This window comes from Chenopodium quinoa, unplaced genomic scaffold (genome assembly GCF_001683475.1).
Source record: "Chenopodium quinoa cultivar QQ74 unplaced genomic scaffold, ASM168347v1, whole genome shotgun sequence".
NCBI classification, from domain to species: domain Eukaryota; kingdom Viridiplantae; phylum Streptophyta; class Magnoliopsida; order Caryophyllales; family Amaranthaceae; genus Chenopodium; species Chenopodium quinoa.
In genome coordinates, this window is record NW_018744367.1 from 8,797,309 (window position 1) to 8,869,397 (window position 72,089).

Sequence of the window (72,089 nt, forward strand, 5' to 3'; positions counted from 1 at the left end):
TGAAGAAGCAAATTGGGAGGCCATGCGTCTGGCTTTAGATTCTCTCCCTGAAAGAAGGGGTAATGCCGCCTTACGTCATGAAATCTACCGTCTGAGAATGACGAGAGCCTACAACAAAAGGGTGCGCAAAAGACCCCTTAAAGTAGGAGATTTTGTACTACGTAAGCTTGAGGCAACCGGTAGGGCGAACGAACAAGGGAAGTTAACTCCAAATTGGGAAGAACCCTACCGGATTTTTGAAGAAGTTAGAAATGGCATTTACCGCCTGAAACCCCAGACGGAATGCAGCTACCTCACACCTGGAACGTAGATAACTTGAAAAAGTACTACTTCTAAGGAATTTGTAATTTTTGTAACTAGCATTGAAATGTGAAGTATATCATTTCTGTTCATTTAATTGTATTAGTACCCGTCTAGTGCAAAAACATAGATGGAAGAACATTTATTAAACCACTGCTCCAAAAAGAGCAGTCATCCGGTGACACCCATCCGGGTGAAATCACCAAAGAGAACAGCTCCCTTCCGGGTGGTACATTGCTCTGGCGATCGTAAACTCAGACGGTATTTACTGACACATCATTGAAAGTAAACAGCCGTTCGAAATGATCCATTGCATATGGGATTCGGCCGGCATAGACCCAAAAGTGGTCCATGCGGCAAAATCAAAATCCTAGTATAAACACCAACCGGCTTTAGCAGCAAAGCACTACTGGCGGTTAGGTATTCCGGATGAACATTTGTTTAAAAGGACGGATGTTATTCCTCTTTATTTGAAAACTCCTGTGTTAAAAACACAACAGATTTTTAAATATATATATATGGGCTTAAAGCAACCGGTCTTTATCCAAAAGATATGGAGACGGTCTATAATGATCTTTAAATCATAGTACCCATCCGGCTGTCTTTGAAACGGCTGCTTGTTTACCGTTTTGAGTAAAAAAATCAGCCCTTTCAGGGGCATTTTACTGTATCAGCCGGTATGTTGTAGGTCAAAGATCGTTACCCATCCGGCTGTCTTTGAAACGACTGCTTATTTACCGTTGGAGTAAACAAAGCCATTTCAGGGGCATTTTATTGTATCAGCCGGTACGTTGGGTATAGCATATATATACTTTTTAAAAGAAATTTGCAATAAAAATTGGAAAATTGCAAAAGAAGATAAAAAAAATTATTATCATTGCTGCTCCTGCACTTGCTTCTGATCTAGCTCTTGAGTCTGCGCCTGCTGCTCACCCTCCTGCTATTCTTCTTCGACCAAACCAGCCCACTCATCGAAGGAAGCAGGCGGGTCCAGACCAAGCACCTTGGCATCATATACCTTTGAGGCATACTTGTACCTAAGGTCGAAGAATTCATAGTCATAGTCCAGGTGTATGAGCCCCCAGGCGAGCTTCATGCGCTCCTCATTGTCGGTCTCATTCTCAGCAATCAGGCGGCGTTGTTCTTTGTCAAGCTCTTCTTTGTGAGCCGCCTGACTAGAAGCAAGTTCATTTTTAAGCCGGCTATTTTCAGAGAGAAGGTCGGTGTTTTCCTTGTCAGCTCCTTCCAAAGCCTTGAGATCGGCTTGGAGATTCTTAACCTGCAGATCTAGCTCATCCGCCCTCGCTTTTTCCGCCTCAGCAGTCGCAATAGTCTCTTTCAGCAATTCCTCCTATTCCAACTCTCTCCGTTTAGTTTCCATGTCATATCTAATGGCATTGTATTGGGAAACATCAATGAGCTCAGATGCCCGTCTCTGGGGATCCCTTACCTCCTCTTGCTTCTTGCGCAAGGGGACTTAAAGCCCATCAACTCTCGGCATCACCTGTGATACCAGCCGGTAGAGGAATGTTAGAATTATTTTGTAACAACAACTAAAGCGGAAAACAAAGAAATTACAAGAAGGCGATGCATCCGGTGAAATTACTTCACAGGAGAGAAGTGATGCGGTCAATATTGACCGACACAGCCTCTTTCTCGGTCCAGGTTAGGGTCCGGATCATCCTTTTGGCGTACTGTTGGTAGTTCGGCCGGCTGGAGGTAGCATCTGTAATGAGAGATTTATCTGTCAGGTGTTGGGCATACGCTGCGCCAATATTCTGACGGCTGCCAGAAGAATTCCCGAATTGGCAAGCTTGGGTCTTTACTCACATAGGCCCAAGCGGCCAGGGGGGATCAATGGCAAAAGTCGTACCTTTATCGAACTGTGGGGTAATATCACCCCCTGCCGCGTTTGAGCCAGTACCCGTCTGAGTCTGGCCAGCCGGAGTCTCCGGCTCCTATAAACCCTCATCCACCACTTTAGCGATGGGAACTATTCCACGAAGGCTCTTGCCTGCAGTGGTGGGCCTGCCTCCTGTTGGCGGATTGGGAAAAGATTTAGACGGTGCAGGAACCGGCATCTTTAGTGCCTTTGCCGCTGGAAGAGGAATGTCCCCCGCCGGTCTCTTGACCATCTTGGACAAAGAGCGAGGAACGACTTTGTTCCCAGCCTGAAAATATACAAAAACCAGCTCAACATTGCATACAAATGCTAAAACTGGTAAAGTAGATGAAGTAAATGTTACCCCGCCGTCTTTAGCCGCCAGCTGCGACTTTTTCTTCTCAATTTGCTTCTTCTGGAGCTGAACGGCTGAGGTAGCCGGTGTCTTCTCTTTGGGTAGCTTCTCCATAGCTACTTCTACGGAAACAAAAGAAGAATGGTTAAAATGCAGTACAAAGTGGCAATATCAGGTGGCAAAGGCCGGTGAATAATAAAAACCTAATCCTAGGGAACATGGTGCTAAGGTTACAGGCGGAGAGAAACGCCTCATCCTTGAACCAGTCCGGGTGGGGCACCCAAAATTGGGGAACTATTATTTCGCTCCCATCATCCAGGCGGAGGGTTGTCTTCTTAAAGAGACCCCTCTACATGATCTGATCCCATGCCTCACTTGGCACTCTTGGGAGAGCGCACTTCCTACCAAGTAGAGCTGGGTTTTTATTGTATCTACGCAGCCGGTGATTAAGTTATGGAGATGGCGAAGAGACGGCGTAGAATTTGCTCTTCCAGCTACTCCATTTGGACGGTTTGTCCAACGTCATCATATATTCCGGGTGCGTGGTTAGAGTATACCATGCATTCCACCCACCCGGCGCCCTGCTGAGATAATGCATGTGTGCAAAAGCTTCCCAGCTTGGTTTGACCTCCTGCATCTTGCAGGCGGCAATGTATCTAAGAATGTTGACCCATGAGTTGGGGGTCAACTGCTAAACTCCCATATCATACCCCCGTAAGATGGCTTTAATACAGTGGTGGATGGGGAACCGGAGGCCGGCTTTGAATGCCGCCTCATAGCAGCCGAAATAGTCATCGGCATGCTCAAGGTCATCTTCCCAGACAACCGTCGCCTCTACAAGCGGTACAACTATTTCTCATTCTTTTCCAACCGGCTTCTTCTCCAAAAAAGCAGGGAATGTGGCAGTTAAAGTGACCACATCTCTAGCAGTCATACTGAACTCCGTTGGGTTGCCTGCAGCCGACCATTTATAGGATTCCTCATTAATGGGAGCGGCTGCCTCTAAAGACTCTTCGCCAGACTCTTCGCCGGATTCCCCATCGGCTGAATCAGAATCATATAGGATGCCGTCATCCGGTGTACTGGGGGTACCCGGTACATCATGAGATGTTCTATCAGACGACACTTCAGCCTGGTCTTCATTTAAGGGTACAGTCGGGTCGACGGTCGCGTCGTCAGACTTGTAATCGGGATCTGTTGCCATCCATCTGGCCCGAGCCATTCTATCCTGCACATGAACAGAGACGGTCGAATTCGAGGTAGATGAAGAGTGATCGAAATACCCCAAGACGGCATCCCCAGTCCTAGACTCAACCGTCTCAAATGACAGGCTGACCGCAGTCGTAGGCTGTACCGTGTGTGTTTTGAAAGACCCCATTTAATCTATACAAACTGCACAAACCGGGAAATGGGAAGTTTAAAAAAGAACAGCAATAACGAAAGCTATAACTTTAGTATATTTGATGGAGTTGCTTGAAGATGCCTCAAATGGTATAACCCGGATGTGTTTGAAGCTGAAAGACAAGAATACAAATTAGCCGCCCGTGGTTGTTTAGAAAGTTAACTAGGCAATGTGTGAAGTTCACTCCATGATACCCCAGACGGTATCCAGTGGGTGGGTTCAGAAGTACCCCAGACGGTCTACAACCGGATGAGGGTCTGTGAAGGAAGTCAACTAAGCAACTTGTGTGTTCATTCCAAGATACCCCAGACGGTATCCAGTGGGTGGGTTCAGAAATACCCCATGCGGTAAGACACCGGATGGGGTGTTATGAAACAAAATAGCAAAATTGCTCTCAAATACCCCAAGCGGTGTAAAACCGGATGGGGGGTTATGAAGAAGATAGCAAAATTGCTCTCAAATACCCCAGGCGGTGTAAAACCGGATGGGGGGTTATGAAGAAGATAGCAAAATTGCTCTCAAATACCCTAGGCGGTGTAAAACCGGATGGGGGTTATGAAGAAGATAGCAAAATTGCTCTCAAATACCCCAGGCGATGTAAAACCGGATGGGGGGTTATGAAGAAAGATAGCAAAATTGCTCTCAATACCCCAGGCGGTGTAAAACCGGATGGGGGGTTATGAAGAAGATAGCAAAGTTGCTCTCGAAAACCCCAGGCGGTGCATAACCGGCTGAGGGTAATGTAAAACACTTGTAAAAAAATAAAAAAAAATAAAAAAAATAAAAAGATTGAAAGGTATCCCAACCGGTATTTTATCGGTTCAGTCTGTTTTCAAAACAGCAATGAATAGGGTCCCAGGCGGTGTTTCACCGGGTGGGGGTACTTTGAATGCATGGTTTTTTTTTTTTTTTTTTAAAAAAAGGGGGCGGCGTTGAAGACCCCTCAGACGGAGCTATGCCTGCTGAGGGAGTGAATTCAATACTTGGAAAATGGGTTAAAGACCCCCCAGGCGGCATGCAACCCGGATGGGAAAGTCAGTCAAGATCCTTAAAATCAGAAGTTAAAATTGAAGAGAAAAGGGCAGCCGATACCTTGTTGAAACTGAGCAAAATATACTCAATAGGTAGCCGGATGTGATTGATCTACAAGCGCCGGATGCGAAATTCTTGAGGAAATTAAGCAGCAGGTGTCAGAGCTTTCTCAGAAATTTTTTTTGAAAATTTTGTAAAGTGTGGAGGAGAGAGGTGATGTCTCCTATTTATAAGAGAGAGGCAGAAGGCGAATCGACACCTTCTGCCCTAAAAATTGAATAAACTCAAAAAAGGAGGGAAGTAGGCGAACCGTCACCTCCCATACTTCTGACGCCTGTCACAGGTGACACGTGGCCATGCCACGTCACACCTATGAGGGGCAGATGTTTAGGGTAAAAAATACCCCTAGACACGTGGCCCTATAAAGGCTTGCCACGTGTCAAGCTTGCAACGGTCAACAAAGGCCCAATCCCTTTGTGACACGTGTCCATTGTACCCTAATTGAGGTGCAGTTCTCCCCTACTATAAATAGTAGGGGCAGAACTCATTTATGGGGATCGATAACTATTCCAACAACCAACCAAACACAAAACCCATTGCAAAACACTCTCTAATCGAGAAGTATTTATTGTTCTTTATACTTCTTTAAAGAAGATTCTAACTTGATCTTCGGAGGCGTAACTCACACCCCCCATCAGGAGTCTCCGTTATTTGTGCAGGTACAGGCGAAGGAAGGAGCATACTAGGAAATTGTAACTCTCCCGCAGGACACATCAAAAAAACCCCCAAACAATTCTGACCTTGAGTGTGTCTCTGGGCATCAATTGCAGCTTCATATCTCAAGTAAAACTCAACAAGTGACACATGAGGATTGATAAAGGAGCAGAAAAAGTTGTTTTCGCTTTCAGATCTTGATGTTGTACGCATTATTCCTCTAAGGAACACATCTCTGAAATACGCCAGAATCCACTTGTCCCTTATCTTGTACATATAACCTAACCACTCATGATCTTCCAAGTGGTAATCAACCATCACCTTGTTCCACCTTTCTTCAAACTCAGCGGGTTCAATTTCAAGATGCCAAACGCAAGCACATATTTTTTTTAGGAAACCAGTTTCTTCTTGCATGATTGATTTCTCCACCTTATCTGGTAACTTTTTCATTATGTGCCACATACAGAACCGATGTTCAGTCTTGTTAAACACACTTTTAACAGCTATTTTCATTGCTGGATCCTGATCCGTGATCATACAATTAGGTTCATTCCCCCCCATTGCCTTGAGAAATGATCTGAACAACCAATCAAATGACACAATATCTTCCTTTGCTATGAAACCAGCAGCAAAAGTAATGTAACTCTTATGATGGTCAACCCTTGTAAATGGAGTAAACATCATGTTGTATCTGTTTACACATACAGATTAAATTTTAAATGATCAAATAATTCAATGCTCATTTGACATATGATCAAATAATTTACTGCTCATTTGTCAAATGAGCAAATAACTCGATGCTCATTCATTTGTGAAATAGGCAAACAATTCTTTGCTTATTTGTCAAATGAGCAAATAATTCAGTGCTCATTTGTTAAATGAACATGCAATTCAATGCTCACATACAAACTCTTATTACAGAATATTAGACTTAAGGCGATATTCACTTTTCACATTGAAATTAGCAAACAATTTTATAAAGTTATTAAGTTAAGCCGTGGTTATAACATAAAAATGAATTGTGATTGTTATGTATTACCTGTTGGTTTGGTATGTGGTATCAAAGGATACCATATCACCAAATAGAGCATAACTCTTTTTACAAAGGGGATCTGCCCACAATGCTCTATAAAGGCAATAATCTTCATCCATCTCAAAATCAAAGAAAAAAGCGCTCCACATTAGCTTTTTGTTGGTAAAGTTATCCACAAACATTTGAGCATCACTTCCTTGAATGTATGCCTTTAAATCTCTATGAAATTTTTTAAAATCATGCTAAGATGCATCAATGTTATCATAACCTCCAACAATTTCCTTCATCATTCGAAAAGTTGTAACGGGACCAATATTCACCTATTTAAAGTACAAAACAGATTGTCAAATGAACAAATAATTCAATGCTCAACAATTTAATGCTCCTTTTTAAAATGAGGAAACAATTTAATGGTTGTTTTTCAAATGAACAAACAATATAATGCTCAATTTTCAAATGAGAAAATAATTATTTGCTCATTTGTCAAATGAGCAAACAACTTTTATTAGAACATATAGATTATTCATGAAACATAACAGACTATAAAAGTGTTACCTTAGAATTATTCACAATTATTTTTTTGTGCAATATGTTCATTTTCCTTCCTTCTTTTTGGAAGAGATTGCAACTAGGTGTATAAAGTGCATGCGTATGTCCCTCATGAAACTGTGACACTATGAATTTGTTATCACACAATGCTTTATGACAATATGTGCCTTACACCCAACACGTGTAACAAGTCTCTTCCTTTTGATTGAAGCTTTTTCTTCATTGCTTTCTCCTTCCTTGTTATTTAAATATTTTTCAACAGTAGCCTTTCTTTTCTCTTTGTATCCTTCCTTACTGCATAAGATATATTGTGATTTCAACTCTTTGCTTCTTCTTTGTCTTTTAGTTGTAGACTTTTATAAAATTCAAGGCCCTCTTCAAGATTATTAAACTTCATCTCTATAGCTGGTTTCAACTCATTGGGGCATATTGGAAGCCATTCTTTTGTTCCTCCAGGAGTGAGCAAAGGTGCTACTTTAGGAGAAACTACTATTGTAGGAGTAGTTGGCACATTTGTGATGGTACTAGAATGACTGCCAAGTTGTTCGTTGTTGCTCATCATTTCTGACATTAAATATAATAGAAATAACAAGTCATTAATAATTCCACAAAATAGTAACAAGTGAATATGCACCCCCTTAAACATACTTACACACAGACTCTCAATAATTAGAACTGAAATCAGATTCTTAAATAAGAATGTACACGGCCAGAAGCAAACACACACACTTATACATACACTCTTACATTCACTCACACACACACACACACACACAACAACAACAATTTCTGAAATCAGAATTGCAGGCAGAAAGATGAAGGGGCAGGGGGGATAGATTTGTGCAGGGAAGTGGAAGAAGGGAGTGTGGTTGGTATGAAGGAAACAAACCAAGAAGAAGGGGGTGCGGCTTGTGCACAGGCAAGCACACTAAGGAACTCAATGCTCATTTTTTAAATAAACAAACAATTCTTTGATCTTTTGTCAAATGAGCAAATAATTAAATGCTTATTTGTCAAATGAGCAAATAATTCAATGCTCATTTGTGAAATTAGCAACTAAGTATTTGCTCATTTTACAAATGAGCAACTAAATATTTGCTCATTAGCTACAGCTACCTCTTTCACTTTCACTGCTTCTGCAACTTATGTTAATGAGCTGAATGCCATTTCTCACCCTCTTCCTTACACCGTACAATCACCACCACCACCAAACTCTCTCTCCTTCTTGTGCCCCTGTCCCTGCACCTTACCACCACTACTATCACCACCACAACCTGTCTCACTCTCACTCCCCCGCCGCTGCCCATGTCCCCTGCACCCTACCACCACCACCACCATTACCAACCTATTTTGCTCATTTGCTCTTTTTTTTTTGTTTGCTCATTTTAATTATGTTTGCTCATTATATTTTTTTTTATATTATTACAAATATTTAGGTTTGCTCATTTTCAATTCATTTGCTCATTTTAAATTTGATTGCAAATTTTCAATCTCTATCAAATTAATCAAACCTAAATTATTGATTTAATTCAAAAAATTTCAAAGAAGTAAATTCAATCAAATCAATAATTGATGCAATTAAACATGCAATTAAATGAGAATAGAACAAACCTTAAAAATAAAAAATTATCATGCAATTCAATAACTGGCGATTGATGCAATTAAACATGTAATTCAATGAGAACAGAACAAACCTCAAAAATCGAAAATTATCATGCAATTAACATGCAATTAACGAAAATAATTTGAACTGAACAATTTCAAATCCTCAAACACTAAGATTAACATGCAATTGAAAAACACTAACATGCAATTGAAAAATACTAACAATTTGAAATACTCAAATTTGCGAGTTATATATTTTGTAAATTTTGATGCTAAGATCACTCATTCGTATAATTTTAATGAAAATCCAACATTCAAACCATGAAATTCGAAAATACTAGCAAAAATTAAGAAAAATACATTCGGAAAACACTAACACTTTTGTTGATTATTTACCAGTATAATCTATGAAGCTTGTTGATTCTTGTTGCTGCTGAAATCTGACAAAAATCGAACAGAATAATGTTCGAAATTCTTGAATCTCACTTAAATTGAAGCTCATAGTTCTTTGCTTTGTTTTTCTGAGTAGCAGCTATCGTTTGTTATGTTTGATATGAAAAGTTTGGATTTATTAGAGCTGTTGATATTGTTTGATCCTAAGGCTTAGATTTGTTATCATATATTAGGAGTGTCCTCACATAAGGGGTGGTTCTCACCGGATCCCGACCCTATATATATATATATATATAATTGAAATCACGTGAGAGCCATGGTGAATAATGAGAACTAAGAACTCATCTCGGCCGTCGATTCTGTTTAATCTAATGGATGAGAGTTCGCCCGCTTCATTAAGGGCGTTTCTGTAAATTTTCAGTTCTTTTCTATTTCTTCTTTTTACTTTCTCTCTCTTATCCTACGCTTCTCTCTCAGCACTCTGTGATATTTCTTCTCCAATCCTCTGCGATTTCTTCTTTGACGGTGCGTAGTTTCTCCAGTTGTTAATCTCGGATATTCATCGCAAAGTAAGCTATTTGGTTGATTTCTTCGAATTAGAGTTTTGTTGATTTAGTTTTTGTTTGAATTTGATGTATTTTATGAGTTTTGTTTCGAATTAGGACTTTTTTTATGTGAATATTTTTGGATTTGTTACCACTGACAATAATCGAATTTTTTAACTTACGTTTTTCTGATATTATAATGTGGAAATTGGATTATAATTATTGTTGTTATCTTTAATTTAATTTTATTTTTAATCAAGGCGTTTTTTGCGATTCGATTGGAAATCAGGGTTTTCATAATTGTTTGGTTTATAATTGATAATTTAGGGATTTTGCAATGAAATGTTTGCATATTTGCAATTTTGATTGTTGAAATTATAGTTTTTTTGTTTGATTATTTCGATTTCAATTGCTGAAAGTTTTCTGCAAACGAATGTTAAAAAGCTCTAGAAGATTGGTGGCCTAGGAGAAGTAGCTTGTAGTATAGGCTTTATCGTGCATATGGGCTTGGTGTTGAAGTGAAGACTTTTGTTTTGCTGAAGTGATTCATTATGGCAAATTGATCCTTGTTAACTTTTGCAAATGCTTAGGGCCATCTAATTATTTACCAGGTATATATTGAGTATACGGCTATGTAATTGGAAGTTGAAAAGTATGATTTTTCTTTGTCTGATGTTACTTCTTAGTTTTTCTATCACTTCTTAGTTCTTACTGAGTAATTTTTTGTTGGTCATTTGTTGGACTATCGAATAATGGAAATCATTCTCTCGACTATGCTCCTTTATGTCCAAGGAACTTATTTTATATTGTGTCCGTGCTATCATTATCTTTCAGATCAAGCTAATATTTGAGGCTGCTGCGTTCGCAAAGCTATTATTCATTATCCTCCTGGTCCGGGTTATCTCATTAGCCTGGAATTAGGATCTATGGGTTATGAGTGTGAAATTTGATGCAATTGTAAAGTGATTGTATGATTAGTTTGTCTACCCCTCTTAAGACAAATAAAACATTTGCTGGACTTTGTGTATCAGAAACCCAAAAAGCAACTACTCTTATGCGTGAAATGTCCATCAAGAGCTACTTACTTACAGAGTACATACCATGATCATCAAACTATTTAAGCAAATTAAAATTGGGGGAGTTTTAGATGACTGCATTAGCATCCATGTCTTATACTTTATAGATTGGTTTATTTACTTTAGATATCTATTGATTTACTTTTAAGTAATATTAATCTATTACAAATGTTTGATATACTAGCTAAATTTTTTTTATTTACTTTTGAGTAATTTTTTTTATTACTTTTCATTAGCCTACTAGCTCAACAAGGTAGAGCATTGTGCAATTGCACAAAAGATGTGGGTTCGAATCCCACGTAGGTTTATTTGTGTAATTCAAAGACTAGGCTTTGTATTGAAGGTTCATTAATCATTTCAAACTAATTTATTGTTTGTATACTTTAGAGTTAATTTGATTTACTTTTTAGTTGATTTGATATAGATTTTAGTTAATTTGATTTACTTTTGAACGATGCTTGCACTCTACTTTTCTGCAGGAACTGGAATAAGTTGAAGCAATGGCAGGAGCAAAGGAGGAAGCAGCAACAAAACCATCCGCAATTGCTGCTGAAGTGGCGGTAGCAGTCTTGGATTTGATATACATTTTAGTTAATTTGACTTACTTTTGATTTGAAAGCATTTACATTTATCTCTATATACCTCTTTCATATAACTTGGCTCATCTTGTAAGGATATGAAATTCAATCACAATCCAAACCCCTTGGGCCACTTCCATGATCCCCGCATCTGTATACACCTTGAGAAACCAACAAAATGTATTAAGATATTCATATACTTTAGAGCTAATTTGTTTTACTTTTTAGTTGATTTGATTTACTTTTAATATAATTTGAATAACTTTAGAGTATTTTACGTTGAGCTACCTATACTTCTTTCTTATAAATTGACTGCTCTAGTAAGGATATTAAAGTCAATGACTCCGAGTTAGTGTGCTATAATAAAGTTTCCATACTCACTAATCATTAAAAGCCAATTAATTGGTTGTATACTCTAGAGCTAATTTGATTAACTTTTTAGTTATTTGATCAACTTTTGAGATATTTTGAATTACTTTAGAGTGTTTTATATTTACTTTTAGAAATAACCTAATCCCGACTCATATCTTAACATTGCTGCTAATGAGCTATTAATATAATTCCCCTTTGGTGGGTTTCTTCATAGCAATTTCCTTATTTTAGAAGTAGAGAAGGTGAATTTCATTTCTATTTACTTTAATAAATATTTTATTTACTTTAACTTATTTTGTATCTACTTTTATTACTAGAAACTCAAAGTCACTTATCTAAGGATTAAAGATATAAACATGTTCGTAAACTAATACCCTGCTTTTTTTTTTTTTATAGCAATGTGCACCCTAGACTGAATAGTTGTGAGTAGATATAATTTACTTTTAAGTAAATACTATTTAGTTTTGAGTTAATATTATTTACTTTTGAGTAAATACTATTTACTTTTAAGTAAATAAAATTTACTTTTGATTTACTTTTTAGCTAGCTATTTCGATATACATTTGAGATGTTTTGAATTACTTTAAAATGCTTTGTATTTACTTTTAGAGGTAACCTATGTAGGAATCGAACCTACATCTCTATGCATCCGCATAGTGCTCTACCACTTGAGCTAATAGGTTTACTTTAGACTCTTTTTTATTCACTTTAAATACTTTTTTATTTACTTTAGACTACTACTATAAGAATCTACATTAACTTTCATCAAACAACAAGTAGAAGCCATAATGTCACCCTCACTGTTATGCACAATACCTCCAAAGCCAATCAAATTATCATTGAAAATAGCTGCATTAGTATTGATTTTATAGAAGCCAAAGTCAGGCAGATGCCAAGTCTTGCAAGTATTAGCAACTGAGCTTGACTCAGGTGCAGCAACAAGGACGGACAAAAAAAGATACCCGACAAGAATGCAGCACGATAAGCAACAACACGAAGATCAACAAAGTGATCTGATAAAAAAAAAAACCAAAAGTAAAACTAGTGAAACACCAGATCTAAAACTTAGCTTTTTCATATTCACCAACCAAATCCATAGCTCTATTGATCACATCCTCAACTTTCACATCAAAATCCTTTAGCACCAATTAGCACAAACTCGAGATTTTATATTTAGCATTTGATTGAGCTTTTACTTTTGAATTCAATTAGTTTACTTTTATAAAATTTGTATCTACTTTAAGAGGATAAGACTATCAAATAATAGAATGCAGCTAGAGTTTAAACTATACCATACACGAGGTAGTAAATCACCCTGATTCAACTTTATAGTCTGATTGTTTTCTTTTATAATGCAGATAGTAAGCTAGTGTATATAATACATTCATAGTAAAGAAAAATAACTCAAAAGTAAACCAAACTATCGGAAAAGTTAATAAAATAACCTATAAAGTATATGTATAATCACTTGGGGTTTCGGATCATTATTGGTTATTCAAATAGCCAAGCTGTTCAAAGACCTCAAATATCAGTTTTATAGCTTAGAATATTGTTATGTGCTGCCAAGCTGTTCATCTGATTGTTTTCTTTTATCTAATTTGTTATGTACTGCACCTGTAAACTAGTTTTACAGAACCTAATAGCTTTTGTTAATTTACAGTTCTATTATGCAAATCCCAGCTTCTGATTTCAAGAGACAAAGACCAGGTATGAAACTAACAGATTCATCAAATTGCATATACATCAACTAAGGACAGATACATAATTATGCTTCAAAAACCACAACTAAATCAACTATAAGTCCTCACTGCATTTCATATTTAACCAAAGAATTCTTGGAATAACTGTCCACTTTCGCCTGGTAGCATTACCAATCACACAACATCAATGTAAACATAATTTATAGCTTATAAAATGTATTATCACATATCTCAAAAGAAGATCTCAAGACGAATAATGAAATTGATGCACAAAGGACATAAAATTGAGATAAAATTCTGACTTATTCCTACACCATACCACAACACCAGCCCTAACAAAACCTACACCATACCACAACACCAGCACACATCAACCCACAAGCATTTGTCACCGCAACAACCTGTACAACAACAGCAGAGCTGCTAGCAGCATCTCAAATCAAATTTAGTTTGCAATAATTTTCATAATTCGCACAAACTCATACACAAAATATCAGAAAATTCACACAACTTCATCCAATATTAACAAAAAAGAAAAAAAAAATGCTAAAAATTACTCAAAAATCAGATAAAATTCACTCATGAATCATTTCATAAAAAATACATCTCCATAATACTCATCAAAAACAGCCAAAGTCACACAAAAAATAGTTAGAACAATAAATTCACATAATATTTTGCGATTTTGCAGCAAAATTAGATTTATATCTATACAATCTAATTATTGTATGAAAAAAAAACCCTAAGAATCGAATTATACCCAATTAATAATGCTTACCTCTATCATTAAGAAATTGCACAACGAATTCAGCAAATTATTGAAGAAAAGTGTGTAATTTGTAGCAAATTCATATTATTCGAGCTGATGACTGAGTTTAGGAAGCTTGAAAAATGCTTTAACAGAGAGAAAACGGCGTCAATGTGAAAGAAGAGAGAGAAAGAGGAGAGAGAAACGAGCGTTTGATTTTTGTGAAATTAATTTAGTTCGTCTGAATTAATCACAACCGCCTATTTTGTTTCAATCTAACGGTTGAGATGAGTTCCTAGTTCCTATTATAGAGAAGGTTCTCATTATATATATATACTACATCCGTTTATTTTTATGTGCAACTTTTGTCATTTTAGTCCGCTAACCATTATGTGCAATTTTCTATTTTCTTTCTATTTTTAGTAAACAAAAACCCTGAAAATTACAAATTTACCCTTACTTAAAAATTCAGATTTTCTTAAAATTACCCTTATCTTACTTTAATCAAATGAATCTAAACTTAATCAAATTAACCTAATCTAATGACTCCCTCCATTTATTTTCCCAATTCCCCCAACTCCTCTCATTACTCATATTCCCAACCACCAAAAATTAATTTCTGATGGCTGGGCTTCCCTTTATGTTCTGGAGACTTCCTGAGATGAACCCTAGTTCATCTTCTTCGTTTTCCTCTCTCCTGTTCGTCGCTATTTTTCTCCAACATTTCTTCCTAGATCTGACATTCAGACATCAGATCTTTCCAAAAACGAGTCCCCACCTACAACATGGTGAACCTTGATCCACTTCACGAAGCTTTCATGGCCATCGACGACGTCGGTGAGGGTAATTTGATTGTGTCCCTTATTCAATCCTTTGAAACCGGATCTCCGTTTCCTCGGCAATTCTACGAGTCTGGTGAGGTTGGCCCTTAATGTACGTCCACCACCTACAAGGCTCTGGGTAAGGTGCTTGAAAGTTGTGAGGAGGAGGAGCGTCTGAAGAAGGCTGAGGGTCATTAGGGGGAGTCCCGTGGCAAGAAATCGCTTGATTTTAGTTTTGTACCTGTAGATCCGGTCTGTGACAGTGGTGAGGGGAGTTCCGTGGCCACAAAAAAGGCCAGATCTAAGAGGGCTAGGCCACCCATGAAGATTCGGGCTAGAAGGAAGGCGACGTTGGTGGCTCGAAGGCGGATGCGTGGGTTGCCAGATGTGGAGTATGTTGTTCTGTCCTCTGATGATGAGCCTGAAGAGGAGGAGGCTTCATCACCTCCTCCTAAGAAGGCTTGCTCTCCACTGGAAGATGGTGAAGCGCAGGGCCCTCCTTTGCAGCACTATGAGAGGCGGATGAACCCAAGGGTTCAACCCTCCAACTGACTGCTTACGTAACGATTCCTAACCCTAAATTGAATATTTTTTTTAGTCCATTTCCTTTGATTTCTTTGATAGTATGTTGATTTGATCTGGTGGGTTGATGGCTATGTTGCTTATTTCTGATCTGGTGGGTTATTGGCTATGTTGGCTTGTTGTCTGATATGTTGGATTGTTGGATTTTAGGGTTTGTTGAGTTCATTTCTTTGATACTCGGATTGTTGGTTGTCTGATTGTGTTGGGTTATTGTACGTTTTCCCTGGTTTCTGATTGTGGTGGCTTGTTGTCTGATCTGTTGGATTATTGGATGTTTGGTTCTGTTGAGTTCATTTCTCTGATATTCAGAGTGCTGGCTGTCTGGTTGTGTTAGGTTGTTGTATCTGTTGGCTGTGTTTGCTGTTTTTGATTAAGTTGGCTTTATGTATGTTGCGGTGTGTTTGACTGATTTGTTGGAATATGCTGGCTTGTTGGATTTTACATCCTATCCTAGTGATTGTTGTTGATTATTGGGTAGTTAGTCCCTTACTGGATGGATCTGTTAGTTTTTGATTAATTTGATGGATTATGTTAGCTATGGGGATTTGATTGATGAATGATGAGGCTGCTGTGTTGTTGTTGTTTATTACTGGCTACTCACTCCCTTACTGTTTTACAAATTTCTTAAAGGAGTCCCCTTTGATTTTCTTTTGTATCCTGATTTGTATTGAGTCCCCTATTGTAGTGTGTTGTTTACCTTATCCAAATCCACATGATGAAGGGACTCCAATGAATTTCACTAAACACATGTGTTTTGCTCCAACATTTTGCTTAATGCTCTTGTTGTTGAGGTAACCTTGTGACTTATTGTTGTATTCAACAATGACATACAAACCTTCTGATGGATAAGTCACAAGGTTACCTCAACAACAAGAGCATTAAGCAAAATGTTGGAGCAAAACACATGTGTTTAGTGAAATTCATTGGAGTCCCTTCATCATGTGGATTTGGATGACATACAATGACATACAAATTGAATGTGGGTACAAAAGGACCACACCTTCATCAAAAGACTTTACAACAGACTGCCTTACATACTTGAATCATTGTAATTGACAAAATACACCTAACCAACTGGTAACTGAGTAAAAAAAAAAAAAACAGATTAACATAGCTAAGTTGTTATGTGTGGCAGTCCATGTGTTGTCTCATTGATGTGATGAGTCCCCTAGTCTGCATCCACCTCCATATCTTCTATTGCTTCTTCATTGCCTTGATTTGCTGGCCTAAACATAGTGTTTAGGTACTCCACAGCCTCCATCACTACTACTTTATCTGGTAGAATGCCAATATTTTCAAGTTTTTTTTAATTCATGTGGGGTATTTTGTACTTGTTCCCACCTTCTGCCTTGAGGATCTTTATCATGCATTTTTGCAAAGTTACTCAGATGTACTTGTTAACTTGGGGATTGAATGTGTCTTAAGAGTCTCTCACTTTTTCAACTAGCTCATCTAAGTTTCTAGGAAAAGACTGATATTGCAAAGATTAAATAGACCTAAATAACCCTAAATCAAGCACATTCAAATCAGGTGACTATGCTGGCTGAAAAACAAATTGAATGTTGAACCCATTTGCTGTTGTTGCTGCCATAAATTCTGCATCATTAGGAACTTGGTGAGGCCTTGCATTGTCCTATTGGATGACAGCATTTTTGGCCAGACTTTCAGGCCACTTTGAGATGATTGTTGGTATGACCTTTTCAGCAACATATCTCTAATCATTTCTCTGTTTACATTCTCGAGTGCCTTTGTTTCCAAAGTTCCTTAGGGTCTTTTTTTGCTTGATTTATGTGCTAGTTGTTGGACCGTAAATGGGAATATGCCATACTTCCCACCATGTAGGAGTTCCCCATTTATGGCATACCATGGCTTCCCAATAATTGCCATAAATATTGCCTTCAGCTTGAATCATTTTGACTGTACTGCCATGTATGGATCCTCCTCACTTGGCAGTAGATAAAACCTCCTCTTATCAGGGTTCAAATAAAACCACTTCTCATCTATGTGTATGACATGTTTCATGTCAATAAATGTGGGGTCCTCATTACCTGTAATTGGATTTATATGTCACAAAATCCATCTGAGTCTGGCTACCTTATGATCTGATGTCAGTGCTGGCTTATTGCAGCTTGTGTGTGTTCTTAGCCTTCCCTTTTTCTTCAAATTGTGAACAGTAACATGACTTATCTTCAGTGCTCCTGCATAACTCCTTTTTGTCTGCCTTAAATGCAAAGGGACTGCCTGTAGAATTTCATCAGATATTTGCAATGGCTTTCTCCCTGTTCTGCCAAACTTCTTAGTCCTGACATCAATCAAGTCCCCTTTTGCCAACTGTTTTTTATTTATTTATTTATTTTTATTTTTATTTCTGTGAAGATTCTTGTGATGGTGGATTTGTGAACATTGAATTGAGATGATAAATGTTTCATGTGACCCCTTGGTAATCTTCCCTCATGCATTTTGACCAACATTGCATCAACAATTTGTCTTTTCTTGTGCATGGTCAGTTGCTTTCCGTCTGCCACTTGAGTCCCTTGATGAAGTTGTTGTTGCATTTGTGAGGAAGTAACCACAGCTTATGTGTTTTATTGGCCTTGTTCTCCTTCTTGGTTGTCTTGCATGTTTTCATCTTCAGATTCATAGTCCCCTATGCCTGCATCTTGCATTTCTTCTTCGTGGTCATACCACAATTCTGCCATGTGTTCTTCATTTAGTATATGATAAACATCGAAAAACACAGCATCAACAAATTCTGCCATGTGTTTTTCTTCTTCAGCACAGCTTGATGATGTAGGGGGGCTGCTGATTTTTTGTGGAGTAGATGAAGGATGCAGCTTGATGTGCAGGACTAATTTCAGCTCAGCCGATTATTTTTGGGTTTTAATGGGCTAGTTAATGGTGTCCTTCCAACAAGTCTATTCTTCCAACAGAGGGTTCAGAATTATTACGGAGCTAATTCTTCAGTAAGGTCAAGTGATCGGAATGCCTAGGTGGAGGCCGCTTCCGATCAATAATATCAATGTACAATTGATGTTACAACTTAATCTTAACTGAACCCTTCGGGTCAAACCCAATCAAATCACCGATCCGAGACGACGAATTAATCCGAAAGGATTTAATGAGTCAGCAGAGTTTTACGAATACAGACGTCGGATATCGAGCCTAGGGCGTCGAGACCGAGCGTCGCAAAATCACAAGCAACAAGTATGAGCGTAGCCGTAGCTAGGCTAGGCTAGCTCATCGCAAGCCTAGGCGCACCATGTGTGTGCTAGGCACTATCGCATCCCTAGCATCATGCCTAGGCGCTATCGCAGCCCTAGCATGATGCTAGGCACCATCGCAGCCCTATTGCACCAAGCACAGCACCCATGTGTGTGTGCATAAGCGTGGGCACTATCGCAGCCCCCTAGCACCACGCACAACACCATCGCAGTGCTAGGCACATGCGTGTGTGCGTGTGCGTGTGCATCATAGCGCAGCAAGCTGGCAGGAACCACAGGCCTTGCGTGTGTGCTAGGCACCATCGCAGGCCACACACCAAGCACAGCTAGCTGGCAGGCAACACTCGCCTTGCGTATGTGCTAGGCACCATCGCAGGCCACGCACCAAGCACAGCTAGCTGGCAGGCAGCACTGGCCTTGCGTGTGTGCTAGGCACCATCGCAGGCTACGCACCAAGCACAACGCTAGTGCGTGCTGGCCTGGATGCGCGTAGCTGTGCGAGCATGGGCGAGTGGTGCTCGCTGGCTGGGCTATGCGTATGCTGGCCTGGCTGTGCTAGCTATGAGAGAGCCTTGCATGTATGTGTGCGATAGCAAGGTAGCAGCACCACGCATGCATGTGCGTGTGCCTGCGATAGCAAGGCAGCAGCGCCCAGCGCCCAGCGCCCAGCACAAGGCGTGGCTCGCTAGCAGCACGCTAGTGCTGGGCTGGGTGATGCGTGCTGTGCTAACCAGGTTTGCTAGGTGGCTGTGCGTGTTGGCAGTACCAGGTGGCAGCCAGCCCAGCTGCCTTGTGAGTGGCGGTTTAGGAGAGGTGGGGACCAAAGCCTCCAAGCTTCCCTTGGGGAGCAAGGCAATAGTCCCCTATGGGATATGGTCCTCACCTAACCCATTCTCTCCTCTTGCCACTTGTTGCCTTGTGATTGCTTTTGCCTAATTATTTATTTTGGAATTAAATAAATTATTGCAATTGCACATGATCCCACATTGATCATGAAAAGGGGTTTCAAGTCCCCATTCTCTATAAATACCCACTTGGTTGGGATTTTGAGAATACAACCTTGAGTGGAATTAAAAAGGCAACTCCAAGAAAGAGTAAACCTTTGATTCGTAAAACTCATAGTTATTTTGTCCGGGTCTTGACTAACCATCAAGACTTAGGACGCTCGGGTCGGGTCGAGGGTACGATCCGTCGAAGATCTCGTGTTTTCGGGATTTTGAAGTAAGAGCTCTTTGGGAGCGAAGCACGCGTCAAAGGTATAATTCTTGTTCTTAATCTTGTTTGATTAAGTTTAATATGCTTGTTAATTGTTTTAATTAAGGGGCGGGTCTTGGTGGGTTTCCTTCCGCGTAGTGTCGGGTCACTACGAAACCCTACAGCGGTATCGGAGCCACGCTCCTTCTAATTTTTGCAATTATTTTTTAATTAAGGTGTTTTAAAAGAATTTAATTTTCTGGTTCATGTTCTTCTAATTAGATTAGATGCTCGTTTTAATTAATTTTAAAACTCGATTTTATTTTCGATTTGGCTGTCGAACCCAGATTTTGGCTCAAAAATAGTGATTTTTGGGTGGAATCGATATTCTGGAACAGATTCATTCCTTTTAGGACTATCCAGAAGCCAAATTCGAACCAGAAACCCAATCTTTCTGGGGTTTTTCGTTTTCAACGAAAATTTTAATTCTTTTTAAGCCTTGATTAATGCAAGCATTACAAGGTTAGATTAAATGCACATTTGCATCACTAATCTACTGGTTTTAAAATATCCTTAAGCATAATAATGGAGTTTTTATTAGTGCTTAAGTTGATATACCAATTTTTCACATAAACTTGTTTTTCACAAATTTTGCAAATAAATTGCAATAAAGTGTGAAAACTTGTTGTGATTTTGTATTTTTTAGTTCCCAAATAATGTTAAAGTTCTAATCTTTAAAGGTTTAAATGATTGGAACCCTAACCCTAAATTCCATGTTGAACAAAGTTTGGATTTTTTTTCATGATTAGTTGATTAAAATCCATCAAGTTCAATTACTTGTGAGTAAAATTTGATTAATCTTCATATTGGAAGATGTAATCTTGGTATTTTAGACAAGTATGCAAGTTGGAAATTTTTTATTATTGGATGGTTAATTTATTTTTCCAACTCCCATTTGTCAAATCCATTATTGATTTGCATATTGGCAAGATTAATTTTGGACATAGCTCATTTTATTTTAAGCATAAAGTTAGACCTAATTTTGTTCTAAATTGAAATTTTGGATAATTTAGGCTTGTGCACCAATAAAATAAATTTTATTTAAGTAGGACTTAATTTTGTTTTATTTTACTTTCCCTCAAATTAATTCTAAAAGGTAATTTAGAATTGATTATTGTCACACACAAATCAGAATTAAAATTCCGAGTAAATGCACGCAAATCGATGCAAAACCGCAAGCGTCACCAAGGCTAGCCGGGCTGCCTAGCAGCCCACATGTAGACTGCCTGTGGTGCACATATGGTTGTGCATCGTTGGTGCGTGGCAGTGTGGCGAGGGATGCTATGGCTAGGCTTGGGCAGTGGCCTTGGCTGCTGGGTGCTTGGAGGCGCTGCTGGGCAGCGTGGTAGCAAGCACCAGCCAGCCGCACTTGCTGCCAGGTGCTAGCATGCGTGCAGGCATGCGTGTTACTAGCCAGCGTAGTGTGCTGTGCTGGGCGCAGCATGCTAGCACCAAGCGCCAGCCTAGCCCATTCAATGCTGCTGGTGCGTGTGAAGCATGAGCTGCTGGCGGGCTTGTGCTGCTGCTGGGCAGCGAGGCAGCAAGCCCCAACCAGCCAGCACACTGCTGCCTAGCAGCCATGGTGCGCCATGCATCATAGGATGGGGCCTTGTTGCTTAAGCTTGAGCTATGATTTTTCGAATTTTTGGCCATTTTAATAATTTTAAATAATTATTTTAACGAGGCTAAAAACCTCGATTTTCAATTTTGCAAAATTTTTACAAATTATGGGTTATGCCGACTTAATTAATCGAATTAATTAAGTACGGATGCGGAATTTAGTGGGAGCTTAATTTAGTGCGTTAGCATTTTGCGTTTAGAAATAATGGATTAAACAACTTTGACTAGTTTTAATTAGGTGCGTTAATTGGATTAACCACCTAAGTTAGTTACTAGTTTTGCGTGTTTAATTATGTATTTCGTAAAATTGCATGGGCCATTCACAAATAGTGAATGGGTGAAGGGAAGATTGTTTTCAAAACAGGTTCTTTGAAAATGGAAACTAGTGGGGCCCGACTAGGATAGAAAATACGGACCGCGTTCCGTCATGTATTTTTGTAAATCTAAATACGGTCTGCGAACCGTTAAGTATTTTTGTACTATTAGATTAATCTTAGTCGTTCTAGCTAGCTTCTTTTATTTCATTTTTGGCCAAGATGTCTCAAGACGGCGTTTCGACGAAGACGAGCCAAGATGAAGACCCATGGAAATTGAAGATTTCAAGGGGTCATGCTAGTTGCCAAATGCATCTATTTTTATGCCTTATATATTGTTGATATATATGATTGCTAGATGCATGTCTAGGATTTCTATTATGTTGCGACGATTAGTTAAGTTCACTTAAATCAACCAACATAGAAACCTTAGGTCCCTTAATAATATTGAGCTAAAATTTGCCGTTCCAAGAACAACACTTACCGAACTAATGCGCGTACGTGATGGATTATGCCAAAGCGAGGCATCACTACTTCCCTAGGAATGTAAGGTATACTAGGTATACAAGTTGTCTTGGTTAAGCTCAACGATATCAGTAAGAAGTCCTTAGATGTCGTGGCAAAAGAGATAAAATGTCAAGGATGCATTAGATGCGACATTTTATCAAACCGAGAGTAGCTTGGAGCTATTAGCAATTGGATTGCTTACCTTAAGATATTTAATGATTAAGACAAGCCAAAGCATGCTTAACCATTTCTTGATCTTTGGGATCTCGGAATCATTTTATTCTCGCCCATAAGGGACAATTTTAAATGCGTGGATAAAATGCTCAATAAGATTGAATATATGCATGAACGTTTTAAATTTCAACTTATTGATGTATGAATGGTTTTTCACTTCAAATTCTTTCAATTGTAGAACAATGTTTGCAAGTAACTCAAACAACAACCAAATGTGCCCGAAACTCCCCGAAAAGTTAGCTATCAAGCTTAACTTAACAAACCTTGAAGAATGGGAAGAAGAACTCAGGAGAACTCTCCGGACTTGTTTCAAAGAGTATGTTCTGGATACTTCCCTCCCAACCCTCTGTTCCAAGAAACTCTTGAGTGACGAAACTTATTGTGCATGGTTAAAAGATTTCAAATTAGTGTCACAACTCATGGCTAACTCCATCCCGGAAGAATGGAAAGAAAAACTTCCATTCTCTTTCCTGGACTTGTTCCTTGGAGGACTAAGGGATGTTGTCGGTGTGAGATTCTCTAAGAGTTTTAATGACAACAATGATGGACTTCTGTTTGAAGTGACTAGGTCACTTACAGACATGAATGTAAAGCTATTGGATCAAGGTTGTCTTGCGAAAGAGAGGTACCATCTTTGGTCTACAGTCTGCAACACCAAGTTGAGACCGGGTATGCCCCTCCGACCCCATGTGGCAAGAATGACTAAGCTCTTTAAGCACATGGAACTCCTCGGAATTCCACTAGAAGATGGAATGGCTGGTCATATTATGCTCACTTTACTCCACTCAGGATATGATGCACTAAAGGCATATATTTCTAAATCGAAGGAGACACATTCCTTGAAGAATGTGGTGGAGCTACTTCATCGAGCCAACTCATTTGGGGCAACCAAAAGACCGTTAAGAAGGAGGGATTTCAAGGTTAAGGCTAAGATGCGTTGCTTCTATTGTGGCGGACAAGGCCATTTCAAGAGAGAATGCAACCTCTTTCGGGAAGAGGAGGAGAGGAATGGAGCATCCGCCTAAGGTATCTTCCTTAACACTTGTGGATTAAGCTTAACATAGGTATTAGATACCAAGTATGACTCACTTAATGTTGCCTTTTCAGGAACCAAGTGAGAAGCTTATCAAGTGTTGGTGCATGGACAAGAAGACGACGAAGATGGTTTTTCGGTCGTGCTTGCATGCACTATTTTGTCTATGACATGTAATTAAACTAATTCTAGTTTTCATCATGCCTTTGAACATATTATGATCCACGGTGTTGGACACCCAGGAATTTTGAGTGTAAGACTTTGACAATAGTTGTTTCAAGTTTGTCTTACAAATTTATGTTCAATTAAATTGCATGTTCTTACATATGATTAGACAAAAGTTGATACCACTAGCTAAGACCATCGAGTCGAATCAAACCTACTTGTGGCATTGTCGTCTTTGCCATATTAACATCAAACGCATCAAGAAACTTCTTCAAGAAGGTGTTCTTGACTCATTCGACTTAGAGTCGTTTGAAAATTGCGAAGGATGCTTATTAGGCAAGATGATAAAACAGCCATTCTCCAAGTTAGGAGAAAGGGCAAGTGACTTATTAGGTCTAATACACACGGATGTATGTGGACCAATGAGCACACCCGCAAGACAAGGTTACCGATATTTTATCACTTTCACCGACGATTATAGTAGATATGGCTATGTCTACTTAATATCGAATAAATCTGAATCCTTTGAGATATTCAAAGAATTTCAGAAAGAAGTTGAAAATCAACTTGGCAAGAAAATTAAAGCACTTCGATCGGATCGAGGTGGCGAATATTTGAGCCATGAATTCGACGATCACTTGAAAGAAAATGGCATTCTTTTAGAGTTGACACCTCCCGGAACTCCTCAATGGAACGGAGTGTCCGAACGGAGGAATTGGACCTTGTTAGACATGGTTCGATCAGTGATGGGTCTTAGTGAACTCCCTATCTCTTTCTAGGGACATGCGCTACAAACTGCAGCACTAACACTGAATAGAGCTCCGTCAAAAGCTGTTGAAAAGACTCCATATGAATTATGGACTAAGAAACCTCCTAGGTTGTCTTTTCTCAAGATTTGGGGATGCGAAGCATATGTCAAGCGATTAATTTCGGACAAACTTCACCCCAAATCGGATAAGTGTTTCTTTGTGGGATATCCTAAAGAAACCAAAGGGTATTACTTCTACAATAAATCCGAGAACAAAGTATTTGTTGCTCGCGATGGTGTCTTTTTGGAGAAGGATCACCTTTCCAAAATGACAAGTGGGAGGAAAATCGAACTCGACGAAGTTCGAGAGGACGAGCAACAGTGTCAACCTGACAAAACTGACAATCTAGATACTTTGGAAGCATCTAAGAAGATTGGTCAGAATTAAACAGACAATGAAAATGCTTAACCGATTACCCTTCGTAGGTCGCAACGGCAAAGATCTCAATCAGACAGATACCTCGGTATCGTCTTAACTGATGATCAGGACATCCTAGTTATGGATGGTGATGAGCCGGCGACATACAAGCAAGCTATGACGAACCCCGACTCTGCAAAATGGCAAGAGGCCATGAAATTCGAGATGGACTCCATGTCTGAAAATCAAGTCTGGGACTTGGTGAATTTGCCCGAGGGTTATACACCCATTGGTTGCAAATGGATCTTCAAAGTGAAGACATACAAGGATGGAAATGTATCAATATAAAAAGCTAGACTGGTGGCAAAAGGTTATAGACAAGTCCATGGGATTGACTATGATGAAACTTTTTCACCAGTTGCAATGCCAAAATCCGTCCGGATCATCCTAGCGATTGCTGCATATTACGATTACAAAATATGGCAAATGGATGTCAAAACCGCCTTCCTTAATGGAATTTTGGAAGAAACTGTGTATATGACACAGCCAGAAGGTTTTGTCGATCCAAGCAACGCTGGAAAGGTTTGCAAGTTGAAGAAGTCCATTTATGGACTAAAGCAAGCCAGCAGAAGTTGGAATCTGCGATTTGATGAAGTCATTAGCAATTTTGGTTTTATCAAGAATCCAGATTATTCTTGTGTATACAAGAAGGTCAGTGAGAGTGATATTGCATTCCTAGTCCTGTATGTCGATGACATACTTCTCATTGGAAATTGCACAAAATTGTTGGAGTCCGTAAAGGGCTGGTTGGGAAAGTGCTTTTCAATAAAGGACTTAGGAGAGGCACATTACATATTAGGCATCAAGATCTACAGGGGTAGATCTAAGAGGATGATTGGATTAAGCTAGAGTACTTACATTGATAAGGTACTGGCTCGATTCCACATGGAGAATGCCAAAAGAGGGCATTTACCCATGTCCCATGGCGTAACTCTCAGCAAGAAACAGTGTCCACAGACATCTGTTGAGCGAGAAATAATGAATCAGATCCCATATGCTTCGCTAATTGGATCGATCATGTATTCCATGATATGTACAAGGCCAGATGTATCGTATGCCCTGAGTGCAACGAGTCGATACCAATCGAACCCAGGAGAGGCGCATTGGACTGCGGCCAAGAACATCCTTAAGTACCTGAAAAGGAACAAGGATAAATTCCTGGTGTATGGAGGCCACAAAGAACTGGTTGTTGAAGGTTACACCGACGCTAGCTTCCAGACTGACAGAGACGACTTCAAGTCACAGTCGGGGTACATATTCTGTCTGAATGAAGGAGCGTTTAGCTAGAAGAGTGCCAAGCAGAGCACCACTATAGACTCTACAACTGAAGTCGAGTACTTGGCCGCTTCAGAAGCTGCCAAGGAAGCTGTTTGGATTCGCAAGTTCATTAGTGAACTTAGTGTTGTACCCTCAATCAAGGGGCCGATAGACCTCTATTGTGATAACAATTGAGCTATCGCTCAGGCCAGGGAGCCGAGAGAGCATCAGAAAGTCAAACACGTGCAAAGGCGATTTCACATGATAAGGGAATGGAAATCCGAAGGTGAAATCAGAATTTGTAAGATTGGCACAGATGATAATGTAGCCGATCCTTTGACTAAACCGCTGCCTTAAGTGAAACACAACAAGCACATTGAGGCAATGGGAATCAAGCATGTTGGAGACTGGCTTTGAAATTCCCTGTACATGTGTTTTAATTAAATAGGATATTTAATGTAAGACACTGTATTGAAACCATTCATTAATGGAGTAGTTAATTTTGTGCAACCATTACTATTTAATTGTGGTTTAGAATTAAATAACGAGTCCATTCGATTTACGGAAATATTCAAAACAGGGTATCAAGACCATGTCTTGGATAAAGAAACACCTGTTAAGTGAACGTTGAATATTTAAATCGAAAATTATCCCTAATCAAGGTCATCTAACAGATGGACGATTGATGACCGCCATAGATTAGTGTGTAGTATGATTTACAGCACCGTTTCTTGTGCCGCGAGGACGTGACGGTCATAAATCATTTACACAGGCACAATTTGGAACTGTACTGGATAAGACCTATGAGAGTACTTTAAGAAAATTTAAATTTTTGTCATAAGTACATTTCTCATTATGACTATCGGAACTTGTTTCCTCCGACCATGAGTACTGTGAAGTTTTCTTGTTTGAGTACTAGACTCTTTGATGTTTCCAAACGTCTGCCGTAACTTGGGATTATAACGGGAACACTCAAGAGACTATGTCCTCTTAGTAAGAAGAACTTACAATACAAGACTGGGATTGTCCCCCTACTAACAATAGGGAAAATGTTTTGTTGTTTACAAGGCCGCTCGAAGAACGAGACTGTGAAAATGCATGGCCGTGCTCAGATGGATTTTAGAAATCATCTGCTTATTGACAGTCGAACTCAGAGATCGAGAAACACTTCTGAACGTAATAAGGATGACAAAGAATCTTACCTTATAGTTCACGAAGAAACATTAAGTGACATAGGAAATGGGCTATACACTGTATGCACACTTGTCCGGAAGGACAAGTGGGAGATTGAAAGGAATGGTGTCCTTCCAACAAGTGTATTCTTCCGATAGAGGGTTCAAAATTATTACGGAGCTAATTCTTCAGTAAGGTCAAGTGATCGGAATGCCTAGGTGGAGGCCGCTTCCGATCAGTAATATCAATGTACAATTGATGTTACAACTTAATCTTAACTGAACCCTTCGGGTCGAACCCAATTGAATCACCGATCCGAGACGACGAATTAATCCGAAAGGATTTAATGAGTCAGCAGAGTTTTACGAATATAGACGTCGGATATCGAACCTAGGGCGTCGAGACCGAGGGTCGCAAAATCACAAGCAACAAGTATGAGCGTAGTTGTAGCTAGGCTAGGCTAGCTCATCGCAAGCCTAGGCGCACCATGTGTGTGCTAGGCGCACTATGGTGTGCTAGGCACTATCGCAGCCCTAGCATCATGCCTAGGCGCTATCGCAGCCCTAGCATGATGCTAGGCCCCATCGCAACCCTATCGCACCAAGCACAACACCCATGTGTGTGTGCGTAAGTGTGGGCACTATCGCAACCCCCTAGCACCACGCACAACACCATCGCAATGCTAGGCACATGCGTGTGTGCATGTGCGTGTGCACCATCGCAGGCCACGCACCAAGCACAACAAGTTGACAGACAGTACTGGCCTTGCGTATGTACTAGACACCATCGCAGGCCACACACCAAGCACAGCTAGCTGGCAGGCAGCATTGGCCTTGCGTGTATGCTAGGCACCATCGCAGGCCACGCACCAAGCACAGCGCTAGTGCGTGCTGGCCTGGATGCGTGTAGCTGTGCGAGCATGGGCGAGTGGTGCTCGCTGGCTGGGCTATGCGTATGCTGGCCTGGCTGTGCTGGCTATGCGAGAGCCTTGCATGTATGTGTGCGATAGAAAGGCAGCTGCACCACGCATGCATGTGCGTGTGCCTTTGATAGCAAGGCAGCAGCGCCCAGCGCCCAGCACAAGGCGTGGCTCGCTAGCAGCACGCAAGTGCTGGGCTGGGTGATGCGTGCTATGCTAGCCAGGCGTGCTAGGTGGCTGTGTGTGCTGGCAGTACCAGGTGGCAGCCAACCCAGCTGCCTTGTGAGTGGCGGTTTAGGAGAGGTGGGGACCAAAGCCTCCAAGCTTCCCTTGAGGAAGCAAGGCAATGGTCCCCCCATGGGATATAGTCCTCACCTAACCCATTCTCTCCTCTTGCCACTTGTTGCCTTGTGATTGCTTTTGCCTAATTATTTATTTTGGAATTAAATAAATTATTGCAATTGCACATGATCCCACATTGATCATGAAAAGGGGTTTTAAGTCCCCATTCTCTATAAATACCCACTTGGTTGGGATTTTGAGAATACAACCTTGAGTGGAATTAAAAAGGCAACTCCAAGAAAGAGTAAACCTTTGATTCGTAAAACTCATAGTTATTTTGTCCGGGTCTTGACTAACCTTCAAGACTTAGGACGCTCGGGTCGGGTCGAGGGTACGATCCGTCGTAGATCTCATGTTTTCGGGATTTTGAAGTAAGAGCTCTTTGGGAGCGAAGCACGCGTCAAAGGTATAATTCTTGTTCTTAATCTTGTTTGATTAAGTTTAATATGCTTGTTAATTGTTTTAATTAAGGGGCGGGTCTTGGTGGGTTTCCTTCCGCGTAGTGTCGGGTCACTACAAAACCCTACACATACCACAATTCTGCCATGTGTTCTTCATTTAGTATATGATCAACATCGAAAAACACAACATCAACAAATTCTGCCATGTGTTTTTCTTCTTCAGCACAGCTTGATGATGTAGGGGGGCTGCTGATTTTTTGTGGAGTAGATGAAGGATGCAGCTTGATGTGCAGGACTAATTTCTGCTCAGCCGATTATTTTTGGGTTTTAATGGGCTAGTTAATGTGTAATTACTGCTAACTTAATGATGAATGAAGGCTTGGGTTGCCTTAATTTGATTCAGATTTGTGCTGGAAACTTTGTTTTTGCTTGAAACTTTGACCCAGCTTGAAAACTTAATGTTTGTAAACATTTAATGTGTTAGAATGGAGGCTGGTATTTATAGCCCTCTTAAATAATGAATGAAGGCTTTAAATGCCTTAAAAAAATTCAGGATGTGTTGTGATTTTTTGTTTAAAAATGGAGGGAACCAAAATTTTCACCAAAAATTCAAGAAATTCGAATATTTGGTGAAAATTTTGGGGGGAAATCCACCCTATGTGTTTCTGCAAGAATTTCCCACCAAAATTGCAAGTGGGTGGCCCTACTTTCTCTCTCCTATCCCTTTAATTAAGTACACTTACTTTTCTTAATCTTTGCCCTTCAATCTTTTGCCTCGTGAACCGTTTTATGTGCCAAAGTTGCACATAAAAATAAACGGAGGTAGTATATATATAGACAAAAATATTTAAAATTTAAAAAAAAATACTTTCTCTCATAAACAAAATAAATTGTTCATCATTTATCATTTATTCGACTAATAAAATGATTACGTACTAAATACAATACAAAATTTATCATATTCATAATAAAAGTTTATCATCACTTTAAATTCAACTTTTTTTTTTCAAGCCTATATATATAAACCTATATAATGTCGATCCCACACAATTAAATGTACAATTTTAATTTTTGTGTTGAACAACTTTTTCCTTGTACCTTATCACTCTCATCATGAGTGACTTGCTGCTCCACCTGTTTGTCAACACTACCACTATCTGATACAACTATGGATTGAACATTAGAGTTAAAGATAAAATTTTGATCAAAGACTACATTTCTACTAAGATAACTCTATTTTCCGATGGAGCCCAATTCTATAACCTTTAACCCCATCACCATACCCTACAAATACTCCCTTTTTGGCCCTTGGCTCTAATTTACCCTCATTAACATGACAATAAACATTACAACCAAAAGCTCTCATATTTGAGTAATTTGTAGGCTTACCAGACCATACCTCATAGGGTGTTTTTAGGTTAATTCCAGAGTGCGGTCCACGGTTGATCAGATAACATGTCGTACTAACGGCTGCCTAAAACTTCTTAGTCAATCCAACATTATATTAGGGAGCATGCACCGAACTCTCTCCAAAAGTGTCTGATTCATTCGTTCTACTACACCATTTTGATGTGGTGTATCTCTAACGGTATGGTGCCTAGCAATCCCTTTAATCTTGCTAAACTCATCGAACTCAGACCAACAAAATTCCAGACCATTATCAGTTCGTAGAATTTTGATCTTCTTCCTAGTTTGATTCTCCACTAACGCCTTCCACTACTTGAAATCCTTGAAAGCTTCACTATTAAACTTCATTATGATCACCCAAGTCATCCTTGAAAAATCATCAATGAATGATACAAAGTACTTGTGACCTCCCAATGACTCAACACGTGAAAGACCCCAACAATCGTAGTGGATATAATTAAGAGTACCTTTAGTCTATGAACGCCTTTATGGAACTTGCTATGATTTAATTTCCCAAAGACGCAATGCTCACAGAAATCAAGGTTTGTGACCTTGTGGCCACCTAGAAAATCAGCAATGGAGAGAATTTGCATCCCTCTTTCACTCATATGCCCAAACCTCATGTGCCATAGCTTGGTTATATCATCCTTCTGAACCTCAAACGAAGCAACAACAACTGAACTTGATATAGTGGAGCCCTGTAGGAAATACAAAGTACCACACTTGACACCCTTTAGAACCATATCCAAACCCTTGCAGACATTCAGAACTCCACCTTTACCCTTGAAATTGAACCCCTTATTGTCTAATACACTTAGTGAAATTAGATTCTTAGTCATTTGTGGAACATGTCTAACATCATTCAATATGTGAAACGTACCATCATGTGTCCGGATCTTGATAGAGCTAATCCCAATTGCCTTGCACACTGCACTATTAGCCATTGAAATATTTCCTCCATCTACCCGCTCATAGGTAGTAAACCACTCCTTACGTGGACATATATGATACAATGCTCCAGAATCAAGAACCCACACATCATTGTGATATGTATGTTCACCCGCAACTAAAGAAATGTCATACTCAAAATTCGAATCCTCTTATGCTAAAGCAGCAATTACATATTTATCCCGCTATTTCTTCTTAGGACATTCTCTCTTCCAATGCCCCTTCTCCTTACAGTAATTACAAACATCAGTTTACTTAGGACCCCCTTTTGAATTTCCGGGCTTCTTAGCCTTCTTCTTCCCGAAATTTCTATGTGCCTTAGCACCACTGGCCATTAATCCAGAGGCTTGATTGTCTGTACCTGTACTACTAGATGCCTTATGGCATAATTCCCTAGTATGAAGAGATGAGCTAACCTCTTCTAGGGACATAGTATCTTTACCAACAATGAAAGATTGCTCAAAATTTTCATACGACAGAGGCAAAGAAACTAAAAAAAGTAAAGCACCATCCTCATCATTAACCTTAACATCAATATTACGCAATTCTAGCAAAATCGTATTTAATTGATCTAGGTGATCTCTAAGAGGTGTACCTTCATTCATTCGCAGACTGAACAGACGTTGCTTCAATAGCAAATTGTTGGTTAGAGACTTTTTCATGTACAAACTCACCAACTTCAACCACAGACTTGATGCGGTTTCCTCCTTCGCGACCTAGGTAGTGATATCGTCTACAAGACACAACATGATTGTTGAATGTGCCTTCTCCTCTAGAACGACCACCTTAGCGATATCCGGACCTAGTCTTCTTTGTCGATGGTGTCTCGACCCGATGACTTCTTTGCCAATGGTGCCCATAACCCTTGTTGCTTCAACAACGCCCGCATCTTGATCTGCCATAAACTAAAACTATTCGTCCCCATGAATTTATCAATTTTCACATTTATCCTAGACATCTCTCCCACTCAAATCGAACTTAGCTCTGATACCACTTGTTATAACAGATGTGAGAAAGAACAAATAAAGAATGCAAAACAAAATAAATAACACATAGATTTACGTGGTTCACCAACAATGAGTTGGCTACGTCCACGGGCAGGCGAGAGGAAAAGCTTTATTGATCTTGAGGAATTCCAGATTACAGATTGATAATAATATCATAGTGGCTAGGAAATAACCTAAGGGTATTTATAATAACCCCTACACTAGAAAACAAAGGCTTTAATTAAGGAAATAAAGCCCATAAACAAACCGCTCAAAATCAGCCAAAAATCCCAAGGCATGGGTGTGTCACACAGGGCATGCCCATGCCCTGGATCAGAAACAAATCAGTAGCTTGAAAACAAATTGACACGGGCATGTCAGATTTTGACATGGGCGTGTCAGTGCGAGTGCTTATATTCTCCGTTGAGGCACGACCATGTCTCTCTAAGACATGGGCGTGTCTCGCTGCATCTTCCCAGCTTCTTTGTCGAGGCATGCCCATGTCTCCCTAAGACATGGGTGTGTCTTGCTGCAACGTTCCAACTATGCAACATATGTTTCCTAGCTCCCAATTCAAGGCACTATTTCTTACACGAACAATTTTTTCTTTTGCATTGGACCTTTCCTTTTTAGGTTTAGACTAAGGCCTTGTTTAGTTCACCTGATTTAAGCTGATCAGATCTAATCTGATCTGATCTGAACTGATATTTTATGATCTGATCTGATCTGAACATATATTTTCTGATCTGATCTAAACTTATTTTTTCTGATATGATCTGATCTGAACTTATATTTTCTGATTTGATCTGATCTGAACTTATTTTTTCTGATCTGATCTAATCTGAACTTATTTTTTCTGATTTGAACTTATTTTAATTATTTCAATATTCTACTTTTAATGTTAATCAATATTAATGTTTAATTATTATTGTTATGATTATTTTTACTACTATAATTATTATTATTATTATTATTATTATTATTATTACTACTACTACTACTATTACTATAATTATTATTATTATTATTATTATTATTATTATTACTACTACTACTACTATTACTATAATTATTATTATTATTATTATTATTATTTATTATTATTATTATTATTATTATTATAATTATTATTACAAAAATTTTAAAGAAACCTATAAGTATTAAAATTACTACATAGTATAAGGTAATAGAATTGGAATATTTGATAATTTTATTATTTACGGTATCCCACTTCATAAATGAATTTTTTTATAAGAAAGTATTAAAATGGGGATCCTAAAAAAACTAAATTACAGATTAAATTTATCATAGCTTTTTCTACATAGAAAAAAGGAGATTTGACTTGTTTTTAAATACCTTAATTTTTTTGGACATATGCTTGGAGATGAAAGCAGGTAGACTATCAAAGGATAATTGGGATAGAATAGTGAGTACTTTGAACGTAAAAAGTGGGAAGAATTTCAATATTAAACAAGCAAGAAATCATTGGGATGATTGAAGGAAAAAGTTCAAAATTTGAAATGAATTGGAACTCAATTGGACTGGTCTTACATTTGATCCTATTACTTGTTGTCCTCTAGTTGAACAAGATGATAGGTGGAAGATATTTGTAAAGGTATGGCATTTTGTTTATCCATTTTCTTGCATTATGACCTCTACAATGCTAGTTTAATTTTAAATTTATTTAATCGAAATCTTGTGCATTTATGCAGAAACATAAAGGTGTACCGGCGAGATTCCTAAGGAAGCCATTGCCTCATCTAGAGAATCTACGAGCACTTTTTTCAGGGTCTTTTGCTACTAGCAAATGGAGTTTTTCTCCAGGATTAGGTGGGGAACAAATTGGTAAAGAAAATGAGGAAAGGTTTGGGGACAGTGATGAAAATATAGTAGCTATGAAAATGAGTAGGGGAATAAATAATTCGAATGATGAACAGAGCATTTCACCTCCTAAAAGTACCTCATTGGGGAAACGTAAGAGTGATGGGTGTACTAGTAAACTTAAAAAAAAACAAGAGTAGTAACATTGACTCTTGTATAGAGTTGTTGAAAATGTCTATTGAAACTAATTGTAAGCAAGGGAGTGGTAATAAGTATAAAGATGTCTCAGAAGCTCTATAAATATTGAGGCTATTATTCAACAAGGAGAAGGATTTATTTACCAATGTATGAATTTTCTTCATCGTGGCGATAATGCAGATTTCTTCTTAGGTCTGCGAAGTGATGATCAGAAGATCATGTATTTGAAGACGGAATTTTAAGATCCATCATTGGGTGGTCCTTAATTAGGTTTTTTGGGGTGATGAGTTTTCGGAATTAACTGTCTTATGTTTTCCTATGACTTGTTCTGCAGTTTCATATGTTCTTTGTTAGTAATTTGATGTTGTTCTAGTTTTAATTAAGGTTCTACATATGAAGCTACTATTTTTTCTGACCTTTAGGTTTAAGTAGCTTCATATGATGCTATTGCATTTCTGGTGATTTAATTAAGAAGCTTTAGCCTTTATTTTAAAAGTCATTGTTGATTTTTTTTTAGAAATTGAATAATGTTGGTATTTTGTTGATTTTATGTTGTAGAATGGATAACACACTTCCACTGTGCTTGACAATTATCGCATTGGAAGAGCTAAAGAGACTTCTTACACCAATTAAGAGATTGCCTTTAAAATTAGGTGGAGAATCTGGTAGCGAATACATAAACAGACTACTACATGTCCATCCTGATTTATGCAAAGAACAACTGAGATTAGATAGAAACACATTTGTGGATCTTGTTACTTGCATGAAAAATAAAAATTTATTATTGGATGGTCGTTACATATCTGTGGCTGAGCAATTAGAATATTTTTATACATCATGGCTAAAGGCAGTTCTTATCGTGGTGCTGCTGGTCGATTTCAACACTCCATTGCAACAATTGGGTTGTACTTTAAACAAGTACTGCAAGGAATAGTTCATTTGTCTATCGAGATCATAAGACCATACCAAAGTTTGAGTGAGGTGCCAACAAAAAAAAGTGACAACACAAAATATTGGCCATATTTCAAGGTCTTAAGAAACATTATTATTATCTTGCATTGTCATTATATTATTTTATGCATGTGCAATATATAATCACTTATAAAATGTATTTTTAAATGTTAATGAACTATTAGGATTGTGTTGGAGCATTGGATGGGACTCATATAAATGTAGTTGTAAGCGATGATGTGTTGGGTTTCGTAGTGACCCACACTACGCGGAAAGAAACCCGCCAAGACCCGCCCCCATAATAAATGCAATTAACATGCAAAACATAATTAAACACAAGAAAGGATAAAAGATTATACCTTTGACGCGTGCTTCGCTCAACAATGAGCTCTTACTTGAACCCTGAAAATACGAGGTCTCCAACGGGATCGTACCCTCGAACCCGACCCGAGCGTCCTAAGCCTCGAAGGTTAGTCGAGGCCTGGACAAATATAAACTTGGAGTTTTATGAATTTCAAGGTTTACTCAACAATGGAGTTGCCTTTACTTTTCCACTCACGTGTTCTTCTCAAAATCCCAACCAAGTGGGTATTTATAGAGAATGGGAATTTGAATCCCATTTCATGATCAATGTGGGATCATGTGCAAAAACATTAATTTATTTAATTCCAAATCAAATAATTAATAAAATGCAATCACAATGCAACAAGTGTCAAGGGGAGAGAGAAGGTTAGGTGAGGTCCATGAACCTTGGGGGGGGGGACCATTGCCTTGCTCCCCAAGGCATGCTCCAAGCTAGAGGTGATCAAAGTTGGCCCGACCCGCCGGCCCGACCCGATTTTGGGCGGGTTTTGGGCAGATTTTTTTGGCCCGAAATCGGGTGGGGCCCGGCCCGAAAAATTAATTTTTAAGGCGGGTTTGGGAATGCGTTTTTATGCATATTTAGTTGATTTTTTTGGCCCGACCCGAAAATGGCCCGAAAAGCCCATTTGGCCCGACCATTTTGGGCGGGTTTGGGCACAAAAAATTGGCCCAAAGTATGGCCCGGCCCGGCCCGACCCGAGAAATGGGCAAAATTTTTAAGCCTCGGCCCGGCCTGCCCAATGATCACCTCTACTCCAAGCCCTTGGTCCCCACTCACCTCAAACCGCCTCAAGCTATGGTTGTGCTGGCAGCTAGCACAACTAGCCTAGCTTGCCCAGCTGGCACGCATCACCCAGCCCAGCACTTACGTGCATCTAGCAAGCCACGCCTAGTGCTGGGCGCTCGGCGCTGCTGCCTAGCTATCGCACACACACGCACAACCTTATTGGCTGGGTGCGTAGTGTTGCTGGGATGCTAGGCCTTTGCCTCTCTTTCCATTGCACATGCACACGCAAGGCCCCTCGCACTTCCCAGTCGCACGCACACGCACAAGCCTAGGCACCCTTCGCTGCTGCTGCTTGCTAGCCAGCACGCACTGGCACTCGCACACGCACACGCATAGGGCTATTCCTGACATGGTGCTGCTGTGTGAGGTTGCTGCTGCGATGGTAAGAGGCACACACGCACACGCACTTACGCAAGTGCCCGACACTGCGATGGCTGTGCTTGGTGCGTGTAGCCTGCGATGGCTTGCGATGGCCCTAGGCACATGCACACGCGTACACGCATAGGCCTAGCCATGCGATAGTGTTGTGCATGGTGTGTGTGGCCTGCGATGGTGCTGCCATGCCATGCAAAGGCTGCGATGGGTTGCATTGTGCACCTAGCACGCATGGCGCGCCTAGCACACATGGTGCGCCTAGGCTTGCGATGAGCTAGCCTAGCCTAACTATGGCTATGCTTGTACTTGTCGCTTGTGATTTTGCGACGCTCGGTCTCGACGCCCTAGGCTCGATATTCGACGTCTGTATTCGTAAAACTCCGTCGACTCATTAATTTGTCGTCTCGGATCGGTTGTTCGATTGGGTTCGACCTGAAGGGTTCAGTTAAGATTATGCTGTAATATTAATTATACCTTAATATTACAGACCGGAAGCGGCCTCCACCTAGGCATCCGATCACTTGACCTTACTAAAGAATTAGCTCTGTAATAATTCTGAACCCTCTATCAGAATAATACACTTGTTGGAAGGACACCATTCCTTTCAATCTTCCACTTGTCCTTCCGGACAAGTGTGCATGTAGTGTATAGCCCATTTCCTATGTAACTTAATGTCTCTTCGTGAACTATAAGGTAAGATTCATCGTCATCCTTATTACGTTAAGAAGTGTTTCTCGATCTCCGAGTTCGACTGTCAATAAGCATATGATTTCTAAAATCCATCTGAGCACAGTCATGCATTTTCACTGTCTCGCTCAGCGAGCGGCCTTGTAAACAACAAAGACATATTCCCTATTGTTAATAGGGGGACATTCCCAGTCTTGCATTGTAAGTTTCTCTTACTAAGAGGACCTAATCTCCCGAGTGTTCCCGTTATGATCCCCAGTTACGGCAGACGTTAGGCAACATCAAAGAGACTAGTTCTCAAACAAGAAAACTTCACAATACCCATGGTTGAGGAAACGAGTTCCGATAGCTATAATGAGAAATGTACTTATGACAATTTTTGAATCTCTTAAAGTACTCTCATAGGTCGATCCAGTGCAGTTCCAAACTGGCACTTGTGCAAATGATTTATGACCATCATGTCCTTGCAGCACAAGAAACGGTGCTGTCAATCATACTACACACTAATCTATGGCGGTCATCAATCGTCCATCCGTTAGATGACCTCGATTAGAGACAATTTTTGATTTAAATATTCAATGTTCACTTAACAGGTGTTTCTTTATCCAAGACATGGTCTTGATACCCTGTTTTGAATATTTCCATAAATCGAACGGACTCATTATTTAATTCTAAACCACAATTAAATAGCAATGGAGTGAATGATAATTTTGCATAAAATTAACTACTCCATTAATGAATGGATTCAATACAGTGTCTTACATTAAAACAACCAGTTTAATTAAAACACATGTACAGGGAATTTCAAAGCTAGTCTCCCACGTGCTTGATTCCCATTGCCTTAACGTGCTTGTTGTGTTTCACTTGAGGCAAAGGTTTAGTCAAAGGATTGGCTACACTATCATCCGTGCCGATCTTGTAAATTCTGATTTCACCCTCGGATTTCCATTCCCTTATCATGTGAAATCGCCTTTGGACATGTTTGACCTTTTGGTGCTCTCTTGGCTCTCTAGCCTGAGCGATAGCTCCATTGTTGTCACAGTATAGATCTATTGGACCCTTGATGGAGGGTACAACATCAAGTTCACTGACGAACTTCCGACTCCAAACAGCCTCCTTAGCAGCTTCTGAAGTAGCCAAGTATTCGGCTTCAGTTGTAGAGTCTGCAGTTGTGCTCTACTTGGCACTCTTCCAGCTAAATGCTCCTCTATTTAGGCAAAATATGTACCCTGGCTGTGACTTGAAGTTGTCTTTGTCAGTCTGAAAGCTAACGTCGGTGTAACCTTCAACAACCAGGTCTTTATGACCACCATAAACCAGGAATTTATCCTTGTTCCTTTTCAGCTACTTCAGGATATTCTTGGCCGCAGTCCAATGCGCCTCTCCTGGGTTTGATTGGTATCGGCTCGTAGCACTCAAGGCATATGAGACATTTGGCCTGGTACATATCATGACATACATGATCGACCCAATTAGCGAAGCATATGGAATCTGATTAATTCTCTCTCGCTCAACAGGTGTCTTTGGACACTGTTTCTTGCTGAGAGTTACGCCATGGGACATGGGTAGATGCCCTCTCTTGGCATTCTCCATGTTGAATTGTGCCAGTACTTTATCAATGTAAGTACTCTGGCTCTATCCAATCAACCTCTTAGATCTATCCCTGTAGATCTTGATGCCCAATATGTAATGTGCCTCTCCTAAGTCCTTCATTGAAAAGCACTTTCCCAACCAGCCCTTTACGGACTCCAGTAAATTTGTGTTGTTTCCAATGAGCTGTATGTCATCGACATATAGGACTAGGAATGCGATGTCACTCCCACTGACCTTCTTGTATACACAAGATTCATCTAGATTCTTGATAAAACCAAATTTTCTGATGGCTTCATCAAATCACAGATTCCAACTCCTGGTGGCTTGCTTTAGTCCATAAATGGACTTCTTAAGCTTGCAAACCTTTCCAGCGTTGCTCAGATGGACAAAACTTTCTGGTTGTGTCATGTACACAGTTTCTTCCAAAATCCCATTCAGGAAGGCGGTTTTGAGATCCATATGCCATATTTCATAATCGTAATATGCAGCAATCGCTAGAATAATCCGGACAGACTTTAGCATTGCAACTGGTGAAAAGGGTTTCATCATAGTCAATCTCGTGGACTTGCCTATAACCTTTTGCCACCACTCTAGCCTTGTATATCGATACATTTCCATCCTTGTCTGTCTTCAATTTGAAGATCCATTTGCAACCAATGGGTGTCTTCAATTTGAAGATCCATTTCCATCCTTGTCTGCCTATAACCTTGATTTTCAGACATGGAGTCCATCTCGGATTTCATGGCTTCTTGCCATTTAGCAGAGTCGGGGCTCGTCATAGCTTGTTTGTATGTTGCTGGCTCAGATCCATCCATAACTAGGATGTCTTGATCATCGGTTAAGACAATACCAAGGTATCTGTCTGGTTGAGATCTTTGCCGTTGCGACCTACGAAGGGTAATAGGTTAAGCATTTACACTGTCTGTTTGATTCTGACCAATCTTCCCAGCTGCTTCCAAAGCACTTAGATTGTCAGTTTTATCAGGTTGACATTGTTGCTCATCCTCTTGAACTTCGTCGAGTTTGATTTTCCTCCCACTTGTCATTTTGGAAAGGTGTTCCTTCTCCAAAAAGACACCATCACGAGCAACAAACACTTTGTTCTTGGATTTAATGTAGTAGTAATACCCTTTGGTTTCTTTTGGATAGCCCACAAAGAAACACTTATCCGATTTGGGGTGAAGTTTGTCCAAAATTAATCGCTTTACATATGCTTCACATCCCCAAATCTTGAGAAAAGACAACCTAGGTGGTTTCTTAGTCCATAATTCATATGGAGTCTTTTCAACAGCTTTTGACGGAGCGCGGTTCAGTGTTAGTGCCGCGGTTTATAGCGCATGTCCCCAGAAAGAGATAGGAAGTTCACTAAGACCCATCATTGATCAAACCATGTCTAACAAGGTTCAATTCCTCCGTAAGGATACTTCGTTCCATTGAGGAGTTCCGGGAGGTGTCAACTCTGAAAGAATACCATTTTCTTTCAGGTGATCGTCGAATTCATGGCTCAAATATTCGCCACCTCGATCCAATCGAAGTGCTTTAATTTTCTTGCCAAGTTGATTCTCAACTTCTTTCTGAAATTCTTTGAATTTCTCAAGGGATTCAGATTAATTCGACATTAAGTAGATATAGCCATATTTACTAAAATCGTCGGTGAAGGTGATGAAATATTGGTAACCTTGTCTTGCGGGTGTACTCATTGGTCCACATACATTCGTGTGTATTAGACTTAATAAGTCACTTGCCCTTTCTCCCAACTTGGAGAACGAATGTTTTATCATCTTGCCTAATAGACATCCTTTGCAATTTTCAAACGACTCCAAGTCGAATGAGTGAAGAACACCTTCTTGTAGAAGTTTCTTGATGTGTTTGACGTTAATATGGACAAGACGACAATGCCACAAGTAGGTTTGATTCGACTCGATGGTCTTAGCCTTTTTGGCGGTATCATCAATGTTATAGACTTGTTTGTCAAGAGAAAGCACATAAAGACCATTTTCTGAATATGCTTTACCATATAAAACATTATCGAAATAAAATGAACAACTATTGTTCTTAATTCAAAATTCAAAACCTTTGGCGTCCAACGCCGATATTGAAATAATGTTTTTGGTAACTCTAGGAACATGATAACAATTGTCAAGTTCTAAAATAAGCCCAGAGGGCAATGACAAACTGAGAGTTCCAACGGAGACGACATACATTCTTTCTCCATTGCCGACCCGAAGCTCGACCTCTCCCTTCTCTAGCCTCCTATTTATCCTTAGTCCTTGAGTTGGAACAAAGGTGTGAGCCACATCTGGTATCTAATACCCATGATGTTTTGCTAGCGAAGTTTAAGTCTATAACAAAAATACCTGATGAAGAAGCAACGGTGCCGTTCTTCTTATCTTCCTTGAATTTGAGGCAGTCCCGTTTCCTATTCCCCTTCTTCTTGCAGTAGAAACATTCGGAATCAGACTTGGAAGAGGCTACCTTCTTGTCCTTGCTGTACTTGGCAGTGTTTGACTTAGGCGGAAAATTTCTCTTTTTCCCTTTAAAGCTCTTCTTCTTGCCCGGACGTTTGAATGGCTTGCCCTTCCTCACCATGAGCATGTCATGGTTGCCCTCATCTTTGAGGGTTTTCTCGGCTTGATTCAACATACCATGAAGCTCGGTGAGGGTTTTCTCCATGCTATGCATATTATAGTTCATCTTGAACTGATCATAGCCTTTGTGAAGAGAGTGGAGAATGATGTCAATTGCCATCTCGGTTGAATACCCAGCATCAAGCCTTTCCATGTTCTTAAATAATCCAATCATTTTGAGGACGTGCAGGCTGACTGGCTCTCCTTTCTTGAGCTTGCTCTCAAGGATCTGCTTGTGGGTTTCGAACCTTTTAGTCGGGCCTGCTCTTGAAACATATTTTGAAGCTCAGAAATGATTTCAAAAGCCGTCTCCTTTTCAAAGAAAGTCTTTTGAAGGTCCGGAGACATAGTGGCCAACATGATACATTTGACATATCGATTGGCACATTGCCATCGGTTAAGGGCAGCCTAAGTGACCTCTTCATTGGGAGTGTCGGGCATTTCCTCATCAAGGACGTATTCCTTTTTCTCTTGCATTAGTACAATGCACAAATTTCTTTTCCAATCAAGAAAATTTAGCCCGCTCAACTTTTCCTTGTCGAGAATTGAGCGTAAAGAGAATTGGTTGTTGTTTGAGTTACTTGCAGACATTGTTCTACAATTGAAAGAATTTGAAATGAAAAACCATTCATAAATCAATAAGTTGAAATTTAAAAGCGTTCATGCAAATTTTCAATCTAATTGAGCATTTTATCCACGCATTAATAAATTGTCCCTTTTAGGCGAGAATAAAATGATTCTGAGATCCCAAAGATCAAGAAATGGTTAAGCATGCTTTAGCTTGTCTTAATCATTAAATATCTTAAGGTAAGCAATCCAATTGCTAATAGCTCTAAGCTAATCTCGGTTTGATAAAATGTCGCATCTAATGCATCCTTGACATTTTATCTCTTTTGCCACGACATCTAAGGACTCCTTACTTATATCGTTGAGCTTAACCAAGACAACTTGTATACCTAGTATACCTTACGTTCCTAGGAAAGTAGTGATGCCTCGCTTTAGCGTAGCCCATCACATACGCGCATTAGTTCGGTAAGTGTTGTTCTTGGAACGACAAATTTTAGCTCAATATTATTAAGGGACCTAGGGTTTCTATGTTGGTTTGATTTAAGTGAACTTAACTAATAGTCGCAACATGTAGAAATCCTAGACATGCATCTAACATACATATATAATAATATATAAAGCATAAATTGATGCATTTGGCAACTAGCATGACCCCTTGAAATCTTCAATTTCCATGGGTCTTCATCTTGGCTCGTCTTCATCGAAACGCCGTCTTGAGACATCTTGGCCAAAATAAAATAACTAGCTAGTACGACTAAGATTAATCTAATAGTACAAAAATACTTAACGGTTCGCAAACCGTATTTAGATTTACAAAAATACATAACGGAACGCAATTTGTATTTTCTATCCTAGTCGGGCCCCACTAGTTGCCATTTTCAATAACCTGTTTTGAAAACAATCTTCCATTCACCCATTCACTATTTGTGAATGACCCATGCAAATTACGAAATACATAATTAAACACGCAAAACTAGTAACTAACTTAGGTGGTTAATCCGATTAACGCGCCTAATTAAAACTAGTCAAAGTTGTTTAATCCATTATTTCTAAAAACAAAATGCTCACGTAATTAACTAAGCTCCCACTAAATTCCGCATCCACACTTAATTAATCCGATTAATTAAGTCGGCATAACCCATAACTTGTCAAAATCAAATTTTTTTTGCAAAAGCTGGAAAATCGAGGTCTAACCTCGGCAAAATTTTCGCAAAGTACATAGTCCATGCATCGAAAAACAGCCCACACAAAACCAAGTGCCTAGCATCATGGCTGCGGCTGTGCTGTGCTTGGGCGCAGGCAGCCTGCCTAGCAAGGCATTGTTGCGCCTACTAGCACCAGCATGCATCATGCTTGCATGCTAGCATGTGCGCATGTGTGCTAGCAGGTGTGGCTGGCCTGCTGTGGCTTGCTGCCTCGCTGCCTAGCAGCACTTGCGAGCAGTGCTCGGAAACCACACACCACACGCAACAGCATGCTTGGTGCACTATGCTTGCTCCCCACACAGCAGCAACACAGCGAGGTGGGAGCACCACCATGCGCACCAAGGCAGCCACATGTGGGCTGCGAGAGCAGCCCGACTAGCCTTGGTGGTGCTTGGGTGTCTTATGCCTCGATTTGTGCGCTTTCGACTCGGGATTTTAATCCCAATATTCGTGTGAGATAAAATTAATTCTAAATTTATTTTAGAATCAATTTAAAGCAAAGAGAAAATATAACAAGTCTAACTTAAATAAATTCAATTTTAATAGTGCACAAGCCTAAATTATTCAAGAACCATTCTTTGAATCAATTTTAGGTCTAACTTGATGCAACAAAATGAAAGGGCTACATCCATAATTAATTTAACTAAAATGCAAATTAATAATGGATTTGACAAATAGGGAGTTGGAAAAACAAAATAATCATCTAATGATAAAATTTTTCCAACCTTCATACTTGTGTGAAATACCAAGATTACATCTTCCAATATGAAGATTAATCAAAATTTTACTCACAAGTATTTGAACTTCATGGATTTTATTCAACCAAAATGAAAAATCCAAACTTTGTTCAATATGGAATATAGGGTTAGAGTTCCAATCATTTAAACCTTTAAAGATTAGAACATTAACATATTAGGAAATTAAAATTACACATTCACATCAAACATTCACACATTCTTGCAATTAATTTGCAAAATTTGTGAAAAACAAGTTTATGTGAAAAAGGCATATCAACTCAAGCACTAAATAAAACTCCATAATTATGCTTTAGGATATTTAAAATAGCAGTAGATTAGGGATGAAATAATGCATTTAATCTAACCTTGTAATGCTTGCATTAATCAAGGCTTAAAAAGATTTAAATTTTCGTTGAAAAACGAAAAAAACCCCAAAAACTTGGGTTTCAGGTTCGAATTTGGCTTCTGGAAAGTTCTCAAAGAGGGTTGAATCTGCTTCAGAATGTTGATTCCACCCAAAAATCACTATTTTTGAGCCAAAATCTGGGTTCGACAGCCAAAGCGATAAAAATACAAGTTTTAACATTAATTAAAACGAGCTTCTAATCTAATTAGAAAAGCAAAACCAGAAATTAAATCTTTCTTTAAAACACCTTAATTAATTAATAATTGCAAAAATTAAAAGGAGCGTGGCTCCGATACCGCTGTTGGGTTTCGTAGTGACCCACACTACGCGGAAAGAAACCCGCCAAGACCCGCCCCCATAATAAATGCAATTAACAAGCAAAACATAATTAAACACAAGAAAGGATAAAAGATTATACCTTTGAAGCGTGCTTCGCTCAACAATGATCTCTTACTTGAACCCCGAAAATACGAGGTCTCCAACGGGATTGTACCCTCGAACCCGAACCGAGTTTCCTAAGCCTCGAAGGTTAGTCGAGGCCCGCACAAATATAAACTTGGAAATTTACGAATTTCAAGGTTTACTCAACAATGGAGTTGCCTTTACTTTTCCACTCAAGTGTTCTTCTCAAAATCCCAACCAAGTGGGTATTTATAGAGAATGGGAACTTGAATCCCATTTCATGATCAATGTGGGATCATGTGCAAAAACATTAATTTATTTAATTCCAAATCAAATAATTAATTAAATGCAATCACAATGCAACAAGTGTCAAGGGGAGAGAGAAGGTTAGGTGAGGACCATGAACCTTGGGGGGGGGGGGGGACAATTGCCTTGCTCCCCAAGGCATGCTCCAAGCCCTTGGTCCCCACTCACCTCAAACCGCCTCAAGCTATGGCTGTGCTGACAGCTTGCTTCGCTGGCCAGCTAGCACAGCCAGCCTAGCTTGCCCAGCTGGTGCGCACAACACGTATCACCGAGCCCTCTAGCACTTGCGTGCTGCTAGCGAGCCACGCCTATTTCTGGGCGCTCGGCGCTGCTGCCTGGCTATCGCTCACACACACACAACCTTGCTGGCTGGGTGCGTAGTGTTGCTGGGATGCTGGGCCTTTGCCTCTCTTTCCATTGCACATGCACACGCAAGGACCCTCGCACTTCCCAGTCGCACGCACACGCACAAGCCTAGGCACCCTTCGATGCTGCTGCTTGCTAGCCAGCACGCACTGGCACTCGCACACGCACACGCATAGGGCGATGCCTGGCATGGTGCTGCTGTGCGAGGTTGCTGCTGTGATGGTGCGAGGCACACACGCACACGCACATACGCAAGTGCCCGGCACTGCGATGGATGTGCTTGGTGCGTGTAGCCTGTGATGGCTTGCGATGGCCCTAGGCACATGCACACGCGTACACGCATAGGCCTAGCCATGCGATAGTGTTGTGCATGGTGTGTGTGGCCTGCGATGGTGCTGCCATGCCATGCGAAGGCTGCGATGGGCTGCATTGTGCACCTAGCACGCATGGCGCGCCTAGCACACATGGTGCGCCTAGCACACACATGGTGCGCCTAGGCTTGCGATGAGCTAGCCTAGCCTAACTACGGCTATGCTTGTACTTGTCGCTTGTGATTTTGCGACGCTCGGTCTCGACGCCCTAGGCTCGATATTCGACGTCTGTATTCGTAAAACTCCGTCGACTCATTAAATCCTTCGGATTAATTCGTCGTCTCGGATCGGTTGTTCGATTGGGTTCGACCCGAAGGGTTCAGTTAAGATTAAGCTGTAATATTAATTATACCTTAATATTACAGACCAGAAGCGGCCTCCACCTAGGCATTCCGATCACTTGACCTTACTGAAGAATTAGCTGTGTAATAATTCTGAACCCTCTATCAGAATAATACACTTGTTGGAAGGACACCATTCCTTTCATGATGAAGGTGTGACATATCGAGGGCAAAAAACATGGAATGTTTTGGCTGCTTGTTCCTTTGGTAAACTTTTCACGTTTATCAACGTTGGATTTGAAGGTAGTGCTCATGATATTACTGTATGGAATTATTGCTTAACCGTACCAGAATTTCGATTTCCCCATCCACCTCTAGGTACAATTTAGAATAGTGTATGTTTTTACTCCATACATGACACAATACTAATATGCCGTATAACTTTATTTTATAACAGGGAAATATTATCTAGTAGATTCTGGATATCCGAATACCGTTGGATATTTGAGTCCAATAAAAGATAAAGATATTAGAACCCATATGCCCGAATTTCGAAATGGTCCACCACCTCAAGGCATACTTGAACTTTTTAATTATCTTCACTTCGAACAACAATCGAGAGATGTTTTGGACAATTAAAATCTCGATGGAGAATATTGACAATGATGCTAAATATAGACACTAAACATCAATTGGCAATTATGGTTGCTACATTCACACTTCACAATTTTATTCGATTACATGAGTTGGATATACCCATTGAGAGTGGTATAGAAATCGAACCAAGAGAAGATTATGATTTGTTTAACGAGAATCGTAAAGCTGTAATGAACGAAGTACAACTGAATATAGCGAAGGAAATTCTGAACTTCTTGTAATGAAAATTATATTACGTTTATTATTTAGAGCTTATAATGAAATTTTAATTATTATCGTTTATTGTTTGTGCTAATTAATAATAATAATAATAATAATAATAATAATAACCATAATAATAATAATAATAATAATAATAATAATAATAATAATAATAATAATAATAATAATAATAATAATTTGTATTTGATCTGAACTTTTCTGATCTGATCTGAACTTATTTTTTCTAATCTGATCTGAACTTATTTTTTTTGAAATAAGTAAAAATAAGGTGAACTAAACAAGGCCTAACTTTGTGTCCCCTCCGTATGTTTTGTTCCTCCAATTTTCATTTCTATCTCTTTGCACCATTCCCCTCCCAAGGTTTGGAATAATATAGGTTGAATAAGTAAGGCTCAATTGACGAGGCTCAAAAGGGCTGCCAAAAAGATGGATTTTCTCTAAGGCTAAAAACATGGGTTATCTATGTGGAATTTCAAGTTGCCTCCTGTTTGGGGGTTTTCTATGTGTCCTTCGGGAGAGTTACAATTTCCTAGCAGACTTCCTTCTTACGCCTGTACCTGCACCTAGCAGACTTCCTTCTTGCGCCTGTACCTGCACAAGTAACGGAGACTCCGGATGGGGGGTGGGAGTTCCGCCTCCGAAGATTAAGTTAGTATCTTTTCGAAGTGGAATAAGAACAGTAAAAGCTTCTCGGTTCGAGAGCGTTTCAGTAGGTTTGGGCTTTGTTTGGTTTTTTTGTGGTTGCAATTAATGTATGTGTGTCATAAATGAGGTCTACCCTTACTATTTATAGTAAGGGAGAACTGTACCTCAATTAGGGTATAAGGGACACGTGTCTGCAAAGGAATTGGGCCTTTGCAGACCGCTGAAAGATTGACACGTGTCAAGCCTTTATTGGGCCACGTGTCTTAGGGTATTTTCACCCTAAACATCTGCCCCTCACAGGTGAGATGTGGCAAACTCACGTGTCATCTGTGACAGACGTAGGGTGCATGGGGAAGCAGACGGGGGTAAGTGACGGTTCCCCCCTCTTGAATTTCAAATTTTCGTGCAGAAGGTGACTGTTCGCCTTCTGCCTCTTTCTATAAGTAGGGTGGCTACCTCTTTCCTCCGCACTTTTTATTTTCAAAAATTTCCTGAGAAGAAGCTCTGATACCGGCTGCTTCTTTCAAGACTTTCGAGCATCCGGTTTTCGCAAGAACTTGACATCTGCCTTCCGGCTGAGTGCGGATTTAGTAAGGTACCGTCTGTTTTCTCCCTCTTTGCCCCTAGATTAAGGACCTCACTCGGCATTTTGCCGCCTGGGTATATTTTGTCCAAAATATCTGAATTACCCCTACCTCATCCGGGATTTCCCGTGTGTGGTTTTTTGAAATATTTCCCTAGTTGTAAAATGCCCTCATCCGTCATTTTGCCGCATGGGGCTGGCTTGGGACAAGTCCAAAAATCCCCCTCATCCGGCGTTTTGCCGTCTGGAATGTTTAATACACTCCCATCCGGCATTGTTCCGCATGGGACCCCTTTGAGCCAACTTTGTTTTTATTCAGACTAGTCATAAGTAACCCCATCCGGCCTTTAGCCGTATGGGGGTGGTTTGATCAACCTTTGCTTTCAAACATCTTTCAAATTGCCCCCATCCGGCATTTAACCGTATGGGGGTAGTTTGAGCAGCCTTGGCTTTTTCTCAAACATCATTCAAATTGCCCCCATCCGGCATTTAACCGAATGGGGGTAGTTTGGGCAGCCTTGGCTTTTTCTCAAACATCATTCAAATTGCCCCCATCCGGCATTTAACCGTATGGGGGTAGTTTGAGCAGCCTTGGCTTTTTCTCAAACATCATTCAAATTGCCCCCATCCGGCATTTAACCGTATGGGGGTCGTTTGAGCAGCCCTGGCTTTTTCTCAAACATACAAATAGCCCCCATCCGGCTTTTAACCATATGGGGGTCATTTGAGCAGCCTTGGCTCAAAACTGTTTCAAATTGCCCCCATCCGGCTTTTAACCGTATGGGGGTTGTTTGAGCAGCCTCGGCTTTTTCTCAAACATACAAATAGCCCCCATCCGGCTTTTACCCGTATGGGGGTCGTTTGAGATTCCTTCGCTCAAACTTTGTTTCAAATTGCCCCCATCCGGCTTTTAACCGTATGGGGGTCGTTTGAGCAGCCTTGGCTTTTTCTCAAACGTTGTTTAAATTGTCCCCATCCGGCATCTAACCGTATGGGGGTTGTTTGAGCAGCCTTTAGCTTTTTCTCAAACATACAAATAGCCCCCATCCGGCTTTTAACCGTATGGGGGTCGTTTGAGCGGCCTTGGCTCAAAACTGTTTCAAATTGCCCCCATCCGGCTTTTAACCGTATGGGGGTCGTTTGAGCAGCCTCGGCTTTTTCTCAAACGTTGTTTAAATTGCCCCCATCCGGCGTCTAACCGTATGGGGGTTGTTTGAGCAGCCTTTAGCTTTTTCTCAAACATACAAATAGCCCCCATCCGGCTTTTAACCGTATGGGGGTCGTTTGAGCAGCCTTGGCTCAAAACTGTTTCAAATTGCCCCCATCCGGCTTTTAACCGTATGGGGGTCGTTTGAGCAGCCTCGGCTTTTTCTCAAACGTTGTTTAAATTGCCCCCATCCGGCGTCTAACCGTATGGGGGTTGTTTGAGCAGCCTTTAGCTTTTTCTCAAACATACAAATAGCCCCCATCCGGCTTTTAACCGTATGGGGGTCGTTTGAGCGGCCTTGGCTCAAAACTGTTTCAAATTGCCCCCATCCGGCTTTTAACCGTATGGGGGTCGTTTGAGCAGCCTCGGCTTTTTCTCAAACGTTGTTTAAATTGCCCCCATCCGGCGTCTAACCGTATGGGGGTTGTTTGGGCAGCCTTTAGCTTTTTCTCAAACATACAAATAGCCCCCATCCGGCTTTTAACCGTATGGGGGTCGTTTGAGCAATTTCCAGCCCATCTCTGCTATCCCTCATCCGGGACTCCACCGCTTGGGGGGCTTTTAAATGAGCTTCCAATTAAACATGTCTGATCTATTTTTCTTTATTTCAGCTTCAAACACATTCGGAGATTTCCGCCTGTGTAGGTTTCAAGCCACCATCTCAGCAAATTCCAACCTCCAAAGGTACCGTCTGCACCCTTTTTCAATTCTTTTTGTTAATTTTCCGGTTGCATAAATAGGATATGGACCCTTCAATTATACACTCGGCACAGTTTACGACTGCTGTCAGGCGGTCACCAGGCACGGCTGAGTCTAGGACTGGGACTGCCGTCTGGGGGTATTTGGGCGAACCATCACCTACCTCGAATCCGACCGTCTCTGTTCATGTGCAGGACAGAATGGCTCGGATAAGATGGATGGCAGTTGACCCGGATTACAAATCCGACGACGCAGCCGAAGATCCGGCTGATCCCAGAAACGAGGACCAGACGGCAGGACCGTCTGGTGAAATTCCTTTGGAAGAAACCCTGGGGACTTGTCAAGATTCCCCGAGTGGTCCGAGCACACCGGGTGATAGCATATTAGAAGACTCTGATTCTAATGCCGAAGGATCCGGCGATGAATCTGCTGGAGAAGGGTCTGGGTCCGAATCTGAAGCCCCTGCACAGGAGGCTGAGCCTATTGTTGAGGAGGCCTACAAATGGCCGGCTAAGGGGGATCCGACTGACATGACCATGTCTGCAAGAGACGTGGTCACCCTTACTGCAACCCTTCCTGCCTTTCTTTTTAAAAGGAAACCAGTTGGGAAGGACTGGGAAATAAGAGTCCCGCCTGTTAATGCAACCGTCGTATGGGCGGACGACTTGGACCATGCCGATGATTTTTTCGGGAAATATTGTCTTTTTCACGAGCAAATATTGTCTTTTTCACGAGCAAATATTGTCTTTTTCACGAGCAAATAGTCTTTTTCACGCCCGGGACAATATTTGCTCGTGAAAAAGACAATATTTCCAAGTCGTCCGCCCATACGACGGTTGCATTAACAGGCGGGACTCTTATTTCCCAGTCCTTCCCAACTGGTTTCCTTTTAAGTCATAGTTATTTCCCAGTCCTTCCCAACTGGTTTCCTCGTGAAAAAGACAATATTTGCTCTTATCCCGGGCGCTTAGAGGACTCTTCATAGGAGACGGTTTCCTTTAGAGGACTCTTATCTTTGGAACGGGTGTTCTTGGTCCTCAAAGAGCCATCCGCAGCAGTGTAGGCTTCCAAGTCATAGTTATCGGTTGTATCCTGGTTGCATTAACAGGCGGGACTCTTATTTCCCAGTCCATCCGCAGTAGTGTAGGTTTCCCAGCCATCCCCACAGACGGCGCCAGATGTTTGGGGGTTTTCTATGTGTCCTTCGGGAGAGTTACAATTTCCGACAGGGGCCTGCCAGCTCAGGAAGCCAAACGCCCGATACCGGTAGAAGGGTCCCTAGCACAAGTAACGGAGAATCCGGATGGGGGGTGGGAGTTCCGCCTCCGAAGATTAAGTTAGTATCTTTTCGAAGTGGAATAAGAACAGTAAAAGCTTCTCGGTTCGAGAGCGTTTCAGTAGGTTTGGACTTTGTTTGGTTTTTTTGTGGTTGCAATTAATGTATGTGTGTCATAAATGAGGTCTACCCTTACTATTTATAGTAAGGGAGAACTGTACCTCAATTAGGGTATAAGGGACACGTGTCTGCAAAGGAATTGGGCCTTTGCAGACCGCTGAAAGATTGACACGTGTCAAGCCTTTATTGGGCCACGTGTCTTAGGGTATTTTCACCCTAAACATCTGCCCCTCACAGGTGAGATGTGGCAAACTCACGTGTCATCTGTGACAGACGTAGGGTGCATGGGGTAAGTGACGGTTCGTCTGCTTCCCCCCTCTTGAATTTCAAATTTTCGTGCAGAAGGTGACTGTTCGCCTTCTGCCTCTTTCTATAAGTAGGGTGGCTACCTCTTTCCTCCGCACTTTTTATTTTCAAAAATTTCCTGAGAAGAAGCTCTGATACCGGCTGCTTCTTTCAAGACTTTCGAGCATCCGGTTTTCGCAAGAACTTGACATCTGCCTTCCGGCTGAGTGCGAATTTAGTAAGGTACCGTCTGCTTTCTCCCTCTTTGCCCCTAGATTAAGGACCTCACTCGGCATTTTGCCGCCTGGGTATATTTTGTCCAAAATTTCTGAATTACCCCTACCTCATCCGGGATTTCCCGTGTGAGGTTTTTGAAATATTTCCCTTGTAAAATGCCCTCATCCGTCATTTTGCCGCATGGGGCTGGCTTGGGACAAGTCCAAAAATCCCCCTCATCCGGCGTTTTGCCGTCTGGAATGTTTAATACACTCCCATCCGGCATTGTGCCGCATGGGACCCCTTTGAGCCAACTTTGTTTTTATTTAGACTAGTCATAAGTAACCCCATCCGGCCTTTAGCCGTATGGGGGTGGTTTGATCAACCTTTGCTTTCAAACATCTTTCAAATTGCCCCCATCCGGCATTTAACCGTATGGGGGTAGTTAGCCTTGGCTTTTTCTCAAACATCATTCAAATTGCCCCCATCCGGCATTTAACCGTATGGGGGTAGTTTGAGCAGCCTTGGCTTTTTCTCAAACATCATTCAAATTGCCCCCATCCGGCATTTAACCGTATGGGGGTAGTTTGAGCAGCCTTGGCTTTTTCTCAAACATTATTCAAATTGCCCCCATCCGGCATTTAACCGTATGGGGGTAGTTTGAGCAGCCTTGGCTTTTTCTCAAACATCATTCAAATTGCCCCCATCCGGCATTTAACCGTATGGGGGTAGTTTGAGCAGCCTTGGCTTTTTCTCAAACATCATTCAAATTGCCCCCATCCGGCATTTAACCGTATGGGGGTCGTTTGAGCAGCCCTGGCTTTTTCTCAAACATACAAATAGCCCCCATCCGGCTTTTAACCGTATGGGGGTCGTTTGAGCAGCCTTGGCTCAAAACTGTTTCAAATTGCCCCCATCCGGCTTTTAACCGTATGGGGGTTGTTTGAGCAGCCTTTAGCTTTTTCTCAAACATACAAATAGCCCCCATCCGGCTTTTAACCGTATGGGGGTCGTTTGAGTTGCCTTGGCTCAAAACTGTTTCAAATTGCCCCCATCCGGCTTTTAACCGTATGGGGGTTGTTTGAGCAGCCTTTAGCTTTTTCTCAAACATACAAATAGCCCCCATCCGGCTTTTAACCGTATGGGGGTCGTTTGAGCAGCCTTGGCTCAAAACTGTTTCAAATTGCCCCCATCCGGCTTTTAACCGTATGGGGGTCGTTTGAGCAGCCTCGGCTTTTTCTCAAACGTTGTTTAAAGTGCCCCCATCCGGCATCTAACCGTATGGGGGTTGTTTGAGCAGCCTTTAGCTTTTTTGTCAAACATACAAATAGCCCCCATCCGGCTTTTAACCGTATGGGGGTCGTTTGAGCAATTTCTAGCCCATCTCTGCTATCCCTCATCCGGGACTCCACCGCTTGGGGGGCTTTTAAATGAGCTTCCAATTAAACATGTCTGATCTATTTTTCTTTATTTCAGCTTCAAACACATTCGGAGATTTCCGCCTGTGTAGGTTTCAAGCCACCATCTCAGCAAATTCCAACCTCCAAAGGTACCGTCTGCACCCTTTTTCAATTCTTTTTGTTAATTTTCCGGTTGCATAGATAGGATATGGACCCTTCAATTATACACTCGGCACATTTTACGACTGCTGTCAGGCGGTCACCAGGCACGGATGAGTCTAGGACTGGGACTGCCGTCTGGGGGTATTTGGGCGAACCTTCACCTACCTCGAATCCGACCGTCTCTGTTGATGTGCAGGACAGAATGGCTCGGATAAGATGGACGGCAGTTGACCCGGATTACAAATCCGACGACGCTGCCGAAGATCCGGCTGATCCCAGAAACGAGGACCAGACGGCAGGACCGTCTGGTGAAATTCCTTTGGAAGAAACCCTGGGGACTCGTCAAGATTCCCCGAGTGGTCCGAGCACGCCGGGTGATAGCATATTAGAAGACTCTGATTCTAATGCCGAAGGATCCGGCGATGAATCTGCTGGAGAAGGGTCTGGGTCCGAATCTGAAGCCCCTGCACAGGAGGCTGAGCCTATTGTTGAGGAGGCCTACAAATGGCCGGCTAAGGGGGATCCGACTGACATGACCATGTCTGCATAAGACGTGGTCACCCTTACTGCAACCCTTCCTGCCTTTCTTTTTAAAAGGAAACCAGTTGGGAAGGACTGGGAAATAAGAGTCCCGCCTGTTAATGCAACCGTCGTATGGACGGACGACTTGGACCATGCCGATGATTTTTTCGGCTGTTATGAGGCGGCATTCAAAGCAGGCCTCCGGTTCCCCCTTCACCCCTGCATCAAGGACATATTGCTGGGGTATGACTTGGGCGTATGGCAATTGACTCCTAACTCTTGGGTCAATATTTTGGGGTACATTGCCGCGTGTGAGCTGCAGGAGGTAAACCCCAGTTGGGAGGCCTTTTCACACATGCATTACCTCAGCCGGGCTCCGGGTGGGTGGAATGCCTGGTACACCCTTACCACCAACCAAGAATACATGATGACTTTGGAGAAGCCATCAAAGTGGACCAACTGGAAGAGCAAATTTTATGTCGTCTCTTCTCCTTCCACTTCCCTAAATCACCGGCTGCGGCGGTATAATAAGCACCCGGCATTACTGGGCAAAAAATGCGCGCTCCCGAAAGTGCCGTCTGAGGCCTGGGACCAAATAATGGAGACGGGTCTCTTCCTCAAAACGACCCATCTGATGGAGGACGGTAGTGAAATCATCGTCCCAAAGTTCTGGGTACCCCTCCCAGAATGGTTAAGGGACGAGTCCTTCTTGTCCCTTTGCAATCTAAGTTCAATGTTTAAAAAGAGTAGGTTCATTAACCCATCCGGTATTCTGACACCTGATTATGCGTACACGCTCTAACTCGAATTTCCCTTTTTTGCAGGTAAAGCTAAAAGAATGGTGCCTCCTGAAAAGACACCTGCCTTCTCAGCTATTGAGCTGAGAAAGAAGCAAATCGAAGAGAAGAAGGCGGCACTGGCCGCCAAGAATGGAGTAAAACCTCTTCCATTTCTTACCGGATGACATATGATCTGCCTTTGTTTCTAACTGATTGCTTTGTTTTGACTATTTTCAGGGTGGAACCCAAGGCATGCCAAAATCACTAGCAAGCATGCACAAAAGACCGGCTGGTGTGATACCCCAGCCGGCTTCAAAAGCTCCAAGGCTGCCGGGTCCACCTTTGGCAGCTAGTCCTGCAAAGAGGACGTCTGACCCTGCCAGGCCAACCACTGCAGGGAAGAGCCTGCAGCTAACGCCGAGTGCTTCGGCGGGCCAGACCCGGATGGTATCTGGCTCAGATGCGGCTGGGGGGGATGGCACCCCACAGCCTGAACAAGGTAAAACCTCTGCCTTTGACCCCCCCTGGCCGCTTGGGCATATGAGAGTCAAAACTCAAGCAAGCCAGTCTGGGGGCTCCTCTGGCAGCCGCATGAATATAGGCGGCGCCTATGCCCAGTATCTGACAGATAACCCTTCCTTTGCAGATGACTCTACCAGCCGGCCCGACTACAACCAATACGCCAAGAGAATGGTCAAGACTCTGACCCGTTCTGAAAAGGAGGCGGTGCCGGCTGTACACCAGGTTAACCTGGATCGCATCAACTCTCTTCTTGCTGAGGTAAATAACCCGAATGCCCTATGCTTGTCTCAAGCTCTGCTTTTGCCAGATGAGTAGTAATTATCATCATTAGTTCTAACTCCTTTTCCGGTTGGTACCATAGGTGATGCTGAGAGTGGACGGGCTCCGAGTCCCCTTGCGTAAAAAGCAAGAGGAGGTAAGAGACGCTCAGAAGCGTGCCTTGACCTAATTGACGTTAGTCAATTTCACAGTATTAAATATGATTTGGCAACTAAAGAGAGAGAGTTGCAACAGGAGGAATTACTGAAAGAGGCTGTGCTGGCTGGGGATGAGGCCAAGAAGAAAGTTGATGAACTTGAGCTCAAGGTCAAGGACCTCCAGGCTGATCTCAGAGCTCTGGAAGGGGCTGACAAGGAAAATGCCAACCTCCGCCAGAAGAACAGCGAGCTGACTGTCCAACTCACTAATATTCAGGCGGCCCACAAAAAGGAGCTGAACGAGGAACTCAGCCGCCTGATTACAGAGAATGAAGCCGACTGCGAGGAGCGCATGAAGCTGGCTTGGGACCTCATCCATCCGGACTCTGACTTTGACTATTTCAACCTCCGTTACTTGTATGCTTCTGAAGTTTATGAAGCTCGAGTACTCGGCACTCCTGCCCCTCCTCCTTTCGACGAGTGGGCTGAGAAGGGGTTAGGGTCAGAGCCGGATGGGGTGCCAATGGGAAACCAGCCGGAGCAGCTGCAGGAGCAGACGGCTGAGACTCAGGTTGGGCAAGCTCAAGGGTTGGAGCAGCCTCAGCAACAAGAGCAACAGCAAGATTGATATTTTCTTTCTTTTTTTTACCGGCCTGCGTGCTGTGTATTTTCGATGTATCTTTCCCGGACAGGGGTCCGGCTAACATTTCAATTAATCTATTAACCGACACAGTCGGGTTTTCTATCTATTATTTGCAATTTTTTTTATATGCATTTTTTTTTTTATATGCATTTTTACAAGTATTTCAGCCGTTCTATATATGCCGGATGAAGAAGAGATACCACAATATGCCCCTGAAATGGCTACCTGTTTACCCCAACAGTAGACAGGCAGTCGTTTCATGGAAGCCGGATGGGGGGTCAGTGACTGACCTAACCTTGCCCCGTCTGGTACAATTATATATAGGATGGGATGTAAAACCGTTTAGGTGGTTACGGTGGCCCATTAGGAATTTCATTTTTCCGGATGGACCTCTTTTGGGTCCTTGCCGGATGAATGCTAGATGCAAAGGATCATCTCTAACGGCTTGTTTGACAAATGCGTTGAGTTATTGGATCGCTAGAACAATGTTCACCAGAAGGGAGCTGTTCTCTCCAGTGATTCACCCGGATGGACCTCTTTTGGGTCTTGCCGGATGAATCCAGATGCAAAGGATCATTTCTAACGCTGCAAATCGTTTTAGACAAACGCCGTTTGAGTTATGGATCGCTAGAACAATGTTCCACCCAGAAGGGAGCTGTTCTCTTCAGTGATTCACCCGGATGGGTGTCACCGGATGACTGCTCTTTTTGGAGCAGTGGTTTTAACAAGTGTTCTTCCGTCTGTGTTCTTGCACTAGACAGGTGCAAATACAATTGTATGAATGGAAATTATATGCTTTCACATTTCAATCCTTAGAAGTAGTACTTTTTCAAGTTATCTACATTCCAGGTACGAGGCAGCCGCATTCCGTCTGGGGTTTCCAGGCGGTATGTGCCGTTTCTAACTTCTTCAAAAATCCGGTAGGGTCCCTCCCAATTTGAAGTTAGTTTCCCTTGTTCGTATGCCCTACCGGTTGCTTCAAGCTTCCGTAATACAAAATCTCCAACTTTGAGGGGGCGTTTAAGCACCTTTTTGTTGTAAGCCCTTGTCATTCGAAGGCGGTAGATTTCATGACGCAAGGCGGCGTTGCCCCTTCTTTCTGGAAGAGTATCCAGAGACAGGCGCATGGCTTCCCAATTTGCCTCTTCATCATACAACATGATTCGAAGTGTTGGCTCATATAATTCAATGGGAAGCACCGCCTCTGTGCCATATGCCATAAGGAATGGAGTTTCACCGGTTGACCCCTTCTCAGTAGTTCTGATGGACCAAAGAACGTGAGTTAACTCTTCTGCCCAAAGCCCGCCTGCCTTCTCGATCTTTTTCTTTATGCCGCCTGAGATGAGCTTGTTGAAAGCTTCAACTTGACCGTTTGCTTGCGGACGGCCAACGGATGCAAAGTAGTAGGAAATCCCTTGATCTTGCAACCAAGTCTTCAGGACAGGCGTTTCGAACTGGGGGCCATTGTCAAAGACCATTGACATTGGTACACCGAACCGGGTGATGACATTTCTCCAAATGAAGGAGATGACATCCTTAGTTTTGATGCCCTTTACCGCCTCGGCCTCAACCCACTTGGTGAAGTAATCAACAGCCACCAAAATGTATCTTCTGCCGCCTGGGGCAGGAGTGTATGGCCCCAAAATATCCATGCCCCATTTTGCAAAGGGAATTGGGCTGTGAATAGCTGTCATATCAGTTGCCGGCTGCCTTATCAGCCGGCCGAACTTCTGGCACTTGTCGCATCTTTTCACCAGATCTAATGCATCCGCCTCAAGTGTAGGCCAAAAGTATCCTTGGCGCCGGGTTCTTTTGGCGAGGGTCCTCCCGCCAATGTGAGATCCACAGAAGCCGGCGTGGAGATCTTCCAGTATTTCCTTGCCCCGTTCTGGGGTAACACACTTGAATAGCGGCTGCAAGTAACCCTTTCGAAACAGTTCACCGTTGTGCATTGCGAAGCTTAATGCTCGTCTTTTAAGAGCAGCTGCTTCGGATGAGGTTTTCCGGTAGAGTGTCGTCTTCCAAGTAATTCCGGATGGGGTCCATCCATGTGGAGCTTCGATCTAGAAGTCCAATGGGGTCATGTTCAATGCTTTTCTTTTCCATGACTTCCCAGAAGACTGATCTAGGCGTATCACATGTGGCGGAGGATGCAAGTTTGGATAGTGCATCCGCCTGATTATTCTCGGATCTGGGTACTTGACTTAGGTTGAATTCATCAAATGCCCCAGCCTCCTCTTTGACCGCCTGCAGATACATAACCATCACCGGATGGGTGGCCTCGTAGTCACCGTTATACTGGCTAACGATGAGTTGGGAATCTGAGCAGGCATCAACTTTCCTTGCCCCGACCGCCTTACACATGCGGATACCGGCTAGCAGGGCCTCGTATTCAGCCTCATTATTCGAAGCTTGAAACTTGAATCGTAGAGCGTACTCGTATTTGTCCCCCTCCGGAGAGTGAATAATTACACCCGCTCCGCAACCATTCAGCGTAGAGCTCCCGTCTACATAAACCCTACAAACTTCATCAGTTTTATCCGGCTGTGTTGGCCTTGTCATTTCAACAATGAAGTCGGCAAACGCCTGACCCTTCACTGCTCGCCTGGGTTCGAAAGTGATTTCTAAGCCTTGGATTTCCACAGCCCATTTAATCATTCTTCCGGATGACTCTAAAGTGGTCATAGGCCTTTTGAGCGGCTGATCAGTGTAAACGGTCACCGGATGTGCTAAAAAATACGGTTTCAACCGCTTGACTGCTTTGAACAAAGCCAGACCGAATTTTTCGATCATGGAATAACGAAGTTCAGCATTCCGGAGGACATGGCTTATAAAGTATACCGGGAGCTGATTACCGTCTCTCTCAACAAGGAGGACGGCACTCAAGGAGTGATCCGAGACGGCCAAGTACATGTAGAGAGCCTCCTGGGGTAGGGGACTCGCCAATCTTGGCAAAGAATGCAGGTGTTGCTTCAGCCGTTGAAATGCCGCCTCAGCCTCTTCACCCCATTCAAACCTTGACCTCTTTTTGATTGCTTGAAAGAAATACAGGCACTTGTCTCCTGACCGGCTGAGGAATCTCCCCAGTGCCGCCAGGCAACCGGTAAGCTTTTGAGCCTCCCTGACGGTACGTGGCGACTGCATGTCAATCACCGCCTGTACTTTGTCCGGATTGGCTTCTATGCCCCTCTGATCAATCAAAAATCCAAGAAACTTCCCGGACTCAACTCCAAAGACGCATTTTTTAGGATTTAACATGACTTTATGCCGTCTGAGGGTGGTGAGAGTTTCTCGGAGGTCGGCTAGATGATTCGCCTGCAGCTTTGATTTGACAATCATGTCATCAATGTACACCTCCACGTTCCTTCCAATCTGATCATAAAAGACCGAGTTCATCATTCGCTGGAAAGTAGCAGGCGCATTCTTCAACCCAAACGGCATCACCTTGTAGCAATATAGCCCTTGATCTGTGACGAAAGTCGTCTTCTCTTGGTCTTTCTTCCACAAGGGTATCTGATGGAAGCCGGAGTAGGCGTCCATGAAACTCATCAGGGCATGGCCGACTGTAGAGTCTACCAAATGATCTATCTTTGGAAGCGGGTAGCTATCCTTTGGACAAGCCCTGTTGAGGTCCGTGTAATCTACACACATCCGCCAGGTTCCATTCGGCTTTTTCACAAGGACGACATTGGCTACCTAATCCGGGTAGTAACATTGCCGGATGAATCCAGCATCCAAGAGTTTCTTGACCTCGGTTGCTGCCGCCTGGGACCTTTCCTCGCCATGGTTCCGTTTCTTTTGCCTGACCGGCTTCTTCTTAGGATCCACAGCGAGTCTATGTACAGCAAGATCCGGACTTACACCCGGCATCTCTTCTACTTCAAAGGCAAACACATCTTTGAACTCCTTCAGCAAAAGGAGCAAACCTGATCCCAAACTTTCAAACGCAGCCGTTCCAACCTTGACGGTTCTGTCTAGCCGACTGTCTTCAAGGACAACATCAATTATTTCTCCTGCCGGCTGAGGGCGAAGGACGTTTGTCCTCTCGGACAGTGATTGCTATTGTTTCTCCTTCACAGGCGCCAGTTGGTCCGCCTTCCTCTTTTTACCGGCTGGCTTTGTAGCCGGTAAGCTTTGATCACAGTCGTCAAGTTCAACAATTTCTTTCTCTTGACCGCCTGTGTCAAGCGTTGGTTTGATGTCCGAGAGGTAACACTCTCTCGCCATCTTTTGGTCCCCACTCAAGGAACCGACTGTGCCATCATCCCTTTCAAACTTTATCAACATTAGAGATGGGATGATGACTGCCTTTGAGAGGTTAAGGGTTGGACGGCCAATAATCAGATTGTAGGCAGTCAGCTCTTCTACAACAAGAAACTTGACAACCATATGCCGGCCCTTACCCTTCTCTCCGAACCGGATGGATAGATCAATCATGCCCACCGAATGTACTACTCCTCCCCCAAAACCTACAAGAGGGTATGAGGCCGGAAGCATGCTACTGGGCTTATACTTGAGTTTCTCCAAGCACCGGTAGCTGATGAGGTCGGATGAGCTCCCGGTATCAATCAAGATCCGGCCAACTCTTTGATTGGCGATTTTGCACTCGATGACTATGGGGTCATCATGAGGCCGCCTGACCTCGCCTCTATCTCTCTCGGAGATGTTAACTTCCGGAAATGAATATTCAGACGACTGGCCCTCATCCACCGAGTTGACCAGTTTCCGAATGTTATCTTTTGTACCCCGGATGGTAGGCCCACCTCCCGCAAAGCCACCGGCTATGGTCAGGATGGTTTCCTCATCCGTATCCGATTGAGTAGCCGGCTTCTTTGGGGGTGGTCCTCTTGCTTGTTTAGGGGTACCCCTTGACTTGGAAAGATAGGATTTGAGAGCCCCCTCATCAGCGAGCCGGTCGAAGAGCCGCCTGAGACTAAAGCAACCCTCAGTGTCGTGGCCAATTTCCTCGTGAAAAAGACAATATTTGCTCTTATCCCGGGCGCTTAGAGGACTCTTCATAGGAGACGGTTTTTCAAGATTCAACCGGTCCTTTACTTCGTTGAGAATGGAGGCACAGTCCTTGTTGAACTCGTACTTTGGCACATACGGATCCGACCTCTTCCTTTTCTGGAAAGGTTGTCCGGATGAGTCTGCCGCCCATACCCCCTTTCTCTTGTCTTCCTTTTTGGCCGACTGGGTAGGCCGATTCTCTTTTTTATCGGATCTTTTGTAATCCGTTGGAAGTTTAACAGCACACAATTCCACTGCCTGAATGTAGGCCTCCGCCTTCATGAGTGCCTCGTGAAGAGTGGAGACCCTCTTCCTAACCAAGTCAAACTTAAAAGTTGATCCATCTTTTAAGCCTTTGAAGAAATCAGTATAGGCAACGTCATCAGACAATCCATTGATTTGGATCCTCATCAGGTTAAACCGCCTGACATATGACCGGAGCCCCTCTTTGTCTCCCTGTTGTATTGCCCCTAGATCAAGGCTTGTTTTCTTGGCAGGGATGTTCATAGAAAAGTTGGACGTAAACCAGTAGGCCAAGGTCCTGAAATTATTGATGCATCCGGCTGGGAGGTTACCAAACCAACGTTGAGCAATCCCTTTCAACGTTGCCGGGAAGCACCGGCACCATGCGGCATCATCCAAACCCTGCAAATACATCATGTTGGTGTATGCCATAAGGTGATCTTCCGGGTTGGTGGTACCGTCGTAGGCGCCTACCAACACGTTTTTGATTTTAGACGGCTGGGTCATCTCGGTAATTTCTCTGGAGAACGCCGTTGGCTGTTCCCCAAGGTTGAGCAGCCGGAGCTGCCAGTCCATAGGCTGGACGGGCGACTGATGCTGCCCCCCGAAAATACCTGCCTGTGCATAGGGGGATCCAAAGGGCGTATACGGTGTTCCATGCACTGCCGGTTGGATCATATGGGGGCCGGATCGAGCGGAAACCTCGCTCGTCCGGCTGTCATTGTTTGTTCTCGAGTGCCTTCCTGAGGTGGCATTGAAGCTGTCTCGAAAGGTTGATGTTGATGCCGACTCGGATCGCTGAGTCTTTTTATCTTGGATGAGCGTCCGGGCATCAGAATAGACTTTCTTGGTTCCATCCGGCTGAATGTGTCGGACGGGCTTTCTGACTCCATCTATAGGAGTGTGCATCTTTGAGAAATCAAAGAGCCTAGCTGGCATGTCTGACTTCGGATGTGGGGTAGATGCTCTACCCTTGACTGTTTTGGCCGTCTTTTTACCGTGACGCCTTTCTTCCGCCTGACCCTTACGGGGGCCGGCTGTGGAGTCCAGAAGGCCTTTGATCTCTCCTTTGAAGCTCATCATCATATTCATGAGCTCATCTCTGGAGACTGGGGAGTCTCCAGCGGTAGAGGTTAACCCAAGCGGCCCCCTAGTTGGCTTGCTAGGAGCCGCCTGGTTCCCTTCCCGTTCTCTCTTATCTTTGGAACGGGTGTTCTTGGTCCTCAAAGAGCCATCTGCAGCAGTGTAGGCTTCTAAGTCATAGTTATCGGCTGTATCTTGGTCCGAATGGACCTCAACCTCCCCAGTAGGCAGATTGCCTTTACCAGGTAGTATAGGCTCAGATGTCATCTAGAAAGTACTCTCCCCACAGACGGCGCCAGATGTTTGGGGGTTTTCTATGTGTCCTTCGGGAGAGTTACAATTTCCTAGCAGACTTCCTTCTTACGCCTGTACCTGCACCTAGCCGACTTCCTTCTTGCGCCTGTACCTGCACAAGTAACGGAGACTCCGGATGGGGGGTGGGAGTTCCGCCTCCGAAGATTAAGTTAGTATCTTTTCGAAGTGGAATAAGAACAGTAAAAGCTTCTCGGTTCGAGAGCGTTTCAGTAGGTTTGGGCTTTTTTTGGTTTTTTTTGTGGTTGCAATTCATGTATGTGTCTCCGTCATAAATGAGGTCTACCCTTACTATTTATAGTAAGGGAGAACTGTACCTCAATTAGGGTATAAGGGACACGTTTCTGCAAAGGAAATGGGCCTTTGCAGACTGCTGAAGGATTGACACGTGTCAAGCCTTTGTTGGGCCACGTGTCTTAGGGTATTTTCACCCTAAACAACTCTGATAAATTTGAAAACCGCTACAGCTGGTAAACCAGGTGTTAAACTTCTAGCACGCGGAAACTCGAAAATGCTTTGATGCAGACGGAGGCAGAAAATCTCTCTCTAGAAGCTCTCTCTTTCTCTCTCTAAAAAAGTCAAATGTGAATAAGGTGAGGAAAAAGGGGGAGGTAAACTTCTATTTATAGAAAGTGAAAACGGAGGGAAATTCCTGTTTGAAATTCAAATTTTACTACCCGTTACTGTTCACCTTTGATAGGTGGACACGTGTCACAGGCCTCACGTGATATACGCGTGACCCTTGTGAGGGGCAAATGTTTAGGGTAAAAATACCCTAGACTCGTGGACCAATGAGAGGAGGCCACGTGTCGAGTTCAGGATGGCCCACGTGGCCTAATATCCTCTTGACACTTGGCCCTCTTTGATAAACCTCTGAAATGGCGGCCTTCAAGGGCCCAATCCCAAGAAGCGCCATAACCTCTGCCAGCACAGCCGACCAGGCCTACGGATCAAACCTATGCAATAACTCTAAGGAGTGGTTCAAACTACGAAGGGCCCACTATGCCCAGAGATGATGAACCTGTTTTAATAAATAATGCTAATATTTATTCCGTTAAACCAGACAATGTAACTAATAGCCCTGCAAGTAAACCTGGGCACGGGTCGGGTTGGCCCGCGTGCCGCCAGGCACGGCCCGCCGTTCGGAGCAGCCCGGCACGGCCCGAAGTCAAGCACGGCACGGCACGAAGTTCGACTTCCGTGCCACGGGCCGTGCCACGGACACGGTGGAGAATTCCCAGGCACGGCCCGGCACGAGCACGGGCAAGGCCCGCCGTGCTGGCCCGCAGGCACGGCCCGCGGGCCAACGGCTAGTTAAACGGCTATAAACGGCTAGTTTTTTGCCAAAAATTCTATAAATACTCACCTCCATTTCATTCCCAAATCACAAAATCACAATCTCTTCTTCTTATCTCTTATATTCTCTAAATCTCTAATAATCCTTATTTTCTTAAATTCTCTAATTATTCTCTTAAATTCTCTAATTATTTTCCTAATATCGGAAAAAATTAAAAAGTTCGTAATCGTAATTAGTGGAGCGTTGAAGCACGGTTGTAAGATCTAAACTAATCTTAAATTTATTATTGTTTTATTTTTATTATTAGAATAATCTTGTTTAATTATTATTGTTGTTAATTGTTATTGTTGTTGTTATAATTGTTGTTATTAATTATTATTATTGTTACAATTGTTGTTATTATTTATTTTTGTTGTTATTGTTATTGTTATAGTTGTTGTTATTAATTATTATTATTGATATTTTTATTGTTAAAATTGTTGTTATTAATTATTATTATTATAGTTAACCACTTTTTATTAAAAAATTAATTGTTAATTATGGCATCGAACAACCCATCATCTAGGTCTAGGGGGAAAGGCCGACTTATCCGTAGTAGTAGTTCTAGGGAACCACCAAATACAACGAGCCCCCAAATTACGAGTCAAACCAATGACCCCATTTACTTCCCCCCGGGCTATGAGCCATATAATACGTCGGGATTTCCAGCACCACCACTAAACCAATTTCCACGACCACCATACCAATTTCCACCTAATTATATCGGTAATCAACAAAACTATTGTTCTAGCCAAGGTAGCCAAGAAAGTACCCGAATTCCCTCCGGTTCTACCCCTTCTACTGCCACTCCCACTAGTCCCCCTACTAACCAATACACACATCATGAATGGTTAACCGAAACTGAGATGCTACTTTTGAAAAACCGAAGGAGTGAGGTATGGCGTTATTTTGTCCTAAGTAAAGATGGTGAACAATGGGCAAAATGTAAAACATGTAATAGTGTATTCACGGCAGTTACCAAAAACGGGACGGGACACTTATCTAGACACATGAAAGCTTGTGCAAAACCAGCTAGTGATCCAACCCAGCCCAAAATTTCCCAATTCCATCCATACGGCTTTACATACAACTATGAGAGGGATAGGGATGAACTAGGAAAAATGATAGTACACGCCGAACAACCTTTTCTTTTCTCGGAAAGTGACGCATTCAACACCTACATTAACAAAGCACTACAACCCCAACATAAAAGAATCTCTAGGAAAACCGTTCGTTCCGCAGCAATGAAAAATTTCCTAGAGTACAAAGTCCGGTTACAAGCCGAATTGAGTAACCTTAACTGTAGAGTATCTTTAACAGCCGATTCTTGGGATAGTGGTTATAAATATCACTATTTATGTGTGACTTGCCATTGGGTAGATGATCAATGGATGTTACAAAAAAGAATAATACATTTCAAAATGCTGGAATACCCACACACCGGCATTAACATTGCTCACCATTTAATGCAAGCAATAGACGAATACAACCTTCGAGATAAAATGATGTCTATGACTTTTGATAATGCAACCTCTATGACATACACATCTAATCTTATCAAACAAAACTTAACCGATGTACTATTAGACGGTGAAGCTCTTCATACTAGATGTGTTTGCCATGTACTTAACTTATGTGTACAGGATGGAGTTCGGGCAATTGGCCCATACTACAGCAAAATCAGAGATGCTATTATGTCTATTAATAGCTCTAACATGAGATACCAAGAATGGAAGAGTTTTCTAAAACAACAAAAGATAAGGGTAATAAAAATTAGAACCGATTGCCCAACTAGGTGGAATTCCACCTATGACATGTTAACAAAGGAAATTGAGTACAAGGGCCCGTTAACATTATTTTACAACCAAAAATTTCCACAAAATGCTTTGTATGATGATGATTGGAATAACTGTGAAAGATATATGCAATTTTTACAGTTATTATATAACATGACGTATTGTTTTTCTACTGTTTACAATCCTTGTGCTCAAAACTTTCTTTCTAATGCATGCTTACTCGCCCAACTTTTCGCTGATCATCGCGATCAAAGTGATTATGATCAGTATCTTCCAGCAATGGAAAAAAAGTGGCGTAAATATTATAGTCAGATTCCTTTGATTTATATTTTTGCTTCCATATTAGATCCTAGGCAAAAGTATGAAAACACATTTATGTTAGTTGACATTTACTTTCAATGCATGTTTCTTGACGATGATGTAGAAAACTATAAGACTAATGTGAAGGATCAGTTTTTTGCTTTATATAGAGTCTATGAAGCCAAATATGGCACCGTTCCTCGCTCAGGGCCTTCCCAACCATCTAAAAACGTAAGTAAGAAGGCCAAACATTTATTTTCACAAGCTACTAACTTGATTTCAAGGTTTTCAGGTGATTCATCAATCAGGAGAACGCAAAGCGACGTCTCGGAGTTGCAGATGTACCTGAGTTACGACTTCACCAAAGGCATGGACGACGATGAGATAAACAGCCTCGACCTCCTTGCATGGTGGAAACAACAAAGCTCGAAGCATCCAACTTTGGCGGCAATGGCACGAGACATTCTTGCTATCCAAGTTTCCTCCGTCGCCTCCGAACGAGCTTTCAGCGCATCCGGAAGGGTTTTAGACGATAGAAGAACAAGTCTAAAACCCGAAACACTAGAAATGTGCGTGTGTTTCAAAGATTGGTTGGATGCGGAAAATCGCTCACAAGACCGTTCTTACGACCACAACGACAACGAAGAAGGAACCTCCGCTTCCGGTTCGGGTTCGGCTAGTTCCCAATCTATGCAACTAGCCGATGACCTGTAAGGCGAAGGCGAAGACGAAGACGAAGACGAAGACGAAGACGAAGACGAAGACGAGCAAGAAGAAGGAGAAGAAGAATAGACAATTATTGTATATTGTACGATTTTAAAAATATCAATTTTATCATTTTCCAATTTTTGTTTAATACCATCATTGTATGATTTTTATCATTGTTATCATTGTACAATTTTCTCAACTCAAGTAATAATAATATAAAGTACGCATTATTCACATCCAAAGTCCAATTTGCCTTTTTTCCCCGTTTTGTTACAATTTGTAAATTCATATTAAAATAAAATAAAATTATACCAATTACTAATAAATCATAAACATTAAATTTTAAAGTAATAGTATAAAGTAAATATATAAATATAAATATTGAATATACAAATTATAAAACATAAATATTCAACTTATAATTATAAAATTCATAACTTAATAACTTATAACTTATAAGTTATAAACTTATAAGTTACCTTATAAAACTTATAATTATAATTTTATAACTTATATACATTATAAACTTATTAATTAATAATGTTGTCATTAAAAAAAAAAAAAAAAAAAAAAAAAATGAAAACTGCACCAGCCCGCGCAGGCCAGCCCGCAGCCCGGCACGTGGCCGGCACGGCACGAGCCCGCCAGGCACGAGGGCCGTGTCGTGCCGTGGGCTGGCCTGTGAAAATGGCCGGCACGGCACGGCACGAAATCCTGGGCCCGCCGGCACGACCGGCACGGCACGAACCAGCCCGCGGCCCGCCAGGCACGGCCCGCGGCGGCCCGGCACGGCACGGTGCCCAGGATTACCTGCAAGGCTAAAGAGTAGTACTAATATATCTAATTCTACATTTCAGGGTACAACTCCAGGAAAGGTGGCCACTCTAGATAAGAGCAATAATGCTCCAAAGCCAGTTATCAAACTTCCATTCCCCAATCGTCACTTGAAAACAAATTTGGATAAGCAGTTTGGTAAGTTTTTGGAGATGGTAAAAGATTTAAAGGTAACAGTTCCCTCCACTGAATTAATCACACAAATTCCTGCGTATGCAAAATTTATGAAGAAAATATTGACAAGAAAAAGGTCTATTAGTGAGGTAGAGACAGTAGCTTTCACTACAGAGTGTAGTGTCGTACTTCAAAATAAATCTCCACCTAAATTAAAAGATCCGGGTAGTTTTTCTATCCCTTGTCATATTGGCAATCCAATGATTGATAATGCATTACGTGATTGGGTGCTAGCGTTAGTGTAATGCCATTATCTGTGTGTTCCAAGCTAAATATGGGTAAATTAAAAGCTACCAATATTACTCTACAAATGGTCGACCGTTCTTTTAAATACCCCTTAGGTGTTTTAGAGGATGTTCCCGTTAGAGTAGGTAAATTTTATATACCTGTTGATTTTGTTGTTCTTGATATGGTTGAGGATACTCAAACCCCAATTATTTTGGGTAGACCATTCCTTAACACTGCAAGAGCAATTATAGATGTGAGAAGTGGCAAATTAACACTATCAGTAGGGGACGATAAAATTATTTTTAATCTTAATAATACCCCTAAAAGCCCCATGACAGAGGAGAAGTGCTTTAGTGTTAATGTGGTTCATAATTATTCTAACAAGCCCCAAGCTCTTGTAAATAATCCCTTGGAGGCGGTATCTTGTGTTGCATCCTTTTCAGATGAGATAGAAAAATGGCAGAAGGAAGTTGATGCAATAGAAAGATCCCTCTACACTGTCGGTCTTGGCTTTGAGGATGAAAAGGTGGAATCAATCAAGCAAAATGTGGAAACTGAGCCTATAATAAGTGGTCCGCCAGATCTATTTGCAAGTGCTACATGCAATGTCTATTTGAAGCAACCCTCGATCAAAGAGGGATATTTAGTGCGTAGCATTAAAGAGCCCCAAATCCAAGTCAAGGAGGATCCTCTAGATAAAGTGAATTGACATCCCACAGGATACGTTAGGAAACCGCGTCGTGGCCTAAACACCGCTCGACTGGGTGAGAAACCACCCGACCAAGCGTTGGGTCAAGGATCCTAGTTCTTGTACTTGGTAAGAAGGTCGTGTGGGACCTATATAAACCAGCACTTTGCGAGAGGCAATCCGTATTTTTAATGTTTTTTTAGACTAGTTTTTCTTTCTTTTTCTTTTGAGAGGAGAGAAGAGTGAATTTAATGAGTTTTATAAGTTTTTGTACAGGTTTGAAGGAAAAGAGTTAGCCAAAAATTGAAAAAAAGAAGAAAATAGAAAAATCGTCAAATTAGCCTCGGGCCCGACCAGGCGAAGCTCGCCCGACCGGGCGTGAGAGTAAGTGTTAAAAAAGTTAAATTTTCGAACGACCGGGCGAAAGTCCGCCCCACCGGGCGCGAGATTTGACATATACGGACATATTAGACCACTCGACCGGGCGAGGGGCGCCCGACCTGGCGCGAAAGTTGAAGAAAAATTCGGGCACAAATCGCCCGATCGGGCGGAGCCCGCCCGACCAGGCGCGAGAACAGCAATTTAAAAAAAATCCAGATCACCCGATCGGGCGACAGGTCCGCCCGACTGGGCGCGAGCCACCCGACCTCTTTTTCTTCTTCTTCTTCTTCCTTCTTCTTCTTCCTTCATTTCTCCTTTCCTCCATAACTTTCTCTCTCTAAAACCTTAAAACCTCTACCTTCTCTCTAAGATTCTCTCTTCATTTCTCACCCAAATCCAAATATTTTTACATATTATTAATCCTCTCTTCATCCTCTACAATCCTATATATAAATTTTCAAATTCCATTCAAATTATTTTTCATACCCATTTTACATTATGGCTTCAAAGAGTGCTCGATCGATTTTCGGAAGGAGTTCTAGCTCGAGGGAGGAGTACGACCCGAATTTACAACTCCCCTACTGGCCAACGATCTATATTGCTAGCCAGGAGAAAAAGGAACGGCTAGAACACCTAGCTGGGCGCAAGGTAATTCCTTCACGGTGGTTACACCGCCCTACTTTAGAAACTTATGGTTTGTATGATTTTGTTAAACGATTTTTGAATGACATAGGAATGAGAAAATTCGTTGATATGCATTATCTTACATACCGTGAATTAACTTGTGGATTTTTGTCTTCTTTGAAAGTTGTAAATAGTAGAAATGGGCCAAATTTATATTTTAGATTGAACAATAGGAATATTAGTTTAACATATGTGGAATTTTGTAAATCGTTTAAATTGAATTCTGAAGTACCATTCCAATGGCATGCTGATTACAAAATGGGTGATATTTATCATGCTCTGACTAGTTTGCCTACCCCCGGCCCCTAAAATGCTAGTACCAAACCTATTCATCACCCTATCCCAAAAATCTGGCAAAGATTTGCGGGTTTGTGTTTTCTAGGTTGGAACAAGCCCCATTACGCCCAAACCAACGAACTAGCTGTTATTGGACACTATGTGTATGGGTTTGGGGAACTGAAAATAGGTAGGTACATCATCCACCATCTGAGCAGACATGCCACAGCCAGTACCTAGTCTCGCACCCCCATTCGTATAGGAGGCCTTATCACTAGGATAGCAGTGAAAAAGGTCGGTTTTGTTGAGAGTGGACCCCATCAACTGACCAACTGTGGACCGGATACCTATATGTCTGCTAGGTATTTTAAGGAGTTGGGGTGGGTATGACTGGACAGTGAGCATACACCCCACTGGTGTATTAGGACTGGGACCGAGCAGCCTTTTCCCATTTTTTCCCTACCTAGTCCTGACTTGACCGCCTTTCCCCCCGGGCAAGTGTCCTACATATGCAACCTTTTAGTTTCCAACGCTAGGGGGAAAGCACCACCAGTTCCACCACCCCAGCCTAAGCCCGAGGTAGCGTTTTCTCCACCTCGCATGTCTCATTATGTCCCCCATGTTGACTCTGACCCAGTTTGGGACTTTAAAAGTATAGGTCAGGCTTTAGGCCGTATCGAGCATTCTCACACTAACCTTAGGAGGATGGTAGGATCCATTGACCAGAGGTTAAGGCATCTTGAGAGGAACCAGAGTAGAGCCCTCTACCCTATGTACGATGATTATGCTCGTCGGGGCAACATTCTCGACGATGCTATTTACCCTGACTGGTTTCAGCCTCCACCCCAGGGATACGATAGGGATCCCACTTCCCATGGCATTTATACAGACTATTCTGCCTTCCATGGGTACGGCCATGACATTCCTTTTGGGGGACCGGCGGGG

General features: G+C 41.9%; 1 protein-coding gene and 1 pseudogene across 1 annotated transcript; one reads left to right on the forward strand and one right to left on the reverse strand.

Annotated features, from left to right (window-relative positions):
* Window positions 1-3,915: 3,915 nt before the first annotated feature.
* LOC110696739 (protein FAR1-RELATED SEQUENCE 5-like) lies at window positions 3,916-14,323 on the reverse strand. Its single transcript, XM_021874091.1, has 9 exons — window positions 14,315-14,323; window positions 13,883-13,937; window positions 12,799-12,849; window positions 12,565-12,685; window positions 9,269-9,312; window positions 7,660-7,831; window positions 6,725-6,937; window positions 5,772-6,376; window positions 3,916-3,929 (listed from the first exon to the last, which is right to left on the reverse strand). Exons 1-9 carry the CDS (start codon window positions 14,321-14,323, stop codon window positions 3,916-3,918), a joined length of 1,284 nt encoding a protein of 427 aa, XP_021729783.1.
* An 18,886-nt stretch (window positions 14,324-33,209) lies between these two features.
* LOC110696741 lies at window positions 33,210-34,963 on the forward strand (annotated as a pseudogene).
* Window positions 34,964-72,089: the final 37,126 nt, after the last annotated feature.

What these genes read in the sequence shown, in the direction of transcription:
- LOC110696739 (XM_021874091.1), bottom strand. An exon ending in TGCTGGTGTTGTGGTATGGT is followed by an intron (nt 12,850 to 13,882) that starts GTAGGTTTTGTT and finishes TTTTTTTATCAG; the next exon opens with ATCACTTTGTTGATCTTCGT. An exon ending in AAACCAGCTATAGAGATGAA is followed by an intron (nt 6,938 to 7,659) that starts GTTTAATAATCT and finishes AAAATTTCATAG; the next exon opens with AGATTTAAAGGCATACATTC.